Source organism: Coptis chinensis, chromosome 2, assembly GCF_015680905.1.
Source record: "Coptis chinensis isolate HL-2020 chromosome 2, ASM1568090v1, whole genome shotgun sequence".
Lineage (NCBI taxonomy): Eukaryota > Viridiplantae > Streptophyta > Magnoliopsida > Ranunculales > Ranunculaceae > Coptis > Coptis chinensis.
In genome coordinates, this window is record NC_141457.1 from 104149562 (window position 1) to 104221650 (window position 72089).

At 36.4% G+C, this 72089-nt stretch overlaps 2 protein-coding genes, 2 long non-coding RNA genes and 1 pseudogene across 6 annotated transcripts; 4 read left to right on the plus strand and 1 right to left on the minus strand.

The window, feature by feature from the left end:
* Nucleotides 1-8137: 8137 nt before the first annotated feature.
* Nucleotides 8138-10317, plus strand: LOC147519963 (uncharacterized; annotated as a pseudogene). The gene is made up of 5 exons (XR_015212386.1): nt 8138-8839; nt 9407-9586; nt 9703-9798; nt 9884-9959; nt 10066-10317. The product of XR_015212386.1 is annotated as an uncharacterized LOC147519963 (transcript).
* Nucleotides 10318-22107: 11790 nt separating this feature from the next.
* Nucleotides 22108-24553, plus strand: LOC147519964 (uncharacterized). Its single transcript, XR_015212387.1, has 3 exons — nt 22108-22341; nt 22448-22604; nt 23766-24553. It is a non-coding gene; the product is annotated as an uncharacterized LOC147519964 (long non-coding RNA).
* Nucleotides 24554-25283: 730 nt separating this feature from the next.
* On the minus strand, nt 25284-29125 carry LOC147519965 (large ribosomal subunit protein uL2my, C-terminal part-like). 2 transcript variants are annotated; one of them, XM_086591484.1, is made up of 2 exons: nt 28460-29125; nt 25284-25599 (listed from the first exon to the last, which is right to left on the minus strand). In XM_086591484.1, the coding sequence occupies exon 1, from the start codon at nt 29090-29092 to the stop codon at nt 28484-28486; it is 609 nt and encodes a 202-aa protein (XP_086447610.1). In that variant the 5' UTR covers nt 29093-29125; the 3' UTR covers nt 25284-25599; nt 28460-28483. The 2 variants fall into 2 exon arrangements, with proteins under 2 accessions (XP_086447610.1, XP_086447609.1); XM_086591483.1 differs by lacking the exon at nt 25284-25599 and adding an exon at nt 26825-27709.
* A 10300-nt stretch (nt 29126-39425) lies between these two features.
* On the plus strand, nt 39426-45780 carry LOC147519966 (Transcription elongation factor (TFIIS) family protein). The gene is made up of 3 exons (XM_086591486.1): nt 39426-39615; nt 40004-40093; nt 42094-45780. The coding sequence occupies exon 3, from the start codon at nt 42234-42236 to the stop codon at nt 45396-45398; it is 3165 nt and encodes a 1054-aa protein (XP_086447612.1). The 5' UTR covers nt 39426-39615; nt 40004-40093; nt 42094-42233; the 3' UTR covers nt 45399-45780.
* Nucleotides 45781-58387: 12607 nt separating this feature from the next.
* LOC147519967 (uncharacterized) lies at nt 58388-59412 on the plus strand. The gene is made up of 3 exons (XR_015214338.1): nt 58388-58530; nt 58673-58724; nt 59321-59412. It is a non-coding gene; the product is annotated as an uncharacterized LOC147519967 (long non-coding RNA).
* Nucleotides 59413-72089: the final 12677 nt, after the last annotated feature.

A 72089-nucleotide genomic window follows, 5' to 3' on the forward strand; every position in this document is an offset into this window, starting at 1 on the left:
ACTAGGAGACACTATGGAGGTCTACATAGACGACATGGTGGTCAAAAGCGAAAAGGCAGGTGATCACATCTCCCACCTACAAGAGGCTTTTGAACGACTTCGCCAAAATAAGATGAAGCTCAACCTAGCCAAATGCGTATTTGGAGTAGCCTCAGGGAAATTCTTAGGTTACATCGTCTCACAAAGACGCATTAAAGCAAACCCAAAATAGATACGAGCTCTCCTTAAAATGCCAGAACCAACCACAAAGCAACAAATCCACAAGTTATCTGGCATGGTTTTAGCCTTCAACAGGTTCATCTCAAGAGCATCTGACAAATGCAGACCATTCCTACAAATACTCAAAAAGGGAGCAACATTCACTTGGACAGACGAGTGCCATAAAGCCTTCATCGACCTGAAAGCCTATTTATCAACTCCACCCGTCCTACCCAAACCAGAAGAAGGAGAAACACTAGGGATATACCTTGCAACTACCGACTTCACAATCAGCTCAGTTCTCTTTTGCGAGCATGATGGAGTCGAAAAGCCGGTCTACTTCACCAGCAAGATGTTGGCAGATGCAGAAAAGCACTACTCTTCGATGGAGAAAGCAATGCTTTCTTTACTCTACTCAGCTCGGAAGTTCCTACCTTACTTCCAATCTTACAACATCAAGGTCATCACTGACGTACCCATTAAACAGGTATTGAGTTCTAACAACAAAACAACCCGCATGGCCAAATAGGCTGAAAAACTCGGAGAATATCATATCGCGTTCGTTCCCAGAACGTCTCACAAAGGCCAGGTCGATGTTGATTTCTTGGCAGATTTCCCTGTCGAAGACATCAACTGGGAACCCGAGCCAATCACTTCACTCCATCACCAAGCCACCTCAGACATATGGCACCTCCACGTAGATGGCGCATGCAATAACAGTGGTAGTGGACTAGGGGTTGTATTAACTTCACCAGAGGGAGCCCAACTACAGAAATCAATCAAAATCGATTTCGCAACGTCCAACAACGAAGCAGAATATGAAGTATTGATCACAGGCCTCTGAATGGCACAACAACTACAAGTCTCAAAGCTTAAAGTTTACAGCGATTCCCAGCTAATCGTCAAGCAGATCACCAAAGAATATGTCATGAACGGAGCAAACTTGGCAAAGTATGCTCAAGTCGTTTATGACATAATCAGCTCGTTCAAAACATTCTCTTTAGACCATATTCCTCGAGAGGACAACAGACATGCAGACAACTTGGCTTTCCTAGCCTCCAAAACATAAGAGGCATGTCCGACCACAGTCTATATTGACATTCTGGAATGACCTGCTTACCAGAAAGAAAATATCAACAACCTCACAGATTTTGAGCCCTTATCCGAAGAAGAGATCAATCAATCTTGGATGGGCCCATTCCTCAAGTTCATCTTACATGGTGAGATCCCATCAGAAACAAAGCATGCTCGTGCAATACAATTCCGATCCCCAAGATACATAGTGATCAAAGGAAGACTGTTCCGCAAATCAACAGAAGGACCCATCCTAAGGTGCATAACTCCAAAGGAGGGACAACTCATTTTCGACGAAATCCACAAAGGTGAATGTGGCAACCACGCAGGAGCAAGATCACTGGCATACAAAGCAATCACCCAAGGGTATTATTGGCCAGGCATGCATATCGAGGCAAAAAGGTACGTTCTTAAATGCCTCTAATGTCAAACTTTTGGCAACAATCACCTAAGTCCAGCAAGGGAATTGATTAACATAGCTAGCCCATGGCCGTTCCACATGTGGGGGCTAGACATTATGAGACCGTTCATCCCACAAAAGAAATCAGGGCTCAAATACGTCATAGTAGCCACAGATTACTTCACCAAGTGGGTTGAAGCAATACCACTAGTCCAAGTTAAGGAAGTCAACGTAATTAACTTCATTTGGACTAATATCATCACTAGATTTGGTCTACCCCACACCCTAGTCATGAACAACGGAACACAATTTGCTAGCACACAAGTTAAGGATTTTCTACAAAAATGGCGCATCACTTAAGCATTTTCTTCACCTAGATATGCACAAAACAATGACCAAGCAGAGGCCACCAACAAGGCCATCAAAGAAAACCTCCAAAAGAAGCTGGAGAGCAAGAAAAACCAATGGCCAGAGCAACTCAAAAACATTCTATGGGCATACAGAACAACAACTAGATCCAGTACAAATGAGTTTCCTTTCACACTTTGCTTCGGAACAACATCTTTATGACATTGTTGAATCAGGAGTCAATGACAATATCTTGGCAAAAGAAGTTGATCTCCTAGAAGAACGTAGAGAAACTGCCGCAATATCCTTAGCTCGGTACCACAAAACAATCCAGCATTCTTACAACAAGAAGGTCGTCCCAAGATATTTCCAAGCTGGCGACCTAGTCCTCAAAAAGACTTTAGCACCAGCCAAGCTTAACCCAACATGGGAGGGCCCTTACATTGTTGACAAAGTCGTTGGAAATGGCGCATATTGGATCAAAACCTTGCTCGGTGATAGGCTTCCCCGACCTTGGAATACAGCTCTCCTCAAGTGCTTTTATCAATAAGTTTTTCTTCAAGTACATAAGTCAATATGAATGAAATCTCATCAATATTTTGAGTGCAGCTATCATTTTTGCATTACATGAGCACCTTGCATTTCACACTACGTAGCCCGACCTAAAACATCACAATGTCAGGTCGGATATCAAAGACGGAGTTCAGAATGACTCAACAACAACAGCCACGTAGTGGTTAATTTTCAATCAATTCAAATCAAGGTCCCCCAAAAGGACCCTAAACCAACTTAACACCAACGCTAGGGTTAGGTATGGTTCAACTGTAATTGCCACTCAAATGCCAATTATCAGACAAATTCAATCTAGGGGACCCCCAAAAGGACCCCAAGTCAACTTATGACCTCACAAAGGGTTTAAGATAGACTCAAATATAATGGCCACTCAAAGGCTAATTATATCAATCAGAAGTTCTCCCAAAAGGAACGAATCAAGGCTTACACCTAGGGACAAGACGAAGCTTAGGTGCCAACTACGCAAATGCATCAGGTCGTACTCAAATGATCTACGACCTGTGACAAAAGACGACCTAACAAAGTCAAGTAGTCCATCAGGACTAGTACTACACAGCACAGGTCGTCAAACAACAAATCAGTAAAAACAAAAGCAATCACATGCATACTTCAAGCCGACTTCAACAAATAAGTAATTTAAATTTTCCTAATTACAAAATCGGTTAGATATCGAGGCCCCCAGGTTATCCCGGGAAAACGACCTCAATATCCCCATCAAAAATAATATTGTATCAATATCAAGAACAAAGAGCTGTTTAAATATTGTTCAAAGACCTCCCAACCCAAGAACAAACACAAGACGTTCATAATCAATTCACACAAGAAATATTATCCACATTCAAAGGGTCCAGATCACCACCCTCTATAACACCAAGACCGGTAACTTGATCAACAACAACTTCATAAACATCCAAACCAGAAACAACAGAAGGAACAGCTGGAGCAACCGGTGGCACAACGACTTGGTCAGATGGCAGATCAGATGGTCTACTAGCATCTACACTCAAAGATCCGCAGCGGAACATTTATTCCCCCCACTTTCAATAGACATTTTAAAGGCGATCATACTTATCCAATGCCTCAATATAATCATCCATCAAGACGTAAACGCCGCCACTTCCACCGCGGTCCACCAAGTCGTTATATCACGCCTCACAAATTCGTTCAACAATGGAGCTGCCTCTTTGCACTCATCGACCCATTCTTTGAACCTCCAAATTTTGCGAGAATCCAGAGCGGGTTGCAACAGAGCCACTTTACCACCCAATTGTTGCACTTGATGCATCAGCCCTGCAACTTCCGTTCTCTCCACTTGTTGTTCACCACCGCCTACAAGTTTTGCTTGTCGACATCCAAATTCTTTCTTGTAACGGTTGGAGATAGACGCCATATCCTTCAGCTTCCTATACATTGCCAGAACCTAGCAAACAAGATAACAAATATAGACATTAGAGTGGATCAAAATCAACAAGAACCAAAAGGAGCAAGCTCAGAATGGAAGAATACTCACATAGCACAACGACCGTTCTATCTTCACCAAGTTCACTTCCAGGCCCTTATTATCCAAATTTTGCGCTATATCCCTCGGCAAGCACAATACTCCAATAACGCCCCCACCAACCAAAGGGGACTTGAAGCTACAGTCACCATTCATAACAAACTTCGGCAACAAACTATAAGGGTCCTCATACGTAACCATTCTATCAAGGACAACACTGTCACTCTTCTTACTTGGGTCCATACTTCCTGACCCCTTGCCCTGCTCAGCAACAAGCTCAGCCTTACCAACTTTCTTCTTTCCACGGGCCTTAGCCACCCCAGCATCAATAGCCGAATCAATTAGGTTCATCCTCTTCAGATGAACCCGACCAAGATCGAACGACGCCCAACAACCATCGGTCTTCGGTTTCGGATTTGGGCCTTCTTAGCCCCATCCGACTCAACCACTTCAGAACGCCTTTTTATATTAGGCTTCCGGAACGAAGTGGGAGCATCACCCTCCCCACCAAAGATCGCCACCGCAGCACCACCAAGATTTCCAAAGACCCGCGATCTCCGTGAGGAGAAACAGTTGGATACATAACGATCTGCATCACCAGAGGAGAAGCGGTTGGACGCAGAGCACCCTCCATCCCCTAGCTCGGAACGCTGGGGTGCCAAACTATTTGCATCACCCAACTCAAAACGTTGGGATAACAAATAATTTGTGTCACCCAACTCAGGACGTCTGGAAGGCGTCACCCTTCCAGCCACCCTCACCACGCCAGAACGGTGTTCAGCGACCCCACCAGACGTCCTAGCTCTACCAGAACGGCTGTCACCAGCACCTCCACTCCTTTTCATTCCAGAAACAGGTGCTTTCTTTTGACTCTCCCTCTCCATGGCAGATTCTGAGCTAGAATCAGAAAATTCAACCACTACCTTGCGAGCCCTAGCCTTTTGCTCCGTACCTCTTCTTACTTGATTTTTTTCTTCTCCCACTTTAAAAGTAATGCACAACCTCCCCCAACAAAGCCTGCTTATCCTCCAAAATCAAACAAGCAAACCTTTCAATAACACCGTTCTTCGTACGAAAATGGATTGTAATCTCTACAAAAACAACCCAAATAAATTAGAACGTCCAAATTATAATTTAAAACACACACATTACGACCTACAACTAACAACCTACCACGAGATAACACGTTTATCAATCTCCAAACAAGGCGAGCAATATCTACCTACAGCCAATAACGGCTTACGCCCACATTCCTCCTTACTCACCCCCATAATAACAAGAGACTTCCCCTTATAAACATGAAAACTAAAGTTCACAGTTTCCGACCTCCTCACAACAAAGTGCTCCGTCACATCGCTTAAACAGATGTTGTAGCCCCTGTCATTCAACAAATCTAACACATGGAGAATTCTCTAATTGTTCCCCACGAGTTGACAGGGGGATTTCTCCAAAAAGTTCAAAACCTCCACAGTAAGACGGGAAAAAGGCAGTCTCATCCCAGCCTTCAACTGCCCATAACAAACAACTACTTTCTTCTCCCTAACCAGATCGTACACAGACAGATCGGATTTCACCCAACCAAACTCCTTCCTCAAAGTGGCATAACAATCCACCGACTTAGGCTTCCTCTCATCCACCATCTCCAACAAAGAAGACAACAAAGCCTCATCACCACTACAAACCCTATCCTCAACTTCTTCGTCACTTACCGTTCTCTCTCTCTATTTACCAACTTCAACCTCACCACTAAAACTATCACTAGTCATAGACATTACACAATCAAAGAAAGAAGGAAAACTCAAATTTCTAAAGTTAAAAACACGAACCTGATGGCTAGGGATGAGAAGTTTTTTTTTTTTTGCTTTCTTTTCTTTTCTTTCGCTCTGGATTTTTTTTTTTTTTTTTTTCCTTTGGTTGAAAAGTAAACAAACAAAAAGCTTTTACAAGTAAAAAAAACCCTCAACTGGCCAAACACCTCGAGACAATCAAAGCGTTTCGTGTTCCCAAAACCTAAATCATTACTCTCCCACAAATCGCCGTAACTCCGGGCCCACGAATCTAGCCCAACAGTTCTCGCACATTTTTCGAAACCTAAATTCAAAACAAAACAGCTGTTAGGACGTCTTACTTTACTTTTTAACCATTCTCCTTCCACGCAACAGCTGTCCAATTAACGAATAAAAAATAAAGGGGGCTGTCACTACAACAAACTGGTTTTTTAGCGACAAAAGTTTTAGCGACGCTGGAAAAACGTAGGTAATGATTTCCTTTGGCGACGTTTAGAAGCGTCACAAGTAAACTTTTGTCACAGTGTTTAAAACCAATGTCTGGCAACGTTTTTAATGTCGTCAAAAGTCATAATCCAAATTTTGTAAAATAATAAAATTGAGAGTTAGTTTTCAGCGACGTAATGAGCGCCGGCAAAAAATCTTTTGACATAAGGCTTACATTTAAAAACGTAGTCATTGGTGTGGTTTTTACACATCATGGCGAATCTTATGGTTTTGGGACCAAAATTTCGTTCGTTAAAACTTTCGCACCCATTCATAAAAATCATTTAGATCGCTGGGATTTTGTATTCGCCTTTCTTCGCTTTTTTGGTAGTATAACGAAATAATTTGAATCAAAAAGAAAATGTAAAAATAGTATACCCCGCCACATAAAAAACAAGAAAAATAAAATAAAGAAAAAGACCTAAAATCTAAGGAAACAAACCACCACCATCTCTCCTCTCTCACCGCCGCCTCTCTCAAGAAAGAAAACAACACCGCCGCTCCAACGGTTCTCTCAAAGCAACCGGAAAGCACGCCTCTTTCTCTCCTCTCTCACCTCGTTATTCAGAAATGGTTCTCGCTTTTTATGGAGTTTTACTTTTTCATGAACCCATACTTTTGGTTCACAAATTCAGATGTGGATTCTGCAAAGAGTTTCAGAAGTCTCCAGAAGTTTTCATTTTTATTTTAATCTCTTCATTTGTTTGTCAACTCAATTCTAATTTCGAAATTAATTAGACTTCGTAGTTAATGTATTCTGTCACTTTTCGATATATTAGTTATTAGACTGAGCTTGAAGTAGAGAGATTGAATGTCATCGACATCAAGATAAAGGAATTGGTCTTGAAGAAGCAAAATGTTTATTATTACCGATTTTTTGGAAATTTAGGGCACAATTGCAAAACATGAAAATGTTGTAATTGGTTTATACTATGTTGTTTCTGTTGTGAGGTTACTTGTGGTCAGTTAACTGTATTGTCCCAACCTGATTACATCTTAATAGGAGATTTTTTTTTTCAATTGTGATACGTTTTCAACGAGTTCTTAGAAGTATAGCTGAATAGCATCAAGTCAATTTAAAATGTACTCTAAGTGCTGCATCTACTCCTAGTATACGATGAAATAAGATTACTCTATTTACATGCATGAATTGCATATGACTTGGCTACAATGCGAAGTAGTTTATAATACAGCTCGCAAACTTGGAAGTAGGTTTCATATGAAAACTATGTGTTTTGCCTTATTCCAGACGACGCTGAAGTTACTTTACCTACTGATTCTTATTGTTGGGGATGTGGCTTATTTATCTCTGGCATAGTGTTAGTGAAGGACAGTTTAGCCAGGTCCTACTCTATGAGTTGGACTCTATTTAGAAGGTCTATGAGTAATATGAATCATTGTTTCTTATCTAGGCTTGTGCTTCAATTCTCTGGAAGAGGGCTACTTTCCTCCTGTAACATTTGTGATTGAGCATAAAAGACACCACGCACGTCTTTTTCCTGTTAGGCAGCCAACATCATTTTGTGGTGTTGTGGGGAATAAAACCAACCTATGGACGTGTCTCAAGGTTTGGACTCATGGCATATGCGTCATCATTAGATGTAATTGGATGCTTTAGTTCTGTTGCTGACACTGCAATTCTTCTTGAAGCAATTTCTGGTCACGACATATTTGATGCTACTAGCAGTAAGCGTGTAAGTTTTCTCATTTTTTCTTGAGGTCTTTGCCTGAGAATCTTGTTGACTTTATGTGTGTGTAACAATCCTTCTCTTATTTCTCTCCACCTAGCTGCAAAAACTTACTTTCCACTCTTTCTTTCCCCTAGTTTCTGGTAGCAAAAAACCACTCAATATCTTCTCTCTTTTCTCCTAATCTTGTTCCAAGCTTCCAACTAACCATGGCTGTTTTAGTTCTTGTTGTGCTTATCTTGGCCATGTCTAGCTATTCAGGTAACTTTTCTTGACATATGCAAATTATTGTGTGTGTAGAAGTGATGCAAGTGATTCAGCTTGTCAAAAGGCTTTGGATTATGCTTGTGGAGCTGGAGCTGACTGCAATCCAGTCCTTCAAAGTGGAAGTTGTTTCCAACCAAACACTGTTAGAGCTCACTGCAGTTATGCTGTTAACAGCTATTTCCAAAGGAAGGGTCAAGGTCCTGGAACTTGTGATTTTAGTGGAGCTGCCACTGTTACTGCTACTGATCCAAGTAGTGGTACTTGTACTTTTCCATCTTCTGCCGGTTCTGCAGGAACTACTCCAAGTACTGGAACCGCCCCAGGAACAGGAACAGGAACTGGAACAACTCCTCCGGGAACTGGGACTGGTACAGAACTGGGACTGGGGGGATTGGAACAGGAACTGGAACTGGGACAGGAGGAACATGTTTTCCTTCACCAACTGGAATTATTGGAGGAGGGATGGGTGGATCTGGTCTAGGTCCTTCAGGAACTGGAATTAACACAGACACAAGTGATGGTGGGTTCATAATCCAAAAGAGTACGAAGCTGTTCTTTCTTCTAACCCTTTGGTTTTCAGGCCTTGTTTTCTGGTTGGGTTGAAAAATCATAAAAAGTTGTAATGGGTGGTGGTGTGGAGTTAAGTGGTCAGAGGTTGGGTTGGTAGTGGTGTCTGATATGTGGTCTAGATCTTGCCACAGGTGGGTGCACATGTTATTCTATAGCAGGTTAATAGAGAATCATCTATAGAAACATTCCCCACTTGGTTTTGTTTTTTTCCTCCAATGAGGAAAAAAGTAGGGTTTGATTCCTTTTGGGGTGGGGTGGGGTACTGGGGTGATGTAAGATGGGTGGAGGTGGATCCTAATTTCTCATCTTTTTGTATATCTAGAGGCAGTAATTTATTTATTTAATGAGAATTTGGCACCTTAACATTCTAAAAAAAAAAAAAAATCCTTCTACAGCCTAACTTGTTTATTGAAATTTTGAGCCTGTTTTGTTAAGTCTCTGAGTATGTACAATAGATTAGATTTTAATATATGGGTGAATGACATTCTTCTTTGTGACAGATTGTTTCATTTTTCAGGAGGTACTGAATCTTGCATCTCAGTTAGTACCAACAGAATCTTTGGAATCTAAACCTCTAAAGGGGCTAAGGGTTGGGGTGATCCGTGAAACCCTTGTAGATGGTGTTGATGTTGGAGTAGCATCCACAATTTAAGCAGCTGCTGCACATTTGGAAGAGCTAGGTTGCACAGTGACTGAGGTAGGTTTTCTTCTAACAGATACCCGTCTTCTATTTAGCTACGTAAGTGCAAGAGATTGCACATTTATATTCCAATAATCTGATTTATACTGCATGGCTTTCTTTGATGAAGATAGGTGTCATTACCCTCCTTTTTCTCTCGGGTTACCAGCCTACTACATTTTAGCTTCATCTGAATCATCTTCGAATTTATCTCTTTGTGACGCTGTAAGGTGAGAATATATTTTACTTTCCATTCATCTTGCTCGTTTGCTATCTAGTTAATAATGTCGGTTAATTCTTAAACTTTGTCTCCAGGTATGGAAACCAAGTTTCTGCTGAAGAGCTTAGTTCACTTTATGGAGCTTCTCGAGCTAATGGGGTTGGTCCTGAGGTATAGACATGTTCACTGGATTTTCATTTTGACGTGACGAAACTATTATATTTTTGGTTTCACATTTTTTTTTGGGTGATCTAATGGTTAACATCTTAATGTGCAGATAATCTTACGTCAAAAGAGAAGTGGTATTATTTTTTGTGAAGAAATGGTGATAAAGAATTGCAAGAGGCTTCCGATGAATCTAAATGCTATTGGTCAATTTTTAATTTTTTTGTGAAGACGGTTTCATTCAAGAACTTACTTGAGGGATGTTTAGAATTGTGTTTGTTTAAGTTAATACTTTTATTAAGATGACTTTAGGAAAAAAAAAAATTATAAAAGGGGATGATGCAACTCTCTTTAATTTCTAATTGAGTGGATTGACTCATTTTTATTTATTGAAATTTTGTTGTGTATTACATATTATTAAATAATTGATGTTCTAGTCTTTTTATTTTAGGTTTATTTGTTGAATGGTAATTGGATGGGAGGGGGGACAGGTGAAAATTGTACAAATGGTGCAAAATTAACAACAATATTAGTAATGAAAATAGTCTCATATCTCTAGCGACGATTAGAACGTTGTTTAAAACACTAAAAATTCAAATATTTTAGAGCTTTGACGATGATAAAAACGTCGCTCAAACACTCAAAATTTAAATATTTTAGACTTTTGACGACGATAACAATGTCGCTAAAAACACTAAAAATTCAAATATTTTAGACCTTTGATGACGATAAAAACGTTGTTAATAACACCAATTTTTCAAATTTTTTGGACTTGTAACGATGATCAAAACGTCGCCAATTATACTAAATTTTTCAAATTTTTTGGGCATTTACCGACGATAGAAACGTTGCTAAGTAAGGCCTCATTATCGACAATTTGGAAAACGTCGCAAAACATTCACCTTTTGCGACGTTATTGTATTGAGAACGCAAAAATAAATTAGCGACGAAATTCGGACAATGGCGACAGTTACCATCATCGCTGAAGGTGCCACATTTAGCGACGTTAAAAAAGCGCAGCTCTATATAATTGCCGACTATATCATTGGCTACGATGTGGAAACACTCTAAAAATCGTCACTAAATATCATGGGCGACGTTTTATCAATATTTAGCGACGTTTATTTTTGTCGCTAAAGACCCTGTTTCTTGTAGTGTGTGTAAGTACCCTCCGTTCTACACTACAGAGCACGTGTCAACATGGTAGGACGTCTTACTTTAGCTCGTCCCACAACATCAGATCGTACCAACGACCCAGCATCCAAGTCGTCACTAGCAGCAGTTACAACCATTCATGGAAAGATATCAACTAACACAATCTTGGAGCTCAATCAACACCACAATCAAGGAAACGTTAACTTTGTAATATCACATTAATGACGAATCACCAAGATAGCACACAAGGTGGATATGCAATCCATAACGGTTCAATCACACATCTATAAATAGAGAGAGATGAACTACGTAAGGCTTGATTCAAGTTTACCCCGAGAAACTTGATACGTAGTCAACTCTTATCCCAAGAAGAGTGCAGTCATTTCCTATCCAACAATATTTTTGGCTATTATCAATAAGGGCAATATTATATTTTTTCTAAAAAACGATTGAATTACTAACAAAGAACCCCTTATTGCTTGAGCAAATAGAACAATATCCCAAGTTTCTGCTATTGTTATACGTTCATTCTCTTTTTTTTTCTCCTCATTTTTATTATTCTTTGCTTTCGCCTCTTCTGAATTCAAAATTTTGAATTCCACCCCTTTCCCCACCCAATTCCTAAAAATAAACATTATGGAAATATAAAAATAAAAAGAAAAAGAAAAAGTTTCGTATATTCTGTCCAAAAAAAGTGGAGAATGCACAGTTGTTTGAAACAGGTCCCAAATAACTGTTTTATGTCTTTGAGCACGCATCGATCCCTTGATTAGATCTCGACGAAAATCCGATTGTTGTGAATAGCGTATCAAAGCCACCTCGTCTACTGGATCATGATTAATAGTAGAATCCACATTTGTATTTTTATTTATATTGTTATCATTAAAAATGATTAAAAGTTTGGTTTTTCGTGAACGAATACCACAATCCTTGGTTGACTCTTCTTCAGTTTTTTTTAGAATAAAATCTTCCTTGTTCTGAAAATAAAAAAAAGTCCTTTTAAATTAGAATTAGGAGTTGATTCCTCATCAAATTCACTTATTGAGTTCAATAAATGTTCAATGCTTGGTAATAATGACTCTACATCAAATGTATCAATTTTTTTTTCAAATTCTCGATAATCAGTAGAGGGAAGGATATCATAAAATTTATTTATACAAAGAGTTTTTATGGAATCTTTTATTGAGCTTATTAAAGAATCATTTATGCTTGGGTGTGAATCCAATTTTTTTATTGTTCCACGAAGGGTCCGTTCAAAAGGGGATCATACATTTTAGGTAAGCATTCTTGTTCAGTCTCATCATTGCACAATCTAGTTCTGTTTTCTAGTACATTCATAGGAAGAGTTTCAATTCGGTTGATAAGTTCGTTGCTCAGGTTTTTTTGTTTTTGTTCATTAGTATAAACCCAATGATTATACAAATTTTTCCGAGGATAGTTTTTGTGCACTGCAGAAAAACATCTTCTGTTATATCATTTCAAAAAACGTTGACAAACTAGGTGGGTATGTAAAAGATATTCTTTGTTTTCCATCACTTCGGCATGTATAAAAAAAATATTGTGACATTTCATTTCTTAGCGTTCGTAGTCCCAAAATAACCAACATCTACAATGAGAATCTCTTTTCTGTGTAATTTAAATTTACATCTTCTTATCAACTTTGAAATTGTTCGTAAATCAACTCTTAGTGTTAGTCTTCCTTATCTAACTGTTGGTAAATGAACTCTGAAATTGTTGTCCTCAATGAGTTATATGTTGTAGATTTTCTTAACTTTCAGAAATCATCACAAGCCCTTTATACTGGCATTTCCCTCCTTTAGTCACACAGATCACCTATAGCCATATAGGGGTTACCACTCCCACTCTAAAGACCCAAACCATCATCAGAATTATGAAGCTGTAGGTTCTAAATGCTTTCTCTGGATGGTGGAGGTTCTCATTCTCTCAAGTTTGACCAAGTCCTCCCCAACTAATACTGTATTTGAATGGGATAATATGGACTGTTTGATTGCTTGGGGGAATATTGAATATATATCAATCAATTAAGTTGTGTTTTTTGTGCTATGTTAGTTTCATAACTCATTTTCTTTTAAATTATAAACTTAGTTTCTTTTTGCGAAATGCTGTTTTATATTTATTCACCCTTGTTATTGTGCATGCATAGGTACTTTTATTTACCGCTCTTATTGTGTTACTGTGTTACATTTTGTAATCAGGATTGAAATTTGAGGGAAGAAACCCCTTGTTCTTCACCTACCATAATAAATGTACATATTGTTGTAATATACAAAATTTTTATATTCTAAACATCTATGCTCGTTAAGACATCTTCTACATTAATCTTAATGTTTCGTACCTAATCACTTGTTTGCTCAATTTTACGCTTTAGTTTTCATTCCTTTTAAATATGTTGTGACTCGGGTTGACATGGCATGCCAAAATTCATTATAAGAAGTATCTTACTTGATAACCGACTAAACTGCTACTACATGATTTCCTTTTCCTTTTCACCTCGACACATTCCCTTATTTCCGTTTTTATATATTTTGTCTTATTCAGTGGCGTTGAATGTAAAATGTATCTGTGTGGTGGACTTTAAAACTTACAAAATTTATTTATTTAGCAAGGCTCAGGAAGGAATGTTGAGTCTCACTTACACAGAGAGAGCCTGATCACTAGATCTTCGCATTGCGGGGAGTAGTTTAGAGGTTAACTTAAAGTGAAGGATAGGTACTAAGGCTATGTTTGATAGGAGCTGTGGCAAATGCAAATTTTGTCACCATTTACCACTGGCAAATTTGCTATGTGACAATTGCAAATAACTTGTAACAAATTTAATTTGCCACTGTTTGATGAACTGTAGTAAATATCATTTGTCCTGATTTGCAACCATTTGCTGCTGTTTGATTATCCAAATTTGCCGCGGCAAATATTTCATTTTTTCATTTTTTTGTGCTTTTAAAATATTTAAGATTTAAAAATTATAACTACTCTTATTTGTAAATTTATTTTATTTGTATATAGTTTCACCAACAATAATCCTGCACAACTTTCAGTCCTTAAACATGAGAGCCAAAATGAACTTATATAGATTGACCAAAACAAAATCTTCTTCAAAAGTTTAAAATACATTACGAAGTGTATATTAGAATAAACGTGCATCTCCATTTCGGTAAAAAAAAAGTCTAGTACAATGTACATTGCGTAATAATAGAGGCATTTACATACATAAATATTACTTTACACGGACACACCTTAATTACTTAAAAATTTAAAATACAGTAGTTACAATGTAAACATAAAGCACAAATCACAGACCACGGAATTTGATCCATATTTTCAAGGATTTCTTACTATACAGTTGGGTAGAATGCCATCATCGCAATACAAGAAATACCCTGCGGCAGTAAATATCACGTTGCATTCTTATGTATCCATTCTCACCCCATGTAGTTCTCCAAGAGTTCTTCACCAACCAATATTTAGTACCATCGCTAGTGGTACCATAACCAATCAAGGACTGCACTAGTACCACTCACTCACTACTCAACACCTATCACCACCCACTAGCACCTGCAACATCGTAGCACCACACTCACCAAAAGAATAACAACACAACAAAGAAGAAGAACGCAGCGGAAGATTCTTGCCATCCAAAGAAGAAAAGAAGAAGAACACAAAGAATTTCAGAACACACAGAAAGACATCACACGGCGAAGAACACAAAGACAACACATCACACAAAGACATCACATCACACAAGACATCACCACGATTACAACACAAAGACAAAGATAACACAACATAGCAACAACACAACAGACAACACACAACAAAGACAACACAAAGACAAAGAAGACACCACCGCACCCACCACCGCAACACCCACCCACATCACACAACTCACACACTCACTCACCACACACACACATTCACCCACCCAAATCTAAAGGCGATGGAAATAAACTCATCGTACCCACATCTTTCCTTGGCATTCTATGAAAACATGATTAGCTAATTGAGTGTTGCCACATTTGGTATAGAATGTCACAAGAGAGTTTCCAATGATTGTTGCATCCAACATTCCATCCTTGACAATCCTCCCATGAACAATCTTCCCATACTTATCTATTCTCGCGTTAGAACAAGCACCAACAATACTAGCATAAACACGCTCTCATTATCGCTATCACACTATGGTTCCTAAAGAAATCATGCCACTAAACAAACTCAAGGCTTCAAAATTTCAAATGAAATAAAAAACACAATGGAAAAATGATTTTGATTTCTCAAGGAAATGAATCTGTTACATTCTCTCGTTTATATACTAATCCTAATTCGCCATAAAAAATCCACCCCACCGATGAATCTTAAGTCAAAAATTTGTCTTGTCTTGACTTCATTCTCTTGACTCATCTTGACTTTGCTTCTCTGCAGGATGCCTTAATACCCCCTTCAAGCGAAGGGATTAGAGATCACCGAAAGCTTGGATAACAACAACCTAAATCTCGAGAAGAAAGTCCTTTTAGTAATAGATCCGCCAAATTGATCCTTTGTACATAAATATTGAACATCAACAACTTTATTTACAACTAACTCCCTTATGTAATGGTAATCTATCTCCACATGCTTAGTGCGGGCATGGAAGATAGGATTATTGGCCAATGCAATAGCACTTATATTATCACAATGAATAAGAGGAGGCTTTAATAAAGGAATATGTAAATCTTGCAACAGAAGGCATATCCAATAAATCTCTGCAGCTGTATGTGCTAGAGACCTATATTCAGTTTCAGTGCTAGATCTAGCTACTGTATGTTGCTTCTTTGCAGACCAAGAAAGGAGATTATTCCCTAGAAAAACACAAAACCCTGTAATTGACCTTCTATCCATAGGACAACCAGCCCAGTCAGCATCAGTGTATGCTTGAATACCAACAGAACTTCTTGTAAACCATACTCCATAGTCAATGGTGCCTTTAAGATATCTGATAATTCTTTTAACTACTGCCAAATGATGAGATCTAGGACAATGCATGAATTGACAAACTTGATTAACAGCAAAGGAGATGTCAGGTCTGGTCCATGTCAAATATTGAAGTGCACCTACTAAGGACCTGTAGACTGTAGGTTCTGCAAGAATATCACCTGAATGAGAATCCAACTTGCAGCTAGAGGAGAAAGGAGTTAGTGCAGGTTTGGAATCTATCATATTAGCTTTCCTGAGCAAATCATAGGTGTATTTGGTCTGACATAAGAAAATCCTCCGAATCCCCTCGACCGCTTCCAATCCCAAGAAGTAATGAAGTAATCCTAAATCTTTCATGGCAAATGAAGAGCTCAATTGACTTATGACTTGTAGATAAGCAGCTTTGGAACTCCCAGTAATTAGTATATCATCTACATATACTAAGATATAAGTGACTGACTTCATATCTTGCTTGATAAACAAAGAATGATCTGCACGCAGATGTAGTAAAAACCAATAGCTAGCAATGCTTGAAAGAGTTCTTCATACCGTGCTCTAGGTGCCTCGTTTGAGGCCATAAATGGATTTTAGCAAATGACACGCATAATGTGGTTTCATAGGATCAACAAACCCTTGTGGCTGCTTCATGTATACTTGCTCCTTTAAATGTCCATGAAGAAAGGCATTGGAAACATCCAACTCACTCGATTTCCCAATTAAAATTGACCGCAAGAGATAAAATAAGTCCGATAGTGGTAGGTTTCACCACGGAATCGAAAGTCTCTAGATAATCAAAGCCATATTGTTGATTGAAGCCTTTGGCAACCAGCCTTGCCTTGTGTTTATCAATTGTGCCATCACCCCTTTGCTTCCAATCTAAACACCCACTTATTGTCAACTATATTCGAAATGCTGAAGGGGGTACTAGGATCCAAGTTCCATTTTTCATAAGTGCATTAAATTCAATCGACCATAGCATCTTTCCAATCGAAATGTTTGATGGCTTGAGAAAACAAGTTGGAGTAGGAGGAATTTCAGAAAAAGAGTAACATGTAAAGCATGAGGTAAAGGATGTTTTGGTGTGTGAAAAGCTTTTAGGTTTGAATATACCTTGTTTAGCTCTTGTTTGCATCCTGATGAGTGTTAGACACATTGCAAGGAGTTTGAGAGGGAACAATAGAAGATGAAGTTACTTTGACAGTGAAGATTGAAATCGAGGGGGAAATCGTAGGAATAGGGGATGGCTTCAATTCGTATGCGAAGATACGTAAATGGTAGGAAAAGAGATACGTGTTTTGAGAACAAATTGAGACAAGTCAATAGCATGAGATGATGTGGAAGTTGTTGATTTAAAAGGAAATTCTTGTTCATTAAAAACAACATGTCTTGAAATATAAACCCTACCAGAATCAATATGTAGACATTTGTAACCTTTATGGTTTAAAGAATATCCAATGAAGACACAAGGTTTAGATCTTAGTTCTAATTTGTTGTGAGTGTAGGTTTCAACCATGGATAACAAGTACAACCAAAGGTTTTAAGTATTGAATAGTTTGGTTTTCTGTGAAAAATCTTTTCCCAAGGTGAGACAAAAGACAAAGAAAGAGAAGGAAGTCCGTTGATAAGGTAGTAGGATCATAGAGAAAAAGATCTACCCAAGATTTTGAATGAATACCGATCACGACATTAAAGTTCTAGACATATCCAAAATATGCTCAGAGTTTTCTTTCCACAACTCCATTTTGCTCGAGTATGTGGACAAGTGAATTGATGAGCAATGCCTCGAGGTATATAGAAAATTTTCAAGTTGGTCACTCACAAATTCTCCCTCCATTATCGATCGACAATTTTGACTTTATGAGAAAGAAAGTTCTCTATAAAGGATTTAAAAGATTCAAACACGTAATGTAACCGAGATTTATATTGTAAAGGAAAAATCCAACAATACTTGGAATAATCATCAACAATAGTGGCAAAAATCTATTACCATTGACCGAAATTATCGAGATGGACCCCAAAGATCCATATGTAACAATTGCAAGGGAATAGTAGATTTACAAACTGAAGATACAAAAGGTTGTTTTGTAATCTTTCCTACAACACAATCATTACAAAAAGAAAATTTACTAGACTGACTTTGAACATCTATGCACTTTGTTTGAGCAAGCTTGTGAAGAATAGGAGATGCAGGATGTCCAAGTCTACTATGCCAAGTTGAACTTGATGCTTTATTTGAAAAGAAAGCAGTTGGAGACTGAATGAACTGATGAGATGCATGACAAATTGCAAAGGATAAAGACCATTCTTAGTTTGTCCTTGAAAAGAATCCTCCCGATGCCATGTCCTTGACAAAAATGCATTGGGAGTAAAATAAGCATACAATGATTGTCGTGACAAATTTATGTACACTAAGGAGATTGTGTTTTATAGTAGGAACATGCAAAATATTTTTAAGATGAAAGACATGTTTAGAACTCGAAGTATGAAAAGAAGTAGAACCAAGATGAAGAATTGGCAAACCTTGTCCATTACCAACCAAAGACTTTATCTTTGCCTTGATAATCTGAATGAGAAGCCGATTGTTAAGATCCGCGATAAGGGTGATTAGATGCTCCGTGACGGCATACCGTAATGAATCATTTTTCTCGTGAAGTGGAAGCTTGATGTGAAGGTATGAAGTCATCTTTGGGATGAATCATTATCTTGATAAGAACCAACTTGATTAGTATTGTAAAACGAGAATCTTGATGAGCACCGTGATAATCGAGAATCATTAAACCGAGGTTCAATATCATTGAAACTTGCAAGCATGGCAAGTTTGGCGGTGTGGTATTCTACCAATGAAGCCGTGATTCATTCGATTGGATGTACCCAAAGCTATATGACCAAATTTATTACAGATCCGACATTGTGGTCTTGAGGACCCGTTGGTCTGGTGAACCTTTGTTATAGCCTCCTCCACTTCCATTATTATATCCATTATATCCATTAGTATATCCTCCTCCATTTTGATAACTTGAATTGTTTCCAATATTATTGGAATAACCTCTTTTATATTGACCATTGCCATAACCTCTACCATTTCCATAACCTCTCATTTCCAGTTCTACCAATTCCTCTATTTGAATTATAAGCTCCTCCTCGCTTTGACACATTGAAAGCTGCAAAGGCTTGATGTATCCGGCAAAGATTGATAAATCCTCTAGTTCTTTGTAGAATTGTAATTTCCTCATTTAGAAGTAACCCATGTAACTCCTCAGGCTGAATTGGATCATTGTTTGATCTAGTTCTAATAGATGTGGTAAATGAATTGTATTCATCAGGTAATCCTCTCAAAGTATGATATATCAAGTCAGAATCTACCACAGGTGATCCCGATCTTTGCTAAACTATCGCTGATAATCTTTTATCTTTTGAAGATACTCACCATGGATGATTCTCCTTTCTTCAAATCTTGTAACTGATTCTTTAATTGCATAACATGTGCTACAGAAATTGTACTGAGTCGTTTTTCTAATGTAATCCATAAATCTCTAGCAGTTGGTAACCCCACAACATAAGGCAAAATTTCCTCCGACAATGTAGTATTGATCCAAATTAACAGCATTTGATCTCTTTTAATCCAAGCAACATAATTGGAATTAACAATATTCATAATATTTCCATTATTATTTGTAAGAAATTTGGGTGGACCGAGATCAGTACCATCAATGAGACCCATAAGATCATAAGTGTTCAATACTGGTAAGAATAACTGCTTCCACATCAAATAATTCTCACGTTTGAGCTTGAGAGGAACCATGTTTGCGATGTTTTGAAATGAATAAGAGCTCGTTGACGGTGGAACAGCAATTGGAGCATTGAATCCTGTGAAATTAGAGCTTTGATTTGAAATTATTGAACCATAATAACCATGATGTTGATTGAATTGTGAAGAATCTTGATGTTGTTGATGATGAAACCCTTGATTCATATTGAAATTCAAGTGAGAATTATGTTCTTGATGATGATTTTGAAGAAATGGTGCAGTAACATTGAAATTATTCATAGAATCTTGATTTCGATTAGAAGAAGCCGGATTGAGAGCATCGGCATTGATTTGAGGATTGACTTCATTAACTTGATCATTGATTTGAGGAATTGGTTGATTTTCAACTCCATTGATTGCTAAATTGGGATTTGATGAAGGTAAATTGGTTTGATTTGTTCTTGTCATCTTGATTGATTGAAATTGAAAAATGAGAATTGAGTTTACGCGTGGAGGCTTATTTTTAGTCTCGATACCAAAATGAAATAAAAAAACACAATGGAAAAATGATTTTGATTTCTCAAGGAAATGAATCTGTTACATTCTCTGTTTATATACTAATCCTAATTCAGTTACAAAATCAGTTCGCGAGATCTGGCCGAAATTGCCTAATCATACTTGTCTTGACTTCATTCTCTTGACTCATCTTGACTTTGCTTCTCTTGACTTCATTCTCTTGACTCATCTTGACTTTGCTTATCTGCAGATGCCTTAATAAGCCCAACACTCATGAAAGACATATACATTTATAATTGTATTCCATAATAAAGCATCATCCTAAAACAAACCGAATCTCATCAAAAACTTGCCGAAAGCATCATCCAAGAATCCACATTTTGAATACATTATCATAAGTGAAACTCTAATACTTACCTTTAATCCAATTCCACTTTGCATCAACAACCCATGGAGTCACCTACCAATACGACATCCCCAAGTTCAACTTGCCTTAAGGAGACACTCCAAGACAAATTCATTTGGCCTCACTCTTTCCCACACCATCTTTTCAAGTAAATCCAATGCTTCAATGAAATTTCCAAATGGGTATAACTCGAATCATAATCGACCAAGATCCCTCATCTCTTTCTAGCAAGAAATCAAACAAACTCGTTCTAATTTATCTTGTGTTATGTAAGATTTCATAAGCTTGTTGTTATTTAAAGTGTTGAGTGAGAGAGGAAGAGAGATTATTGAGAGAGAGAAGAGACTGCGAACCAAAAAGGGGGAGAGAGTGAAATGTTATCGGTTTTTTTTTTTTTTTTTTTTTTGGTGGCAAATCACGGCAAATTTGTGTACAAAATTGTCGTGGCAAAATTTACTCACCTCCCCCACAGTAAATTTTGGCACCAAAATCATAGCAAATAACAATTTGTGGCAAATCCAAAAAAAATTTGCCATAACTCAAAAAACACATCAAACAGTGGCAAACAAGTGAATAGTGCCATTTATTTGCATTTGCCATGGCAAATGGAGCTATCAAACACAGCCTAAAAGTTCACATATATGATGCTGTTGGCGGCATTTCTTCTCAAGTTTGTTCTCTGGTATTGTTTAGCTCTTATTATTCTGGTGGATTTGGGATGTTTCTCTTATTTTTTAAAATAAAACTTCACATTTCCTTACTGGGTGTCTTGGGCTGTAAGGAGGATACTCGCACGTTCGTTTTACTTGGCAGTAGAAAATTTTCATTGTTTACGAAGGTATTTTGAAAATGGTTTTCGTAAGCCAAAAGTGATTTCAAAATAATGATTAGTAAAACCGTTACTTGTATGGTAAATAAATTACTCTTTTGTATTGTTAATTTTCCTTCTCTCTTTTTTATTAAATGATTTTACGCTTCTTCTTAGGGAGACATTTACTTGTATGGTAATGTTATACTAATGGTTTTGAAACGACAATTCAGTGAAATTCACCACTTCTAGAAAAGTATTCCTCAAATATGCATACTTGTGTTTTTAAACAGGATAGCTATATACAATTATACATTTAGTTTTTGCTCAGTTGAGGCATTCAGTTATTTGTGTAGTTATAGATATATATCAAGAGTGGATTTGTTTAATCCTATTATTGTGAAGTTGTAGTTAGTCTCCGAGTCTTTTATTATTTTCCATGGGTGTTCAATGTTCATTCTAGATTTTTTTTTTATTGAATCTGAAGGTTTTGAAGTCTGTAAGTTCATCCTAAAACTACAAAAGCAAAAAACACACCCGTGAGCATAAAAGAAGACAAACAGGGTTATGATAACTTCTTCAATCTTCAAACCAACACTTTGATTTGAAAAAAAAAAAATGTTTTCTTTTATTAAAAGTTAAGACTGTCCCTAATCATGTGATTCGTTGAACCTAACTTAAGGTAGAAAATCTCGAACTGGTTTTGTGTGAAATCTCGAAGCTAAGACGGTCTTTTGTAAATTAGCAACGCAATATTGGATAAGAAGAAGTGAAGAACCATTCAATGGTGATGCAACTTTTCATATTTTCTTATTTCAGAATTTTTTAGGTCATATGATCATATCATTTAATAATTACATTATTTGATTTTGACCTTTTATATCCGTCATCAGCAATTTTTTCAGGTTTAATAACATTGAGGGTCTTCAGAAAAGTATTATTTTGCACCCTCAGACTTTGATCGTGGCTGTAGAAATGGCTAGCGCGGAAGTTGTTAATGCTCGGTTTTTTGAAAATATTACATGGATCGGAGGTATTTAAAAAGCAAAGGTAATTCTGTTATCCGTACTTATTGGCCTCTTTGATATATGGTCATATGTAAACTTTCTCTATGCCTAATTTTGAAGTGTTTCATTCTTTGAGACCATTGGAATATTGTGATATTTACCTAGCAGTGATTGGGATAAAGTTTTATACATGCATAGAACAGAAATGCTTCTCATCTCAGCCTTTAATGATAGGTTAAGTGTGTAGTTTGATCCAGTGGCAATGTGCATGGTTGGGTTTTTTTTAAAATTTTAGTCCATGTGGGGTTGCCTTGCAATTGGACAGATCTTGCATCACAAATTTTGTGTCTTTGCATCACAAATAATTCTCGAAGCGTTTTGTAATCCATGTCGGGTGCAAATTTGATGGCAATGCCTTGCTTCACAAGTTTTTGGCATTCTTCTCAAAGTATTTTGCCATAATCACAATCTCTATGGATAATTTTATCTTTGTTGTTTGAGGTTTAGTGGGATTCTCTACTATGGGGCATTGGGAGCTCTGCCCAAGTTCAAGTGGAAAAGATATCTTTCTTCTTTGGGTGTTTGTTAACAAGGCCTTACATGTTCAGGGTCATTGCATACTTCAACTTGCGAGAGGAATAAATTTAATATGTGACACTTCTGTGCCAAGAATACAATTCACATAATTTTTTTGGACTTCCGATTTCCACAATTAAGCAAATATAATTCTGTGCATATTGCTTTATCAGGTCATTCATATGATCTTTCTGACTCAGCTTTCAATATGAGCTCACCTTCGAAAATAATTTGTTCACTCGTTTACAACTCTTTTGACTTTTCTGTGTCATTTTCTATTTGTTGTTCCTCTGTTCTAATTAGATCCTATTTTCACCTTTTCTTTTTCTTAATCCAAGTTTTCCTATCACTATTGGATCTGATGCACATGTGATTGATTCAAATTAAAAACTTCACCGGTTCGGAACTGTCCTTTTAGGTTTTGTACAATGATGCATAATTAATATTGTCTGTTAATGGTACTTAAAATATGGCTTTCTAGCTATTTTCAGGTTGGGGGTGGGGATTTGGGGAATTGACAAGAAGCCTGTAGAACTGGACTTATGGATCTTTGCTTTTGTATATGGTAAGAAAAATGGAAAATGTTTATTGCATAGTTTATGATTCTTTGTTTCTTGTTAAATATTAGGTCTTCTTTGTTTTCCCGCATACACAATTGTGATGACCTGTTGTTGTGACTTGTGAGCACACGCCCACATCTCTCCATTTCTTCTAGGGCCCCCATAGCTTTGTGGAATCTACATTGAACTTGCGAGGGAGTTTTTTTTTGGTAACTAACTTGCGAGGGAGTTGAAACTGAGAAATCAGCATTACAGTGAATTCCAATGCTGTGATGTGTGGGCTTTGTTGTGGATGGAAGGTAAACGAGGCTATGGCAACTGAAATAAATTAAGAGTTTCGGAGTCCATGCATATGAGATTGACTGTTTCAGCTAGATGGGAAATGTCTTGAAAGATCCTGATGTACTATGAAAATGAAGAAACAATGGCCTAAACATTTCTTTGCTTTACTGTAGCTCGTTTTGAATGATCCATGTATGAGTGGACTAATGGAATTTCTGGTAAGATGTTCAAAGGAATTGGTGCCTTTGGATGACTAAATCTTTTGGATGTGCCCATGTAGCCTGTAAAGTAGTGCGGATGGTGACTGGAACTGGAAAACGTACTTATTCATTCTCCTGTTGTTTTGAAGTCTCTGGTTTTCATCAAGTCGGTCAAAATGTGGTGATTTGTGCCCAGTACTCTTGTTGCATCATTCAGTACTAACTAGGCCTAAATTCCTGTTATGTGCTTGTACCATCATCATTGCCATCATGGCATCATCATTATAAGGGTTTAGTTCTCCATACGATTATTTAAATGGAAGTGAAGACGCTACAAAGTACAATAAAATCAAAAGTCGTTCTTTGAATTCAAACTGGATGCAAGATTTTTTTTTACTTCAAAGTTATTGAATGTTCATAGAATATTAAACTTTGAAGTGCAATGGTGCCATACAAGCAAGAAAATTTAAAGAAGTCAATAACATTGTTTTCGATAATCTTGTGAATTGTGATACCTAGGCTGCTGTTGTTTTAGTGGAATTTGATAGAAAGGAAATGAAAAGTATGGGATGGTCCACCTTTTCCATTAGTTTAGTACGTCTGTTTGGAAAGAACATGTAAAAGTGTTACCTGTTATGGAGACACGAGCAAGAAAGAATATGAAGCAACGTAAGCAATTTAAAAGAAACCAGCAGTAAATTTGAACCAAGGTTCAAAATATCGATATCGATGAATATATCGGTGTATCCAAAAACCGATATATATCAGATATATCGGATATATTCATTTTTTTGGTGATCAGTCCAAACTATTTAAAATATCAGAAATATCAGATATATCAGAAATATAATATCAGAAATATCGGAAATATATCGGAAATATATTGGAAATATCGGATTTATATTAAAAAAATAGTCAAAAAGTCAAACGATATATATCGTAAATATCGGATATATCAATTATATCGGCGATATAAACTTTTATATCGGAAATTCCGATATATATCGCCGGAAATATATATGTCGGAAATATCGATATCAGTGTACCAAAATACCAATATATATCAGCAATATATCGGATATATCGTCGATATTTTGAACCTTGATTTGAACTACTCCTCAGTATAGGTGATAGCTTATCGACGAGAATGCATTCTCCAAACCAGGCTATAAAAACATCAAATTTAAAGCAACCTAGCACCCATTTTATACCAAATAAAATGAGTATCAAACAACCCCAAATAACGACCAAGAAAGCAGCCCATATGTCAACACAGGTTCTGACCTTGCAGAAAGTAAAGAATTGGGCAACTGCTGAAACAAATGAAAAACAGACTACACACTTCCAATACCAAGCTTTCCAATCAATGACCATGGAGACTGAGCTATGTGCAAACAGAGACTAAACCTGGCTAAAGGATCTGTAACATAAGGACGTGTCAGCTGCTGAAACAAACTTTCCAAGCTAGATATGTAAGCACCTGAAACTTACAAGGCAGATTCACCTATTGAACAGCCAACACAATAACACAAACACTAAAGCGCCAAAGTTGTCCAGATGTGAAGATAAAACAGACCACAAAGAAATATGACACAGCGAAGGCTAAACATGTGGTAATATGGTCTATATGGTGAAATAATGTCGCAGTACAAAACCACACAATCAGTACCCAAATACATACTCACAGAACCAATATAAACAACCTTGTCAAGAAGGAAACATCCTCAACTCACAACTGTGTCTGTGTGTGAACAACAATGAAAAAGAATTAAGTTCACACTAAACAGGTATAAAGTATAAACTATGCTGAAATTTCACTAAAAAAAATCCTGAAAACAGTATAAATGTCTAATCAATATTCTCATTGATCCACAACCAAACCAATACTCCTCGACAAGCATTAACGTACTGAAAAGAAAGCAAGATGATCACAACCAGTCTCCCCTTCAATGATGATGATATGTGATGAATTGCGACATGCATCATGAAATAAGAAGCTCCCCCTAAACAGGTGCATAATGCAAATATATATATACAACTTTAAAAAAAAAAAAAATTGATTACCTTCTTATTTTTAAATTTCACAAGCACATAATGTTGATATGGAAGATAACTTGAGATATTCAGCCAAAAGAAGACTGTCCAAAATATTGATTTAACTAAACAGAGAACACTAAACCAAGATTCTAGGATCATCTCAACACAATCAAACCCATTAAACACCTAAATTCAACACAAGCTCCCTTCGTGTTAGTGTAAATACTAAATACTGAACTAGGCACATTGAGGATTTTGTCCTTGACTATAGAATGTAGACTTTCATGAACAGAAGGAACACCTAGTTGTCACCATAAAAATGTACTAAACATAGTCCAGTGTTTAGAAAACCGGACCGGACCGGTGGTTGAACCGGGGTCCGACTGGAACCGGTACATTTTCGGTTCGGGTTAGGTATAATTTGAGTTTTTGGTTGGACCATCGGTTTAAGTTTAAACCGTAACTGAACCGGCGTAGGGAGTTGAACCTAACACCTAAACCAAATAGTCCAAATTCCAAACCAACATGCTACTATGTGTTTCTTGTATAAGAAATTCGTTTTGATATATAATACCAATTATTATTGAATTAAAATATGTATTTATTCATTTTATTATTGTAATTATTAAAAAGTTTACTAAAATAAACATCAATCGGTCCGACCGAGTCGAACTATGGTTGAACCTGGTTGAACCATTTTAACAAAAAATCGGTTCAATCACCGGTTCAATTTTCAAAACATTGACATAGTCTATGTCAAGAGCTTATTGGGTGGTAGGATTTTCCTACTTCTTTAACCACTTTCTGTAGTAGAACAACCATGATGAATCTGTAGTAGAACACAATATATGGGATTTTCAAAAAACAAGCATATATTTTCGCTCATTGATTGTATTACCAAATGAATAAGATATTTTTTATAGTTCCTTTTGCTGGGGTGGCCGTGGATCTATAGGAAGGACCAAAGCCATTCCTGATGGGGAAGGCCGCATAGGTCTCTCTCTCTCTGGTTCTAACTCTCTCTCTGGAAATGATAAATGATGGTTTCCCAAGACGGAATGTCCTAAAAGCCTATAAATATCAATAGCGAGGATACTACAAGACAATAAACGCACAGTAAAAGTATGCATTCACAATGGCGTGTGAGAAATCCAACCGTTGGACTTTCAAACAGTACCCATCATACGCATCCACTGTTGTAAAACTACCTGAGTTTGCTGTTCATTGGACTAAGTCTTAAGGAGTCGGCATCATTATAACCCCATTCAAATTCCATTCCACATGGGGTGAAAACCGCACTTGCCTCACTACCGGAAATGAAAGAGATTAGGGAGATAAAGAAGCTCTTTTATCTGCAACAGATGTACAAATCACAAAGGCAAAGAACGAAGCTGTAGAAGCTGATCACAAAATTAAGAGACAACCTAAACTTGATGCCTTATTTATCTTCTCTTTCTTCTAACCATCCATCAAAAGAATAAGCAACAACCTTCCTACAGAAAGAAAGGGCATCCACCAGTCTAATTACTTCCAGATAAGACTAAAAGAGCTTGCAGCATAATTGCACTAAAAAATGATGGTTTCTTGCAATTGTGGATAATCTAATTCTCTACGATATACATGTACGCATAAGTAATTCATTTCCCACTTTTTTAGGTGTTGATGTTGGGCGTGTGTGTGCACACTGACCTTCTAAATCTCTAACTGAGATGACAGATTTTTCTTCATAAACTAAACTTTGGTGATCCTCCCATAACCTAAGACGACCCGATCCCAAGCGGAAACTTCACATGTAAGATTATTCCAGGTCCGTCACAAGGGAAGTGAAAAACAAGATTTGGTAAGTATAAGGTTATCTGGCATGGTTTGCATTTAGATAGCATCAATAAACAAAAGTAATGTCTAATATTAAAGAGCAACAATGATATCAATTCTAGTAATGCCTAATATCTAATGTTTACTTTACTATAAACGAAAGTAAAGCGATTGGATAATTCAGTTCAGATAGCCAATCTTCCACAAAACATAATTCCTAACACAGACATCCAAGTACATCGAAACTTGGTTCCTAAGAAAAAACAAGAAGCACAATACTAACTCTAACATTGTCCAACCATGACACTAACTATCAACTATTCCGACATCAAACATCATTTAAAACAAATTCACCATTAAAAGTGTTAGTAGTCTCGACATTATAAAGCTCGAAAACAAAAACATAAATTCAAATCACCAAAAATTACCCTTAACCGAATTCCATCACTGCACTAAGCAGCAGCTTTCCGTTTCTTGACCTTGGCACTCCGATATCCACATTTAGTAGGCTTCCCCCAAGGTGAACACGAAGACCTACCACCCGACGTACGCCCCTCACCTCCTCCATGTGGATGATCAACTGGATTCATAGCAACACCGCGAACATGTGGCCTTATCCCTAACCACCTATTCTGCCCAGCTTTATAAAGCTTAAGTGAACGATAATTAGGATTCGAACCTACACCAATAATAGCTCGACATCTGGAATCAACAAGCTTCTCAACACCCGAAGGTAACCTCAGTAAACATTTCTTTGCTCCCGGCTCTTTTATTATTTTTGCAAATGCACCGGGTGATCGAGCTATCTTTGGACCTTGACCTGGTACTGATTCAATAGTGTGTACCCATGTTGCTATACGTATTTCAGATAGTGGCATTGCATTTCCTATTTGTGAATTTGGATCCTCACTATATGCAGCTAGCTGCTGACTGTTTTCTTCCGCCCGTGCTTTACTTGCGTTTTGGATTTTTTTCCATTTTTTGTGTGCTCCGTGTACTGAACATTTTTGTGTGAATTGGGAGTTGAGGGTTTTTAGTGTTGAGGAAAATGTTCGAATCATTTTCTTTTTGGGTCAATAGTATGAGGCGTACTCTTTTTTATTTATGTTTTTCGTCCAAGGCCTTAAAAGCTAACTGGGCTTGTTCAGGGACTATATACCCATGGGCTACATGCCTACATACGACAAAATTAGGAAGGTGAGGTGGGACGCCAACTAAAAATATCATGAATGATGAACCAAATTATCTATCAAACGAAAATGAATGGGATATAAGTCACTTCATCCCTGTAGTAATCAGGTTGTTAAGTAATGATGATGACATTCATTGTGAAAACTATGTATTGTATATTTACAAATATGATGTAGTTGGTTTGATAGGTCATTTAGAGATATTAATAAGTACTAACAACACAATTCTTTTTGGGTCTATATTAATATTTATAGAGTTTCTGGTTTTAATTTAATTTCAAAAGCAAATTAAATTATTCCAAGTGCTGAAGTTCGTTGAAAAATGAAGAATGACAATATAGAGAGTGATGGATAAGAGCATTCCCAATGCAAGTCGCTATGAGGGGAAATAGGGATTTGTCATCTATATGGAGCCAAAAACCCTTGCCCAATGCAAGAGTGACAAATCCGCCAGTTTGTAACTCAGTGACAATAAGGGTAACACTTGTTACGGAGATAGCTGTTGAGTTATGAACTTCGGATGAGACCTTTTATTTTGTCTTACGTTTATTTTCAAGTTTTTTTAATTTTTTTTTCCAGACGAAATGTGTTTAATGATAAGCACCCAAAAGTGTAGTTTAAACCCCTTAATAGTATTATATTTAGACCAATTATGTTTATAATAAATAGGATTTAGTAATGTTTACATGTTTTTGTGTATTTCAGGTCTTGAAGCTGTTTATGTGTTTAAATATATTATTTTGTATGGAAAACGAGTCAAGATGATTGTTATAAGAGTTCTATGTTTAAAGCCCAATAATCAAGAAGAAAAAGCATTTTCAAACCCAGTCAAAGCTATAAAGTCAAAGTCAATTCGAGTAGAAAAAGAGTAGAAAAGTCAAAAAATTTCAAATAGGGGTATATTTGGACTCAGGCCTCGGAATTGAGCCTACTTTATGTCAAAACGACCGGCTTGGAATAAGCTTTCCAATGGATTCAACTTTACCCCAATTAGAGCTGTAAACGACAAAAAAGGCACTAAAATAATTTACAACAGCTGTGGCCTCTTTATACTTAACCTAATGGACTTTGGGCTCATATTAGAGGCCCAAAGTCCCCCTTTTTGGCCCATTTATGAAGATGTAACCCTAACCCTCTCATATATACAGAGGGTTAAGGCTAAACTTATTTTCTCCTTCCTCCCTTTAATCTATAATTAGTTTAGTTTATGATTAGAATTAGTTTAGTTTTAGTTTAGTTTAGGATTAGAATTAGTTTAATTTGTAGCCACCATTAAAACCTTTCAATAAAAGTCTTTAGTTTTTCAATTCAATTATTCTATTTACTTTAATATCATTATTTTACTGTTTTAATATAGATAATCCGATGAAACAATGCTAAACCTCTATTAGGGGGTTTATAAAGTCATGTGAGGATGATTAGTTATTAGTTGTTATTGTTTTTGCATTAGAGTTCCAAACATTTCTTATCAAATGGCGCCGCTTGCCATTTTGTTTGCTTTAATATTGCGTGTTTAGATTATAAAAACTGTTTTCACTATTCACAAACCAAAACATTGTTTTTATTTTTCACATTTTTTGAAAATTTTATGCTACTACCTTAGTGCATATGAGTTGTGATTCCAACTCCTTGCATTCTTGTGGCCTGACCCTAAAAGTTTCAATCATAGTTAATTACTTGTGAGCGTGCACGCGCCTCAATTTTGCCTTCACTAAGTGTGACCCACACTTTACTTTGACTCGTGCACCGCACCCAATTTACCCTATTTCTAAGAGTGTGCACGCCCTAGGTTAATTATAGTAAATAAATTTTTTAATATTGTTTACAATATTATCTCACGAGTACAGTACAATACAGTGTTCGTATGCTATCAACTCCAAATAAAAATAAATAAAAAATAAAAAAATAAAAAATCATTCTAAACGGTGACTAGAAAATTGAAAGAATTGTGGTTCTCTAATTAAAGAACGTGCACACACGAACAACCTCCCTCAATTCTTAAGTGGCTTGGGCGTTGGTTTGATACAAAAATACCAAAAAATTTAATTAATATTAGTTAGTAAGCCCACCAACTACCAAAGCCCATTTCATAGGCCTAACATCAAGGCCCAAACACGAAGCCCATAGTAAAAAGCTTTAACCTAATTCTTAAAACACTTGGACTAATAAGGTTAATCTTTTTACAGGACTTCACAATCCATACCGTGTACCCGAACTAGTACTCGTATAATTGTTCAAGTAATATAGACGTGTTTCAAAGCTGTTGAAGGCGCTATTTATATGCGTAGCAAGGACACTCAAGGTAACACCTATTTACATCTTCAAATTTACTGTCAAAGGATTCTATTTCTAGTAATAATCAAGCTAATTTTTGCATGCTCGTTGGGAATTGCATATTAGACTTAAAACTTACATGAGATTAAGATCTGGTACGCATAAACCTGCCTTATTAGTTTATCATCGACGTAAAAATAATTGTCTATCTAGAAATTCACACATCACCACACACATGCCATCTACACCCACCCCAACTACATTTGTAGCAATGGGTGAAGAAATAGCAGAGAGACCCCTATTTGATTTTTATAAAGCTTTAAATGATGGACCTAAGTCCTGCATAATTCTTGTAGATACTACGGGAGTTTTAGAATCCCTCCCCCCCCCCCCCCCCAATATATTTAATCTGCTACCTGTTTTCCATGGATTAGACTATAAGAAGCCTTATCAACACTTACGTAGAATACAACAAATTATAACATAACACCTGAACAAATAAAGCGAAGGGTGTTTCCTTTCACCCTAGTGACAAAAGCAAAGAAAATTAACAACACAAAAAGCCAAACTCTATCAACGCATGGGAAAAACTAGTTAAATTATTTATGTAACAATTTTACCCACCACAAAAAACTGATGAGATGCTATCACATATTCATTTCTTTCGCCAAAAGCCTCAAAAATTTTTTTTTGAGGTTTGGAATCGTTTCACTGATCTTCTAGTAGAATGTCCCCATCATAATTTTGGTAAAGACACACTAGTTTGTGCCTTCTTCAAAGGCCTATCCCAACACTATAAGGAGATTTTAGATATAATGAACGGAGATACTTTCTTAAGTAAAGGAGCCATAGATGCGTATAACTTCTTAGATAATCAATCCAATAAAAGTAACAACTGGAGAGGTAACAATTACCCCGCTCCATTTCGTCTTATTCAACAGTTAAGACAACCAGTATGTTTGAGGTAAAACAAGATCCTGAACTTAGAACTTTAATTAAATCCCTCACTCGTAAGGTCGATGCCCTCTCTATTAATAAACAATAAGCGAACCTACTCCTGTTATGAACATAAACTCTCCTCGTTGTAATTTTGTTTTAGTTTTGAGCATTCCAACTTCTATTGTCCTCTTGTCTATGAACAACCACCACCACAGCCAGACAAAGTCTGAAACTCTAATGCAAAAACAATTAGGTTTTAATAATCAAAATGTTAGGCCCACTACAAACTTCCATCAATTTAACCAACATCTAGGACAAGGACAATTAGGTTACCATAATAGAAGTTTAGTGCCCATGACCCAGAACTATCAACATCCGATCGACATTAACACTCAACAAGCCTTAGTTCCAATCACTCCTCCTATGACCACTCCATTAGTTAAACCATCTACAGAGGATGTAGTAGTAACTTTATTGCAACATCAAAATCAAATTATGCAGCAAAACTCCAACTCGATGAAGGAACAAAATGAACAAAACTCTAGATTTATGAAAGATAAGCATGATCAAATGGTGCAGTATTTGTGCCAAAAGGTTATTGATCTGTCTCCTAACCACAATAATAACCAACAAGGCGTGTTTCTAGATCAAACAATGCCTAATCCTAAATATACAAACACCGCCTTTGAAGTAAACAATATTTAGTGTAATGGTAATATAAACCAAGGGGACTTGCAGGTAGTCACTATCCTTCGTTCGGGTAAGGTAGCTGATAACCAAGTGACTATGCCTAAAGATCTCCCACAAACTAAGATTAAAACCATACCAAATACTGTCATAGAAACTGAATACCCTATAACTGTAGAAGTTCCCGTCCAACCACAACCAAAAGGAAAAACCTTACAAGATCCAATAATAGAAATTTATGATCCTACACCTGTAGAGGTTCCAATATGGAAACCTAGTTGGAAAACGGCAAAAGATAAAAACAAGGTTAATACTTATGTTGACCCATATGCTAAGTATAGAGAAAAATCACCGTTTCCCTAGAGACTATTTGTGTCTAAAAAAGACGATAATTTTGATGAGATTAGGGAAGTGTTTAAAAATCTGACTATAAACCTACATTTTCTAGATGTTATAAAAAGTATATCTGGACACACTAAGTTTCTAAAAGAGTTGTGTACCACGAAGAGGAAAACCAACATATCCCAAGAAGCTTTCTTAACTGAACAATATTCCTCTTTATTTGAACATAACGGAATTGTTAAGTATAAAGATGGTAGTCGTCATACTGTACAATGCACCTTAGGCGATAACTTTATAACAACTACACTATTAGACCTGGGGTGAGTGTTAACTTACTCCATTTTTATTTATATAAACAATTAGGTCTCCATGAACTTAAACCAACCAAAATGACTTTGTAGTTAGCCGATCGTTCTATTAAGTATCCTAAGGGTGTAGTTAAAAATTTTCTCATTAAAGTTCATGATTTTTACTATCCAGCCGACTTCGTTATTCTTGACACAAAAATTGCTCATGATTATACTCCCATCATCTTAAGGTATCCTTTCTTAGCAACCGCCAATGCCCAAATCAATTGTCGAGATGAATCAATGACTCTTTCTTTTGGAAATCTTTCTATGGAGGTTAACATGTTTAGACTCAAGCATGGACAACTAGGTTTGTCTGTAGAAGAAGAAGTAAAGTTTATTGAAAGTTTTGTATATCACATTAGTGCTTCCGAAGACCTCATCCCCACTTTAGTAGATGCACCTCTTATGGAAAAAGACAAATATCACAATTTTGACTCCCTGAACATAATTGAAATAGAAGAAGAATTTTCCACCCTGCCTTCCAACCCTATGGGAGATAGAGAGTCAATCTCACAATGGACGAGATAGATGAATTTCTCAAAGATGCAGATGAATACCACAATTATATGGATGCAAACAACCTAGATGAGGAATTCAACGAGTTTCTAAGAGCATGTGATGATTCACCCTCTCAAGAACTACCTAAAACACCACCTGACCATCATCCACCTGAGCTAATCCCTCATAAATGCCAATCATTTACCACCACCAATATTCTCCGCCTTCCACCTTTTCAAAGGAACCTTGAATTTGTACTAAATCTTTTTGTTTCCCCTGTGCTTCATGACTTTCTAAACCCATCTAGTGAAGAAGTAATACCTAAGGACAAGCCGCCTGACACTTTCTCATTTTTTCCATCTCTTCCTTCTAAAATGTATCCATATCCTAAGTATTTTTCCACAACCATTCTTTTCCTCACAATCATTTACTTGGAGACATTTTCATTGGAGAAAAAGAATAAATTGCATGCTAGATTAGGTTCTAGGTCTATTAGACTTCACTCTCATTCCACTAAGCCACGTCGTAGGAAGTCTTGGTGCCTAATTTTGTTTGGGGGTGCATTCCATGTTAATTATTTATGGAAATATCCATAACTCTTTCGATTGTTGATATATGATAAACTGCATAGTAATATATATTAGATAAAATCTCGAGTATCTGACTATAAAAGACTCATTGTATTATCTGGTGTACTCTATTTCATTTCATTTTTATGGGAATGCACCTTTCATGTAACTCACACATTCATCTCTTGCACTTTTCTCGTTGTTTGAGTAGTGTTTCTTTTTTATTTTTATTTCTTTCTCGTAATTTTGTTTTTTCAAAAATCAAACATATACAAATTAAAAAAATTAAAAACATAAACATATATTAGTGAGTCTAGAGAATTTGACTTTAAAAGACCAAAGTTTTTGTAAAATACCATCTTAATGGAGTATATATAGGCCACAAAAAATTTCAAACTTAAAAGAGTTTTCAAATTTTGTTTGGGGGTACGGTGGCGTATTTTGGTCTTTTATTTCAATACTTTTTGCCACCTTTTTGCCTGTCATATTTACTCCAATAGATTCTAGGTTAGTTAGTTAAGTAATTTAATTGTGTTATTAAATTATTTCATAAACCCCATTCTCCCAAATTGTTTGGGGGTGGTATATTTAATTTTAGTATATTGTATGTTCACGTATTAAAATTTGATGTACAAATATTGAAATTTGATTTAATTGGAATGCATAATGTAATTAGGTACTTTAATTTCGTGAAATTCCACTATTTCATTGAATTTCGGAAGCTAATCATATAGGATCCATGCTTGATTTGTGAACGTGTGGTATTATTTTATTTCTGTTAGAGTTCGCACGCTTATGTCCCAAACGCTATTTATTATTTCTTGTTATCTCCATAACGTGATGAACTTATATAGGAGTTGTTATGTTTTTATTTATTTATATTAGTATATAGATTAACCTTCTTTTTCAGGTGCTCCCATTTACAAACAAGTTTTTATGGTATTCTCTATTATTTATTTTCATTCCATACTTTGGGAACAAATCATGATTCTGTTTGAGGGGTGATATAGAAACACGTTGTAAATTGTTAAACACATATTATAAGGTTGTATATTACGTATTAATTATCGTATAAAAAGTATAAAAGTATAAAAATATAAAAATCATAAAAATAGTTTATATTATGCACTTAGTGATAATTGTATTGTTCCTTTCTCCATAATGATATTAGTCTATAAATCCCACATAGTACTTAAATTAGGATTTAATTTGTAAAACTTATATTAATATGTAGGTAATAGTCATTGCATCTTTTCATGAATAACTTGTATGATCATCTATGATTGTACTTGGCAGTATTTTTTTGAGACCTATGTTAGAGTACTTAATACATATCATATGAGCATCTAGCCTAAAAGCCTCATAAGAGTGGAATATATGAGTGATGACACAAGACATAAGTCAAATCCGAGTAGAGAAATCACACATTCACTTGCTTGATCACCATATCATATCCTAAGCAAGAATTTAGGCCTTATTTGGATCAATATAACTAAAAATTCATACATATAAGTAATTATCCACTAGTCGCCCCATTAAGCCTTTTCATTTAGCCTTTTCACAACCACAAATCCTTTACCCATATTTAAAATCAATAAAAATAAAAATAAATAAGCCTACCCATCTTGAATGAGCATGAGAAATAAGATGGATGAGTAAGGAAAATAAATAGAAATACCTGTGAAAAACCAAAATTAGTTAGTTGCTTCAGAAAAGAAAAAGAAAAAAGATGTTTCCATCCAAAAAAAAGAAAATAAAAATAAAAAAAAACTCCAAAAAAATAGAATAAAATGAGTAAAAAGCCAAAATAAGGGCTAAATATGGAAAAATAAAGTATAGAATCAAAGTAAGAATAAAGTTTTCTCTAGTTACATATATAAGCCTTAACCCTATTATTTCAGACTTGTTTATTTGAATATCCATTCCGTTTCTTCTTAAACCATCACCTCAGCTCCGTATCACTTAATAAAGACCTTTAGCTCAATTAGAAATAGGTTGGTGTGATAGTAAGTGGTAGATGTGTTTGATCGACCTTGGTTTCCTTGGATTGTCATTGAGATTGTGAGGAAAAATCAGAGTGTTATGTTATGTGTCTTGACATATTCCTTGTGAAAACCTACTTAAGGCATGTTACCTAAAAATTTCAGAGACAGATTTGCCATTGCATTTCATAGCATAGTTCATTGTATAGTTGTTTATCTTAAGATGATTTGATTATTATGCATGTATTAATTTAGGAGTTAGATTGATGATCCTTGTTTAACTGCTAGTGAGATGTATATATTATGAGATAAAATTAGGGGACAATTATTTTTATTTTTTAGTCGTTATAATATAAATGAAATTTGTGAGTATCTTTTATGGAAAACTCTCATGAGGCAATAACTCATCCACTAGGGAATTCTTAATGGTTTAAAGACTTATTGCATATGGTCAATACAATCGCACTCTACGAAACAAGATTAGTTAGGACCATATTTTTGGCCACTTGTCTGTTTTTAATTCTCATATTTGCTTGAGGACAAACAAAATGCTGTTTGGGGGTGGTGTGATAAACACCTAAAAGTGTAGTTTAAACCCCTTAATAATATTACATTTAGGCCAATTATGTTTATAATAAATAGGAGTTAGTAATGTTTACATGTTTTTGTGTATTTCAAGTCATGAAGCTATTTATGTGCTTAAATATGTCATTTTGTGTGGAAAATGAGTCAAGATGATTGCTAGAAAAGTTCTATGTTTAAAGCCCAAAAATCAAGAAGAAAAAGTCTTTTCAAGCCCAGTCAAAGTCAATTCGGGTAGAAAAAAAATAGAAAAGTTAATAGAACTTCAAATGGGCGTATCTTTGGACTCGAGCCTCAGAATTGGGCCTACTTTACGACAAAACGATCGGCTAAGAATAAGATTTCCAATGGATCCAACCTTGCCCCAATCAGAGTTGTAAAAGTGGAAAAAAAGGTACTAAAGTAATTTCCAGCAGTTGTGGCCTCTTTACACTTACCTAATGGACTTTGAGCTCACATTAAAAGCCCAAAATCTCCTTTTTGGGCTATGCACAAAAATGTAACCCTAACATTCTCATATATAAAGAGGGTTAAAACTAAACTTATTCTCTCCTTTCACCCTTTAGTCTCTAATTAATTTAGTTTAGTTTTAGTTTAGTTTAGGGTTAGAATTAGTTTAGTTTGTAGCCACCATTAAAATCTTTCAATAAAAGTCTTTAGTTTTTCAATTCAATTATTCTTTTTACTTTAATGTCATTATTTTACTGTTTTAATATAGATAATATAATGAAACAATGCTAAACCTCCATTAGAGGGGGTTTATAAAGCCATGTGAGGATGATCAGTTATTAATTGTTATTGTTTTTGCATTAAAGTTTCAAGTTTTTCGTTGTGAGTATCTAGAGATAGAACTCATAACGGAGGACTAGAGTTTAGAGCTACCATCAAAGATATTTGTGGTGGAGTTAAACTCTCATGCTAGTGGAACTTTGATCCGAGACAATTTGGTGTTCATTAGGGATCAAACAAGCGATTCGATGACTAACTAATAGCCAATCGAATCGTATGATGAATTACCCCTCTCTACATGCTCCTCTCATCATTTAAATCACTGTTTTAATATCTTAAATTTACTGTTTTTATAGCTTGAGAATTACTCTCTCATTAGTGGATTAGTTTAATTAGTCTAAATTTGTTTTAAGTATGTACAAGCAAGAGTGATTCGAACACGACTACTCTCCTCTTCAACACATGTTTTTTAGAGTATTATAGATTGATTAGAATGATTTTAACATGTTAGAATTACTGTTTTCATATCTAATTTAATTATCTTGTCAAGTCGGACGAGTTTTTTTTTTTTTTTGGACGGGTTGTTTCATTTCGTCCGACTTTTTTTTTCCCGATATTTTTTCATTTTTTACATTCAGATGGAATGAAACCGTCCGACGTTTTAAAGTCATCTCTGTATTGGGCAACTCCTCGTAACTTTTCACTAGAAAAGTAATAAAAAAGGGAAATTGTCCTACATGGAAGTGAAAACTTGCTACTTTCATTGCATTGGGAATGCTCTAACAAAAATTTGAATGTTATAGTTTTGTACCATCACCAAAACCCCAATGATGGTACAAACATAGTACACTTCAAGTCAATCACAAAGGAATTCTACTTGCTCGCTTGTGCAACCCAAGATATAGATAAGTTCACAACGGAGTAATATAGATAAGTTGGAAATAGGGAACAGTTTTATGAGAGTTTGCCTAGACTAGGAGTGAGAGTTAAAATCAATTTTTTCCTTATTTGGAACAGAGCTAAAAAAAAGTAAAAGCCAACAAAAATGGCACAGTACAGCAGGACTAGACAAACTCTCTACGGTTCCAAATTCCCATGTTGTTTTTTAACTTTCTCCACCGGCTACACTTCACAGTAACTACCGGACAGCCCGGTCTGTCTTTACCCGACCATTAGACTCATATAAGCACTGAAACTTACGTCATCAAATTCCACACGTGCCTCACACGTGCATACACACACAAAATAACACACACGCCAAAATAAAAGTTAATTAACACAGAAATAAAAAACGGTGCGGGGGAAGAAAACGTTGTTATCGTTGTTGTTTGTTCTTCTGTTTGTACCAACTTCAAACGAGGGTTTTGTGAGGAGAGAGAAATTTATTTGTTCGAAAAAATTTCCCCTCCTCTCTCTCTCCAATTAGGGTTTTGAGAGACAAGGTAAAATTTCTATTGAATTTGTTTTAATGGACCATCTTTTAGATTGAATTATACACGTGTTTATTCTCTTTAGTTCAATTTAACTCAATTCAGTTAATTGGGATTGTAAATTATATATATATTTTTTTGTATAAACACTTTATTAATGAAAACTTGAAATTCTGAGCTAGGGTTTTTCTTCATAAAGTGGTATTTTCATTAAATTGGAGTTTTTGTTTTGAAATTACATTTCTTTGTTTGTTTTTTGAGGTTTTTATGTGAGAAAGAATTGATTTTGATTGATATTATGTGTGCTTAATGTTCAATTATGTTTTCACTTAGGTTTTGATTATTGTTTATTGCAATTTACTTACACTTGTTTTGTGTTGGACTTGTTTTGATGTTTCAGAATTGTATATTTTGCGTTTTGGGTTGACCGATTCGAATCTCTTATAATTTGCTGTTATCTTTGGGAACAAGAGGGCGTTGGAGTTTCCTGGTACGTTAATTGCCGGGAAATAGCTTACTTTGATATTTTATCATTCATGTTCTTTAATTTTGTATTTAGTGTTATACTGTTATGTTTCGTAGTTGAGATCTTGCATGATTTGGGCCCACTATATCATTTCTGAAATCAGTGAAACTGTAAATGGAAATTATTGCAAGCTAATTAGATAAACTTTGATTCGGTTTCTTTTGTAAGTGGAAATTTGAACCATGTAAGACTTTTAATTATTTTCTTGGACTTGCTTGATAGTTATGATACTATATCTTTAGTTATCGAGATAGAACAAAAGTTATAGTTAGCGTTTGGAATATCTGATGGAAAAGAGGAGAGAGAAAATTAGGTACACTTTTGTTCAGCTTGGTCACTCTAGCAAACAAGTTGATAATTAATTGTCATCGCGTGATTGTAATAAATACTGAAAGAAAGAAATAGAACGATCTTAGCAGATTGTGGATCTTTGAATTATATGCTACATAGTTTTCTGATCTGTATGATAAGCTTCCAGGGAGGAACAAGGTCCATGTATGTTGGTTGTGGTTAGCTTGACTATGATTTGCAAAAGGGCACTGTTTATGTTTTTTTTGCCTTAGTTTTTGCATGTAGGAAGGACCAAGGAGCCCTAGAAATGGATAGGTTATCAATATAGTTAGCAGTGAATCTTAGGCATAAAAAATGAAGCCCAATATTAGTTTTTGTCAGGAGCACCTTAGTACCGTTTTTAGGTCATTAAAGTCGAAGTTGGATTCTGAAAAGGGGTCTCTTGAAGTAGTGAGAATATCCTACCTCACCTAGCGTGGTATAAGATACATAATTAAATTTAGAGATGCATTTTCTGAAGTAAGTGTGCAGCTTTTCTTATCAGTCTATCACTCGGCTACTCTAGAATTAAGTAGCGGTGAAAATTTTCAAAAAAAAAAATGGTTCACTGGGTAAACTGTTCTTCTACTCGTTGGCAAGTTGATTTACATAGTAGTTCTGACGTGAATGCAAAGATGAGTGGCTCAGTTTCATACTTATATTTTCACCTAAAGATTCTATTGAAACTGGTTGACCTTTTCTTTCAAGTTTCAATAAAATGATGCAGCTTTGATGATATCTGTACTTTTTTAACTGCTTTGATAGATCACTCCGGAAATACAAACTTTTTCTGTTTAGAATGTATTGCTTTTTAATTTTTCAAAGCTGTTACTTATTTGCCATAAATAAATCTGTTGTGCTCCAGTTTTTAGTCCTGCTTTTGGTGTTTGCAATCAAGAAGTAGCACCTTTTTTCAAAGTTTGCATAAATAAGTTGAACACCAAAAGCATGTGAATATGGCAATGTTTTACTTTCCAATTGATGTTTTATAAGGTGAAAGGACACACACACACACATAAAATTTCATGTTTACTAACAAGCATCTGGTAATGAATGCGCTTGTTTCTACAGCTTTGCATAGAATATACAGTGCATTACATGTATATTTCACAGATTGATAAAAGTATAATAAATGTATACTTTTTCAAGTCCAATTGAGCTTCATATAAATCTCAATTGCTAATAATGGCACGGTAGGCTTGGTTCTGGTGTGTTTCCATAGGAGACTCCATGCACAATCTAGTTATTGGATGCTGGTTATACATCTTAAATTGGTAGGCAGCTTAATATTGTTGTCATCTTCATCATCAGTTTTCATCTTATATACTGGGTTGTCTTTAATGTCAGTCATATTTCTGATTTTTTCTGAGTTGATATATATTATTGAGTAAACGTCTGTTCTCTTACTATTGAGTGATTTCATACATATTAAATCCTTTGGCTCTGTAATGGAGTGAAACAAACTGTGAGGGATGAGATCATGAGATCCAATCTTGTCTAGCTCATTTCTTTTATTCCTTAAAGCTCAGCAACAAATCTATACTTGCTAACTTGTATGTTGGATTCTGCTGCCTAACAGCATACCAAGAAAAATATTATGTTTTATCAGCTAATATGTAATTCTTTTTCTGCAGAGCACCATCTAGGTTTAGTTGTCCATCTCAACAAGAAGTATTTTCCTTTGTTATTACTACAGAAGTAGCGAATGAAGCATTAGCATGTTAGATGGGCTATTTCAGAGACTGGTAGTACCGAAGTGGTGTCTGAATACAGTATGACATTGGAAGACTTTTTTACTCTAACTGAGATGAAGGATGGGATCACGTCCCATACCAGAGTTGAAGAATTGATCTCCGTGATGCAGAAGGAGAAAGACTCTGTTGTGAAAAATGCTGTTGAGGCTGCCAGACAATGGTCTACTGTCGCAAACACTTTAGTGGCAACTGAGAATCGAGAAAGTCTTGATCATTTTGTTCGGTTGGATGGACTCTGCTTCCTTGACCGGTGGCTTCAGGAAGCCCAAAAATTTAATAATGAAACATGTGACGCATCTGTGGAAGAAGAATCCATTACTTTACTCTTAGGAGTGCTTAAAAAGTTGCCGATAGACAGTAAAAATTCTACTTCATCTGGAATTGGAGTAACTGTCGAGAAGCTTTTTGCTCACAAAAGCTCTAAGGTTCAGGAGAAGGCTAGAGCTCTCTTTGACGGTTGGAGCCAGGGAAGGGACGATGATCACGATCAAAAGGGTGTAGAGGAAGTTGTTGGACTTCGTAATGATAGGATAAAGCAGATCGATCAAGCGGTAGCTACAGAGAGTGGGTCTGTGAAAGATTCCTTTCTGGATAATACTCTTAAGCCAAATGCTGGTGAGAGAAATAACCTCGGAGAGCCTATGGAAATTGAGAACAAGCCTCCAAGAAGCTTAGATGATTCTCAGTCAGATAGCTTTAGGTCCCTAAATAATTTTGTTACTAATATTAAGGACGGCAACAATATGACTTTAAACCAGGAAAATAAAGAGGTTGGATTTCGAGAAAATGTTCAGGATTCGTCATCTATGTTAATAACTTGTCAAGGAAAATCTTCTGCTACAGAAGAAAGTTCTACGTGTCCGACAGAGAGGGTGGCCTCCATGGGGATTTGCAGTAGATCAGCTTCAGTGGAATGGAGATCCTCTGACATTCTGAAGTTGAAAGACTTTACTAATGAGACAAAAGAGAAAGATATTAGAAATGGTAGCCCAGATGAAATGGAAAAAAAGCAGACAAATTCTCTCTCTGCCTCCTCTGCGCCTGAACCATTTTCTTCTGCTGATCCTGCTAATATTCAGCACCCTGTGAAGCAACCTGATGTTCTGAGCAACAATGGTGCAAAAGAGACTGGTATATGTATAGAGAAGACTCTACCAGCTGGTGCAGATGATGAGTGTACACTGGCCGCAGAGACAGATCTGAAAATTGTGGCGGTTGAATCTGGAAAGCGAAAGCATTTAAGAACCGCAATGGGACTTGAGGGTACAGATCAAGTTGGTGTATGTAATTCTGATGTTTTCCAGAAATCATCATCCTTTGATGCGTGCACATTAAGAAAATCAGACAGTTCGGGGGCCTCATTTTCAGGGAAGCAGGATATCAAAACAGCTCACAACGTGGAAGAACTTGCCGATGAGTCAACCTTGAAGGCGGGAAAGGGTTATGAAACCAGTTTTGCCATCTCAAAAGCAGTGATGGATGGGAAAGTATCTGAAAATAACAAAAAGTCTGACATGGATTTTGATTATGGAGAGGATGACGCTTTAGAAGTTGCTAGGCAGGTTGCTAAAGCAGTAGAGAGGGAGGTGGTGGACTACCGGGAGCAGTTCGGCAGCTCCGCTTCTGAGAAAAATTCTGAAGGTGGAGTTATGCAGCCTGATAGCCCCGATTCTATAAATGGTGAACGAGACCAATCTATGGTGGGACCAGAAATCGAAAACCCAATTAGTCAGGATCCTATCTGTGGAGCTCTTCCCCGAGATGGAGAGACTCCAATTTGTGGAGCTCTTTCTCCAAGCCGAGCAGACAATTCGATGAATTCAGAGCATGCTGACAAGACTGAGGATTGCACGCACAAAGTTGACTCATCCGAGTCCACTGAAAATTGTCAAGAAACAGTCCAGGAGACCAAGAAGGGGCTGGGTGGTATTGATCTAAACGAGCTCTGCTCAGAGGAAATGGATAACCCTACCATCACCTTTGTCTCTGCTTCAAAGGTGACTCCTGCTGGGATTCCAATGGCTCCATTTCATTTTGAAGGTGAACTAGGGTGGAAGGGATCTGCTGCTACTAGTGCTTTCCGTCCTGCATCTGCTCGTAGAACTCCTGATGGTGAGAAGCCTTTGTCTGTTGAGGGAAGCAGTCAGAGTTCAAAGCAGCGGCAAGGCTTCCTTGATTTTGATTTAAACGTGGCTGAGGGTTATGGTGATGGACTCTCTAATCCAGCGTTAGGGAAACAGATCCCAGTGTCATCTGAACTTCCCTCTGGGGAATCTTCCATTGAAGTGAGCTCAATGAGAGCAAAGAGGCTCAAGTTGGATCTTAACCGTGTTGGTGACAATGAGGACACTCCATCATCGGATTGTAGGATGGAGGAACCATTTAGATACCAGCATCCTAATGGCAGCCCATCTCCAGCGTCCTCATCTTCATCCAGGCAATTTCCTATGAGAAACATAGACTTGAATGGTAATCCATCTTTCTTTGATGATTCGAGTGAGCAACGGACTGGCTTTGGTAAGTATTCTTCTTCAGAAATGAACACTTCCGGGGGTTTTAAGGTGGACGATCCTGTAGTTTCAATTTTAGGTACCAGGGTGGCCATCAATAGAACTGAAGGTATCCCCCAAACTCGGTCCTTTCTCCCAAATGGACATGCAGTTGAATCCCCAGTTGCTACTGGCTTCACAAGATCAGATGGTGGTCTGGGGACTCATCATCAAATGGCTTATACGCCTGCGCAATCTTCAGTGTTTGGATACAATAGCTTCAGTTTGGGATCATCTGTGGCTCTCTCCCCTGCAAGTTATGGACCTGGTTCTGCCCACTGCATGGTAGATTCTAGAGGATTCCCAGTGATACCACAGATGATGCCTTCATCATCAGATGTTCCACCCTCCCAGCAGTCGTTCCTTATGAGCATGAGAAGTCCACTTCTGGGGTTCAATGGGGATTCACGAGCCAGCCTTGATTTGAATTCTGGCATGACCATGGTAGAGGCTGAGAGCAGGGAAACTGAAGGTTTGAGGCCGCTATTTTTTCAAGGGACAGGAGTGTTAATGGAGGAGCAGATGCGGTCTGCTTCGCAATCCATGGGTTCTGGGATTGGAGCTAAACGGAAGGAACCAGATGGTGGGTGGGATCCGTATCCAGTCGGTTACAAGCATCATCATCCATGGCGTTAGGATGTGATTGTCATCCAAGAGGTACCTTTTCCACTTGGCTGGAGTATCTGTAGGTTCTGGAAAGAACAATTAGGGAACTGGCATCTTAGATGCTAAATATGACCTAGAAGAAGATGACGAAGCAATTGGCTTATGTGAGGAGGACTTGTTTGAACTGAATAAGGCTGGAGATGGATATCTAATTCCGTGAGATTGATTGTCAGATAGAAAGAAAGTGTAGGTTTGTTTGTTGTTTTCCCATTTTTTCCCCCGTTTCTATTGTTTTACCTTAGGTGTTTCCATAGAAAAATGCCATTTCAGCCATAGAAGGCTGGGTCCATAAAGCCCATCTCTTTGTATTTTCCTGATAGATATCAATAGAAAATGAAAATTTGGTTCTTTACTTGATTTTGTAATGCTGGTGTAATTATGTAATGAGAAAATAATATGCTCTCTCTCTGTCTGTAAGTTTTATCAAATGATTGGAATTTGGAAAGCCATGTCAGTATTGATAAGACCCAACTAGTTAAGCTGGAGATCCTTCAGTGACATTTGTTCTTGATTACACCATGTCTATTTGAGGCCTAACAAAGTTTCAAGGCCCTCCATTCCCTCCTTCACTTCAGCTTCAGGTCGACAAAGGAGGATTTCATTGCTTGATCATTTAGAATGCCGAATAATTTTATCAATGGAATCTGATCTTCGCACATATTCAGAGGTAATATTGATCAGAATAGAATTAACACCATCCTCCTATTTGAAACGGTATCTAGATGGCCAAAATAAATTTTCCAGCTTGAAGTAGCAAGTATTTAGCCTGTGCACTTCCTGAACGAAATCTCTTGCCACGGTTACTTGGATGATTTCCATAGATTCAAGCAGAACTTCTTAAAACACACAGGAGCCCTAGTTAACTTTGCAATTCAATGGATAACTGGGGCCCTTTGGCGACTTTACATCACGAAGAACAGACCCTTTTAGAATTATAGAGTTGTTGAATCACCCCACGTTTTGAGAATCATAAAATTTTGAGTCAAATAAATCAAGCTAATTTCAAAGTGTTAATTCATCAGTTTAGATATGAAAACCATCTTCCCCCGTAACTGGGCAAGAGTAAATGATATGTTAGTTTTCGCTACCGGATTTGGCTACCAAAGAGAACCAAGAAATTTTTGCCGTGGAAACAAGCAAACATATCATTTCCCCGTGAAAACAGAAAGTTAAATGTCACATTCCAGACCCTATGTAAAAAAAGGAACCGGCTTTAAGAATAACGCAGGCGTAGGGTCTAAGCAACTTTAGCTTAAAAATTAAGCTTACCCGGACAACCACTCTATAAAACCCCCTCGTAGGTTCACTCTATTTTCATCCCAAACTGTTCCCAAACTGTTTCCAAAAGGATAAAATTTAATAGTTGAAATCCGAGAAAGAAAATGTGGCTCTATCTTAAAACTGAGATTTACTCGTGATTGTTTTCCTCTTGGTTAGCATTATTTTATCCTAGACACGGAGCTGGCTTGTGTGGAGACCTGCAAATCAAGTCGCTGTAGAAGTAGCTTGCGAATTGAATGAATCCAAATTAAAGATGCTAATTATAAAGTGGATAAAAATATCGCGATATATCGCGATATATATCGAGTTTTCACCAAAAAACTATCCAGGATATGCTTTGGATAAAACTTGTCATTCTTTTGTAATTATCGGCGATCTATCTTAAAAATATCCCCAGAAACAAGAAATTGGTCGTCTCTTGATTGTTTTGACAAAACCACAACCTTCTACTTCAACTTGATTAGGACTTATTTACCATTTTTCCATATTCAAGTCTCAATCTTAAGGAAAAAAATAGATCTAAAACATCTTCCTCACTTATGAAGTTCCCAACTGATATTGCAAGAAAGTGTGAATGATATGGTAAAGATGAAGGTGAGGACAGAAAATCTTCCAATTTGTTCGAGTTATCTAGTTACATTGGGGAATTTGAATTGTAAAACAAGAGCAAACAAAGAGAATGAAAAGGAAAGCAAAACACAAGGGAAACAAATAAAAATTGAAAGCAAAGGATCATGGTTTGGTTTAAGTTGAATATGTAAGAAGAACAAGTGAAAATGGGTATGAAGAACACACACCAATCTTTTATTCGTCATTGTTCTGAATATCGACGATAAATCATTAAATATCGCCCAAATATGCGACGATTTTTTTTCTATCGATATATCCACGATATCAACAAATGCTCTTATGTAAAATATCCCCACACAAAGGGGCGACTATATCGAGATTTCAAAAGTCGATATATTCCCATATCTTGATATTTGGTACTATGCCTGTAAGGACTTCCATTTTGTGTTCTTTTTTGTTATCATTATGTAAGTCCCGTTTGAAATGTTAATAATCTTCTTCTTGGTTTCAGGTGATACTTATAGTAAGTTGTCACAACAGGGGTTTGGTCCACATGACGGGAATAGTAAGCAGAAACCGTTGAGATGATCTTCTAACTAATGAAGTAACAATGTCCTGGTGGATTACAAGCTATTTTATTCAGTTATGTACTACTGCCAAACTTTTTATGTGGCAAATTTTGTAGAAGTGGATATTGAGTTACTTATAGTGATAAACTAGCTTGTAGGCCTGTTGCACTGGCTCTTTTGAAAACATTTAGATTTTTTTTAGAAAATTGGGACTACCGTTTTAATCTCTAAGTCGTTTTAATTTTCTAATAAATTATTTTAAATGAAGTTTTAATTAAATTTTAAAAACCCGTTTTTTCAATTGGGAGAGAGATTCTGTTTTAATAGGAGAATAATTCCCGTTTTAATTAGATATGTTAGATTTTCTCTTTTCAATAGGGGAGAAATTTCCATTTTAATAGGAGAATGATTTCCGCTTTAATTAGAAGTGTTAGAATTTGTTTTAATAGGAGAGAAATTCCCGTTATAATAGGAGATAAATTTCCGTTGTAAAAAAAAGATTCTCGTTTTTCAAATAGAAAAAAAATTCCCATTTTAATAGGAGATGACGTGGAATTTTAATAGAGTTCGAAAAACACCTTGTGGGAGCTTTAATATTAAGACTAGTTTGTAGGCCTGTGCATACGCACCAGCTCTTTTGAAAATATTTAGATTTTTTTAGAAAATTGGAACTATCGTTTTAGTCGCTAACCCGTTTTAATTTTCCAACAAATTGTTTTAATTAAGTTTTAAAAACCCATTTTTTTTTTAAATTGGGTGAGAGACCATGTTTTAATAGTATAATAATTCCCGTTTTAATTAGATATGCTGTATTTTCCCTTTTCAATAGGGGAGGAATTCCCATTTTAATAGGAGAATGTTTTTCACTTTAATTAGAAGTGCTAGAATTTGTTTTAATAGGAGAGAAATTTCCGTTGTAAAAAAGGATTCTCATTTTTCAAATAGAAGAGATATTCCCGTTTTAATAGGAGAGAAATTTCGGTTTTAATAAGAGATGACATGAAATTTTAATAGAGCTCGAAAAATACCCCTTGCAGGAGCTTTAATATTAAGATATAGAATTGATAGTATTCAGGAATGGAAAAAAGGGATTTGATTATTACTTCTGTGTGTATATTAAATATGTTATGTGATTTGTGGTGTGTATAGGGATATGTACTGATTATCACTAATTAATTCAGAAGTTTGAAAGCGAAATTACCTAATTTATGGTATATGACTATATGTCGTGGGGCTAAGATTCACTCATACAAAGAATACAGTGAGGGTATTTTCTTGAACCTAATTTAGAAGCAGTGAAAGATTTGTCAGGAGAATTTGAAGCTTAGAATTGCGAACAAAGATTTGATGAAACATCAATAGTTCAATACTCTTGACAATAGCCGATATATTGGAAAATTTTGGGAGTTTAGACATGGGTTGTTGTTGTAACTAGCCATTTGGCCCGGCCTATGGCCGGACTTGCTGCATAGATAGCTAATTACTCAAAAACCTAAAGTCCACTTGAATAAATAATATATGTATATTGATAGCTAATGATTCATTGCATATTTTGTTTGAAGGGTTTATGTTTTTCTAATATTTTTTGAAGGGGATTGCAAGCTCTCAAACCTTGATCTAGTAAGTGTAAATCGTACATATATCTTTTCTGGCTGATACATCAGCAGTAGCGAAAGACAAATCGATGTCAATTTCAAATCTAGATGAGAGTCCTACCTTAGCTTTCTCAACTGCTTGACGAAGCATTTGGACAGCTAACTTGGCGATTATATTGTAGCATCAATCCCATGAATGCATTTGATCTCACTCACCAAATACTCCACTATGACATTGTCAAAGTCCTCCCCACCCAAGAAAGGATCGTGTTTTCCTACAATGTTGACCGACCGATCGATAGCCAAAAGAGTCGATTTCTTGAGAGGTCAATCTTCAGGAACACATTTTATAGTCTGTTTGATATGCAAACAAATTGGATTTCCAGTCCCAATTGATGTATGGATGAGTTGTCTGCCAAGTTTTGTGAGTGTAAATCCGGATATCAATCTTAGAACTATATCGAACCACTACTTGTATCTAAAATTGACTTCTTCCAAGGTCCACTCAACAGAAGATCATTTAGAGGATCATTTAGAGGATCAACGGAGTAGGGAATAACACACAAAGAACTATTCAAGGAAATCGAGCAAGTGGGCATATAAGTGATATGCCACAGTTGCTCTTAAAAACAAATGGCTAACGACATTTCAATTATGTAATCGGATAATACTCCTACATACTAATGCATCATAATAGTTATAAATAAGAATCGAGATCCTATTTTAATCATTAAACAAACTAAACAGAAGTTAATACACAATTGTTTGTGTTGTGACGACAATCAATGATTTAATGACATTTATTTACATTTGGAGTTCTATACATAGAAATAATGAAAATTAGTAAACTCATAATGACTCTTTAGTTACCTAGATGTATATACAATTTTACAATTTATAAAGATATATTTGAGAGCAGAATCCCAAGTCTCAACACACATTTTACAATGAAACATTCAATACAAAAGCAGTGTAATCTCCTATATTGTGACTATGTCTTTGTAACTGTCCCATACCTGTAGCACAATTACTATGAATTAGTTGGATTACAAAGTAAGGTAACCATGATTATTTACTGACACATCTACAAAAGTGTGCATGTTAGTGTGATTATCAACTCTATATCCAATCACAACATTACAAATCAAGTCACAGTAATTCCTATTCCATTCCATAGCTCAATGTATTAGAAAACCTTAATCTTTGTTTCATCACAGATGTGGACGTTAGTTCAATATCTAAATTTCTCTACAAAGTTACTGACGGATCAAGTCCATAAAGAGTTAATTATTTAATTAGGATTATTTAATTGAATAAAGTCGGAGGTCCTTAATGCCAGAAGTGAATTGTTATTAACACTTCAGCTAAAAATGTTTCATGTACAGGTTTGTGCCTCTATACTATTATTATATTTGGTGATTGTCAATGCACCCTTCGGCAAATAACTATTTGGCACAAACTATACAATCCAATTCCAACATTACCGTTGGCACTACCTTAACTTACCAAATGAATGAAGATGCAATATATTCATCCCCTAGTTTAATGGGTCATATAGAGTATTTTTTATTTTTTATTTTTTTTCAATAAACATTTTTTTTTATGAAGTTGACTTCCTTTCATCAACTCTAGTTTGAAAGGACCTGACTATGTTATTAATTAAATATCCAAATGCAACTCCCTTTGAGAACTCAAACAAATCCAAGTATCTATAATGAAATCAAACAACCTTGAAAATTTAAATACATTGATAGTTGTTGCTATATATGTTAACATATCTGTTCTAGGATATGTTACATTGTGTGATTGTGAATTCGGTTAAAAATGTGCATCATACCCAATCCAACTTGGCAGAGTTGCAGACTCTTTTGGACGAAATCAATCAAAAGTTTCTTTGCCCTTCTGACCTTTTATTTGTCCAAGTCATTCTAGCCTCTAAGCACCTTAAACCCTTCAAGTCTTCAACATTCAAACATTGGCAATGTGCAAGGTGGTTTGAGGACCACGGGTGCAATGTGGTTTCATTTGAGACCATGAGACATACCAAATAAAAGAAAAGAAATTTTTTTTTTTTTTTTCAATTAAATTTTTGTTATTTTAAATTACTCTTTTGACAAAGGAATGCTAACAAAAATTATTATTATATTTGGTGATTGTCAATGCACCCTTCGGCAAATAACTATTTGGCACAAACTATACAATCCAATTCCAACATTACCATTGGCACTACCTTAACTTACCAAATGAATGCAGATACAACATATTCATCCCCTAGTTTAATGGGTCATATAGAGTATTTTTTATTTTTATTTTTTTTTCGATAAACATTTTTTTTTTAAGTTGACTTCCTTTCATCAACTCTAGTTTGAAAGGACCTAACTATGTTATAAATTAAATATCCAAATGCAACTCCTTTGAGAACTCAAACAAATCCAAGTATTTATAATGAAATCAAACACCCTTAACAAACTTGCTATCCTCACCAAACTCATCCACAATTTCACTCTCACCTCCACCACAATATAATGGACTATTCCCAAAACTTGTATGATCAAAATCCCTAACCAGATATTGTTCTCTATAACTCCATGGCAGCTGGTTTTGCAAAAACCAACAGCCCAACACGCGCAACTCTTCATTAGAATTTTCCACTTGGGACTGTATCATTATGACTACTTATTCCCATCTCTTCAAAGTAAGGCATGTTCAACCAAATCAGTTTGTTTTCATATTTAAATTTGCTTGGATTTAAATATGAAAACCAAAACTCCACTACGTTCCACATGCTTTTTCATTATTCTTCCTGTTATTATTATTTTTATTAGTGAAGCCATCTCTTTCACATAATCACATTAATCTTGACAACCAAGAAAACACAATCCGCGATGGCTAATGTTGCTCCCAACTTTAAGGTCAATTAGACCAGATATGACACAATATGATATCCCATTTGGTTATAAATTAAAGTAGATATATGATAACTGCCTTTTCATTAGAATCATTTCGACACTTGCCATTGGGCAACGAAATATTTGACAGGCCAAAATTAGTTCGATCAAAGATAACCACGCGGTTGTTGTTTAGCAGCTGCATGTGCAGTGCTGCTATCCCAATGTTGTTCTGTAAAAGCGTCCATTGGCCCCCTCCGGCTGCATAGGCCAGTTTCTGATGATGCAATGCTGCAATAAAGAAAAGATGCCATAGTAAGCAAGAAAGAATGAGAGTTGTCCTCATTTTTGTTTGTGAGAATATTGAAGAGGCTCTCTATAAGTTGTCTTCTTAAATAGTTATATCCTTCCTCGAGTTGGAACACGTGCATTAAATGTGCTAGAAGGCAAAGTACTTGTTGTAGAATAATTTCTTTTTGGTTTTTTAGTTGATGAAGTTTGAGGTTCCAACCAGTTATAATGAGTTCTTGTCTTCCATGTAATTGAATGTTTTGTTCGTTCTTTTCTCTTATCAACACCCAGACACCGAGAGAGAAAAGGAGAAAAAGATGAGATCCCATAAATCCATAAAGCCTGATTGAGCAGACATGCAATCTATATGGTTGTCAAAGAAGAAAATGAAATATTTTTGTAACTACCATCAAACAGAGGAAGATAGACTGAAACTAACATAATAATATCTCTCTTCATTCTTATCAAAACAATATAGTAATACAATTCTTTTATTGTTTATCACAATGTAGTAAGATTATTCCCTTAATTAAGGTAGTCACAGAGATTAATTGAGAGGAAGAGGAAGTATCACTGATCATTAGTCATGATTTCTCTTGTAGAAGAAATCCACAGGAGTCACATATGAGGAAATAAATATAATTGAATTAAGAAATTGAGGAAAACAAAAGCTAGGGGAATCACTGTCTGGGTCTCTTCAAGAAAAAAAACGATCAATTTGACTTGGAGTAATAGAACGTTTAGGCGTATAGAGTTGGAGCGAGCAGTTCAATTCGAACTTTGAAGGCACGGGAATCATTGCAACCGTTCAGAAGGCTAGATGATTTTTTTGCTTTTTCTTTTAGAGAGTTTGGGGTTTTCGGGGTGGATGGTGAACAATTGAAAAACCAAAGAAAAACAATTAAAACACCGTGGATCAACATTAAGATTAAGTATATTTTCAACATGCTACAACACATCCACATTTTACTTCAGGGCTCAATAACAAACAGAGGCTGCAAAGAAAAGAAAAAGAGAACTTCCAAGTTCAGGCAATGGGTGAAGCAAAATGAGCATAAAATTATTTGTACACCGAAATTGTTCAATGACCAATTTAAATTCAAACAATATTGTAATGGTTGTTTAACTCCACACACACACACACACACGCAGAGAGAGAGAGAGAGAGAGTACTGTGTCAACGCTAACTGGCTTTCCATCCTTCAGGAGTACCTCAACTACAGTTCCTGACTGATCAACCTGAAGTAAAAAAAGAAACAAAAGGTAGAGTTACACAACAAAGCCTGTGCATGACATGATTTACAAATTTTCGGTAGAACCACGACTTGTTAAGCAGGAATTTGAAGAAAATACAATCATTGCCTAAAGGAACTCTCTTCCCTTGCCGGTCACTAAAGTCACAATCAGAATGGTTTCAAAGGCAAAAAAATGGGAAGAGGAAAAGAAGAATAAGCGGTCTTTGGTCTTCAGTGAAATGACATGGATCCCTTTAATTAATAAGAAGTAAGCTAGAATCACTCTACCTTGACCCCTGAGGGGTGAGAACTCAACTCGAGGCCCGAAAGCGAGGAGTCTCCTCACCAATCAACACCACCACTCAACCCCGTATTTCCATGCCCATCAAAACTGTTGGTGACACCTCAAAAATCTCATATAAAGCATAAACCGAGTACCTTCCCAATGTGACTTTGAATTGAAGAGAAAATCGACAAACAGTAAATTTGACACTATTATCTTAGAACGCGTTCTAATTTAATAGTTGGAATAATCTTCATGTCTGAAATTCAAAAAAAAAAAAAGAATATTTAAACCTAACACAGACACTAAAGATAATTGCACTTACTTTGATTGCCAAATACTCATAAGTTGTGAATTCGACATATAAACCCTCTTTGTCTCGCAGTGATGCTCTGATAAAAAGTATGTCTCGCACAACACAATGAACGTAAAATGGAAGCCCAGGGATTGAGCAATATTCTCCAATAGTAAAACTTGCACTCATTGACCTTATCCTATCTTTACTTGGGAATCTCACCCATCCAGGTATCTAGTACAGTTGGAAATATTGTGTTCCAACCGTCTAGAGGCCATTCACTGGCCATGGCCTCACTAACTTAAATTTCCACAACTACACATAGCCACATCATGCAATATAAACTTGTAAATGACATTAAAAGTAAGAAGAAGAACCAAAAGTACCTTCAGTGTCAGACTCAACAATCCCTTGCTCTTGCACATTGGACACACCAGCCCCATCGTCCATTATCTTCTCGTTCACAGTACTACTAATATCTTCATTCATTTGTGGGGTCATGCAGTTTCTACCATATCTTTTTAGATGAATTGGTGCCTAAGAAGATGAATAGAGTAGATTCTATCAAAATAAGTATTGCCTTTCAGAGATTATTTACAGTAAACAAAGATAAGTAATGAAAGATTTTCACCAAGACGACTATTTTTCTCAATCTGAAATTTGTTTTTCAGTAAATGTTGTTTATTGCTTCCAAAATTTTCTATCTTGCCAGAGATATAGTGTTGGATTTCACCGTTTACTTCAATAGTTTGGAGCTTCTAATAAGTAGAAAAATGAACGGTTCTTGGGAAGTTGCCTTGTTCTAAATTACTATTATTATTTTTCTATTTTGTTTGGTAAACTTTATTTCATCAGGATCACCTTCCTTTCCTGGTTATTGTTATTGCTACTCCTGGTAACTTGATATTATCATGCATGTTTCATGACCCTTGTAGTATCTTCTTCTTCTATTCATCTTCCAGCAAATGATGAAATTATTAGTCATATAGTGGGGATACGGCCTTGGGTCATGGGTCACACCTCCCCCACCCAAAAAAAAAAAATGGACTCAACTACTCAAGTAAAATTTGTGAAACACTGAGATATAGATTTTACTACTCTTCTCGCACCAATCCTTTCTATTTGGTGTATCATTTTCCGAATCAGTGTAAACTTATTATTGTAAATTACTTCAGCACTTCTACTAAATGTTGCTTCTAATACCACCTTAGTAAAGGTGAGTAGTTAGTAAATCCCTGATTAGGCAAGATGAGTTCAAGTGCATAATCGTTTTTTTTTCTTGCCTTCCATCAAGCTATTTCTTTCGTTACATTGCTAGATAACTTGTTTGATGATGCTGATGCTGTAAGGCATTGAATCCAGGCATGTGGTACTCGTACTTCACCAACTGGGCAAAAGTCATTTTTAGTAGTATACTGTACATAAATCCCTTGGGGAACATACAAACCAAATTACAACATTGGGAAATTTATAGCCATCTGATGACTTTTTTTTTTGGTACCTACATCAAGCCTATCTCAATTGATTGCTAAAAAACAGTAGGGCATTAGAATGGTGTTGCTCAACGTGGGGGGCACAAACATGCAATTGGGATGGTCCATGTGATTCTGGGTTTCGAGTCCTAGCATGTGGTACTCATACTTCACCAAAGCTGGGCAAAAGTCAATTTTTAGTAATATCTTGTACATATATCTCTTCTTTGGACATAGAAAATACTATATTTGGAAAATTAAGGCGTCGATGAGTTGATCCATGTGGCTACCTTAAACTCATCTCAGTTGATTATTAAAAATATCTTGAAACAAGAGGGCAAGAGAGTGGTATAGCTCGATGTGGAGGGTCACAAACCTGAAATTGGGCTGAAAAATCACGAAAAATTCTGCTTGTAATGAATTTTCTAACCGAAAAAGCTCAAAGCCATTTTGTTTTTGATGTCTTATCGAAATGGGGTTTGGCCTGCATATGATGATCTATAATCTTCAAAAATCTTTGTTTAGTCTGGGTATAGTTCCAACCCTTCATAGGTGTTTTTAGTATGTTCTATGTCCTACGAAAAGTTATGAGTGTGTTTGTAACTTTTTTACAATTGCGTGAAAGCACATTTTAGTTTTTTTGGAACCGAAAAAGGAAGATGTGAGTATGTAACATAATGGTTCATGCTGAGCATCTATATTATACTTGAATATTTTTATTGTTGTAGTATGCATTTTCTCAATACCTCTATTTGATGACAATCAAATCTACATTTATGTTTTATGATGCATGCACATATTGCAACTTGTGCATTGTACCCTGCTGGATAATATTATACATAGGCTTCCTTATTTACCAAGGTTGTCAGCCCAAAAAAAGAAAAAAGGTTTACTCTGCTTCACTGATGAAGTTTGTTCCATATCTAAGAATGAAGACAGTCAACATTTCTACTTTTAAGTAGTTCAGTATGGACTTTCTTGATTCATGGTATCCGTATGAAAACCAGGACTCTCAAACCGCTATTGCAATTGGATCAAAGTCGCATAACACTCTTATGGGCGCAGCTTGTTGCGCTCGAAACAACTTGGTTATCTGGATCTTTACTTCTTGGAATGGGGAAATCTCTAAGAAAATGGATCAAAACTGTGTTTTTTGGCAAGAAAGCATCAAGATCGAATTCATGGTCAAAGCGTAAAATCAAAAGTGAAGTAGATTAATTCAATTGTTGTTTGTTGGTTTCTCCACTTGTGGCTACTAAAACAGTAGGTCCGTGTCTCTGGTTTTGAGTAGTCCGTGGGAAGTGGAAACCGGTCCAAAACTCAATGATAGCCTGAAGCACTAAAAGGTCTTACCGGTGGTGGACCCTTGGTTGCAATTGTACTACTACTTTCGAAAAAACAGTTTGGCCCTCAAAAGGAGATGGAGCTATTCCAAAAGAATAAACATTCAGTAGGTAAAAGAATTAAATGCAAGAGAAGCAAGGGTATATCATGCCATCATGGGTTTAAAAAATATATATATATAGAATTGAAAGAAAAGGGGAAAGACATATACTTAAAAATAATTATACACATCTACCAAGAAAGAGAAGGGAAAGAACTTAAAGGAAATATCCGGTCAATCTACGAAAGAGAGAAAGATAGGGGCCAAGCCGCCAAGGGCATCGGAGCAGGTGGAAAAGCCTGCCAAAAATACATCTTTAAACAGCTAGGATTTAGTTACCTTGATTATGATATATATATATATATATATATATATATATATATATATATATATATATATATATATATATATATATGATTGGTTAAGATATTAAACAGAGCTTCTTTATAGCTTACACTACTTACTTTTGCGGTATTAAAGACTACATTCTCACCATCAGGAAGGATGCTGATTGACCAAGGAAGCAAGTTATAGTGCTTGTTACTGAACACAACTTTGGCAGCAGACTTGGAATTGTAGTTCGCGAGAAAGGCTGCACAACCTCCGGAGTTGGAAGAGAATACACTTTCCTGAAATATATATATGATTGATTAAGGCAACTGAGTTACCAAGATAGAACAGGTGGAAAACTTCGTGATATTAGAAAAATTGTTACCTGTTGGAAGCTTCCTAAAGAAGTAGTAACGGGGTCGACAAAAATTAAAGCACCCTCACGAGCTTAATAGCCCATATGAAGATTTTTCAGATGCCCAAATTTAGGTTGCCTTACCAAACCTGCAAGTCGTGAAGTTTAAAGCAATCAAAACCAAAAAAATTCATGAGCAACCAATGCATGCAGACTTCTCGGAAGAATCTTATCTCACCATATTCATCTATGGGAGCATCATAATCATAACGGTGGTAACAAAAGGACCTCCGGAAGTTCATCCGAACACTCCAATATCCTGCTTCCGCTTCCCAAATCCCAAATCAAACCCAAAGCTCGGATGACAAGTTCATTATCGTTGGTGGTTCCAAGCTATCCGGTCACGAAACCTCAATACCAACTCTGTAATTCTCTTCTCTTCATTTTCTTCAAAGAATACAATGTTACCTGTTTCTTCTTCAACTTTCCAAATGACATTTTCTTTCCCCCATCTTAAAAGGAAAGGATTGTTTAATAAGAGTTTCACTTCTCATGTAAGTCTTCATGCATAATTTTCTTCTGTTATATATATCTTGTTGTAGTTGTTAGTAAAACTGAAAATGTTGAGTCTCCATTGTTTTATTGGCAAAGATAGTCACTAATTTACTTTTTTTGTTTTCATTTGGAGGAAGGCAGATATTCAGAAAGGAAATTAAGATGAAAGGCTTGATATCAAGACACCATGAAGGTAATAATAATTCATGGTTTTTCTTTCATTTTGGTTTAACATGGTGTTAATGCCTATATAAGCCATCTTGTACTCTTTTATCTTTTTAGCTACTTGGAGGATCTCAATTACATTAGTTTATATAATACATAATGCATAACACACATGATCTACATATTATTAATCTTAATAGTTTGAATCTTCAGTTGGATGAGGAGCATATATTAGTAATTTCTTATAGAGTACATAATGTAACGTTGATGGTCCGGAATATCAATGACGGAGAATGAATAAGAATATTTTAGATGTAAGATGCTAACGAATCCTTGTATTATGAGTTTGGTCATTCTAAGTTTGGTTCTCGATCAAAAATTATGGTTCGATTGGCTACTTGTGCTGTTTGTAGCTATGCACTCGATTAAAAAAAACATGCCTTTACTCGAGATTCCATAGCGTTTACATCATCATAGACACATTAGTTTGTAATTTTAATGCCATAGTCTCATAGCTTGGTTCTCAAAGCAATGCTTTATACTTTAGTATTCGAAAGTGCGAATTTTCTCGAATGCTTAAAGGGACGGACAATGATACTAATGATTATTGTCATCTTATTGCAGAATTTTCTTTGAATATGTTGACTATTGAGGATAGTATTAAAGTCAATGAGCCATTACCTTGGGTATCTGCACTCTCTTGGGGAGCAATGTCGGTTGGGTTCTCGCACAAACCGCATACCAAGTGAAAAGATCGATTCGACCGGTTTTGAGATTGGTGAATTATTTGAATTGGGTATTCAGCTATCTTACCTTCTCTTGCTGTTAGGCTTGCTTGGGGCTGGTAGTTTCTTTGTGATGAACTCGGCATTGGCAGTTCTTGCCGGAACTCTTTGTTGTTCTGGAAATTCAAAACTTCATAACATTCCTAATGTTTCTGACATTAGAACTATGATATTAGTTCTCGAATCATTAGGGGTTGAAGTCGATGTATATAATGGAGAGGTAACGGTTGATACCCATGGGATTCGCTCGCTTGAGCCATGTGCGGACGCTGTTGGGAACCATCTGCTCATTCTCGATGATCGCCTGGAGATTTTCTTTCGTCCAATTCGATGATATAAAAATTACAGGTTTTAAGAATGGAGATAAGATATAAGAAGAATGGAGATAAGATTTAAGAATGAGGTTTTTATCTACTTATCTATTTTGGGTTTTTATGTATTTTGGACTACGAACAATTGAAATCGCCAAAAAAGGGCGTAAAGGTGGGAGCATTCTCAACTACTCAGTATTAATGGTCTTTGATGATTTTGGCCACTGGACACCTTGACCAGTAGGCTTGACTGGTTTGCTGTTGTAATGGTTTTGTCATGATGTTGATATTTTGTGGTAAAGGTCCTGTTTTTTGCATGGAAAGATGATAGAATGACTGTTTGCTGGAGGGTGCACTGAACAGGTCAAAATGTGGCCATTGATGTTATGCTGACAATCTTGGACGGTTTCCACCTATAAAAAAGTAAAAAACCAACAAAAACCAATTCGAAGCTTCATTTCTACTTTTTTCAAATCCTGAGGATTCCAGCCTTTGTTTCCTTCAATTCTTCACTGGTTGAAAAAACATACAAGAAGTCAAGAACGCTTCTGCAAAAGAGAATCACCTTTACCTTGCGCTACTGGCATTAGAATGTCAATCACTTGTTTGTCGTGATGGTCTCTGGCTCTCTGCCTTGAGCATCTTTATGTAGTAGTGATAGCAGCAGTAAACCATTTATCAAGGGAACTCAGAGCACAGAATTGCGAACAAAGATCTGATCAATAGAACTTTTAAAACTTTTGATACAAGTTTCGTTTGGAACCAATATTTCTCATCTGGTGGTGGTTTATTGCAGCTTCAATCGTGAAAGAATTTCGTAACCTTTCCCTAATTTAGCTGACTCAAGTAAGTGCATATTATGTGTTTTTAGAGTCAGATTTCTCAGGAACACACACCACACCATGACATGTGTGATGTGTCCATGAGACTTAACGAGAATTAACAAAAGTCTCCTAAGTCCTTTACCGAGGTCCCCATTAGCAGCAGTGTCAATCAACTCGTTATGTTTTCTTTGTGACCAAGTTGTATGCCCAGAGAATGGGAAAGAATCGACAAGGAATCCTGGAAATAAGTTGCAAAAGAGAAGTAGTGAACATTTTGGATGGCCTGGTGGATGAAAGGAAGGGCAATCGTGGGTATGCCAGGTGAATATTGTTGAGATTTATATCAATACCAATCGATTCTCCCACTACACAAATAATTTGTATTTGAACACACTTCAACTCCAGACAAATTTTAAATATCAACTACAATCTATACTAATATGCCCAACTCGCTAAACAACTATTAACAACAAATAATAATATAAAACAGAATTAAAACAAACCACAACACAAAGATATATCGTGGTTCGGTCAATGATGCCTACTTCCATAAGAGCTAGTTCTTTATAAAGTGGGAAGAAAGATTATAATCTCTATTTTCAGTCTCTCATCTCATAAAAAAATATCCCGATATATCGCGATATTTGGGGATATCTATCCAGATTTCAGAGAAAGATATATAAATATCACGATATGTTTAGAGATATATACGACTATAAATATCAGTGATATTTTGACGATATTTACGATATTTGTGATATTTGAGGATATTTGGCGATATTTTATGTATATAACAATTTTATTTAATATTTACCATTATATTTTAAATAAATATAAATAATGTATCATGATATATCAATAAATATCCACAATATCCACGATATTTGTCGATATTTTGGATATATCCACGATATTTACATGTGAAACAATGTCAAATATCCCTAAAGAGGAGGATATATCCACGATACATATCCAGAAATTGAATATCGATAAATATCTATATCTTGATATTTTGTACTATGGTAGTGTAAAATATGCGTACCTTTAGAGCATTTGCAATGCAGGGGGTTTCAAGAGGTTTGTGACTATAGTCACCAGTTTTGGGGAAAAACTGTTCTGCAATGCAGAGGTGAATACCTAGTGACTATTTTGTCCAGTTGATTTCAAGGTGAAACTCATCACCGAGATAGTGGCTGACTTGTTAACTTCGGATGGGATGTTGGATTCCGTCTCGTGTGTTTTTTTAAAAAAAAATGGGTTTTTTTTCCGAACGGGATATTGGATTCTGTCTCGCATGATTTTTCAACTTTTTTTGGTTTTTTTTAAAATTTCAGATGGGATGTTTCATTCCGTTCGAAGCGTTTTTTCGATTTTTATGTCCAGACAGAATCCAACATCACGTCCGAGATATTTTATTCACCTTTGCATTGCACAGCTTCACCTTGTTTTTCACCGTTTGGTGAAAAGAAGGTGAATAAGTGTTGAGGTGGTGGTGATAAGGGGGGATTATATTCACTTGCATTGCAAATGCTCTTAATAGGTGTAGATGACACGTGACGTTGAGTATGAATGTGCACCTTAGTTTTGTTGATTGCAGCGAAAATAGGAGAAAACCTAACAATGGACTAAAACCTAACCGCGTGTCGTAAGCCTTACTTTTTAACTAGTATGCGAACCGTGATTCGCACCGGTTTATCGAAAGTAACCGGTGCACACTTGGTATTTTAAGAAAATTCTGCTCACGGATCATTCTAAGTTGATGCTTAATAGCTTCATGTATATATATGATATATGTATATGCTCTGTAAGACCGGCCAGGTCACCTATATTCAAGTGAGCAATTATTATATACGCTATCCTGTCCCATGGTATATGTTTGGGCTGGAGGATTGAGATTTGATTAGGACTAAAGCTTCTTTTCCGTGGGACTATTGACCTGAAGTGTCACTACAGAAAATAACAACACACCTGAATGTTTTTTCATGCAGAAAAGTTGGAACCACTTACAACACTTTTCTCCAAACTGTATGCCTTCATGAACGCCATGTTAGAAAAGTATATCCATGATGCTTTAGAGGCTTTTTACAATCTCTCTTCTCTATCAAAATTTAAACTGGATTAATTAATAAAAAGAAGCCACTAATTTCAAGTAAGATCTTTTGTAACTTTGGTATGTACATGACTTCTAAGCCTTTAAGACGCTTAGAAATCAATGATAGGTTTTCCAATCGTCAAATTTCGTTCTACAGTCCATGGCAAGTTAAAGAGCTTTGTTGTGATGAACTTGAAAATCTTATTGACGTTTATATTGTGGGTTGCACTCGAAAAGAAGAGTGTTGCTTTCATGGCCTTTGCGTACATTCTTGCCTGTTCAATTCAGATAAATTTATATTAGTGTTTTAGTGTTTCCGCATGTTAATGTTAACATATGTTGATCAGAAAAATAAATAAAAGACACATTTTCGAGTCAACAGATGCATCATAATTCATACATACTCTGTTTGGTCTAAACTTCATGACATATAGGCAGATGGCTTCAAATAATTGTTCAAAATCCTTTAGTAGCATACTTGATCAGCTTCAAGGGCTGCCCTGTAGGCAGTGTCTTGTTCCTCCCTCAATCTTGAGTTGTTCATCCTTTCTTCTGCATCAAGCCTAGCTGTGACCTGAACTGGAGCGCTCTCTTCTACTACCTTCTGAAGGATTGCAAGCATTTGTTCAGGAGACTTTGGTCTTTCAATCTGCAAGATACAACAATATATAAAAATTTAATAATAACAATAATAATAAACAAAGAAATAAATAAATATTGAATGGTTGACATCTTTATCCTCTACCTAGCAGCCTAATACATCAAACAATGGTTAATGACAAAACACTTTCTTAATAACTTGTCAAATTTAATGTTTTATGCACTGAAGCTGCCCGCTAGAATTCTACAAACAACAGAAGCAGTGCGATGTGATACCACCTACTTGAATAATGTGTTCGGAGAAGTGTGTTTCTTCTCTGTTGCAATTGATGGCAGGGAAGGGAGATTACCAACCCAGCCACTAAAGTAAAGTGACACAGCATAAGAGCAGTAGCATGTAGGCCCTGCAAGGTGATGCGTTCAATTCTCCAGACCAGTAATGCCGCTAAGATAGGCAGTCGTCAATGCATGCCCACCCCTAGAGGTGTTGTAAGTATGAAATTACAACTTCTAGACTAAGCTGAAGAAGAACTCCTCAGGACTTGGCTTTTGGTGTTTGTCAAAATCTAGCAAAATATAGACGTCAAGCATATTTGTATGAACATTTATAAATTTTGTAAGATGTTTAAATAAGCAAACATGTAGCACTACCACTGGACCAACCCACGAATTTTCCCTATGATTATTTTGGCCATCCTTTAGAATAGTCGATACTTGCAATCCGCCAACAGCTTCCCTATTGTGCGATGCACTTCAACAGGAACCAGCTTACACTTTTGAGCACGATAAAAAACAAAGGTGTTCATTTCACTGAATTGAATCATCTGAGAAGCATACCACTAAGTATTGTAGTTTCGTCCTAGATGCAAGGTTTAGGTCTACCATATTTCCACTGCCAACATAGATTGTTCTGCTATTACATGAACCCAATAAAAGAAGAAACATGACTGTTTTTTCAACTACTAACAATGCCCTGTTATGATCCTTTTAAAATACATGCATCCCATAAATAATAAAAAAAAAAAATGGTGCTAATCTTGCTTAGTCTATGGCCAGCACCATGCCCATCACTCTATGACCACAAAACGATTTCTTAAAATAGTCTATGGAATAGTTCTAACCCCATAAAATGTTGGTTAAAGACACTATACGTACTTTCAGCTTTGAGCGTGAGCCCCTTCCTGCAAAGGGAGCCAGTGACACTGCTTGCAGGAGTAATGCTATTATCTCCATTTCTTTCAGCTCCATAAGGCAATGGTGTTGCATACATTTTCAGAGGTGGTTGGGCCTGCATATAAGGATGAGTCATACAATAGGCAGTTGCACCCAAATCAACAAATTGCCTTATGAAGAGTATAGTTCATTCAACCAATTGCGGGTCCGACTCAGTAAAGAATGTGTTTACTTTTAAAGCATAATGTAATGCAAAAGCTTAGTTCATTGCAAACTAAGCCTTGGCATTACGACTGTGACATTTGATACCTAGGAAAATAAGTCAATATTTTACTGGTTTGACTCAGGGCTACCAATAGTTCATCACTTCACTGCCAACCTTTCATTCCTTGGGTGTAATCTTAATTTACTTTAACCTTCTGGCTTCTAAGCTATCTGAATCAATCTTTTAAATTGCATGACCAGGGGGATATACAGTATTTGTTTTATGAAACCAATAACTCAATCACTTTGTGTAGAATTTAACAACCAATCAAAGAGACAAAACACAAGATTTATAGTGGTTCGGTGCCATTGCGGCAACCTACGTCCACTAGAGAAGAAAGAGATGTTATTGTTTGGTTAATGTTTAGGGTTCTATTACAGAGATATATATATGCACAACACAAGTGCATAAAATCGTCTCTAGTTTCTAAGAATGGAGTATTCCCTTTTATAGAAACACCAATATCGGTCGAACTTATCATGAACCGACCGAAGCGCAAGACGCTTCTTCATCATCGTGGTGCAATCAAGGCCAAGACACACTGCTCTTCTTCTCCCACATTCCCTCTCAAGTTGGTGCGAAGATATCCAGCGAGCCCAACTTGGAGAGTATATCATGAAACTTGGAAGCTGGAAGTCCCTTGGTAAAAATGTCTGCAAGCTGTTGGTCACTTTGAACAAAGGAGGTAGTGACAATGTTAGACTACACTTTTTCACGCACAAAATGACAGTCAACTTCAATATGCTTAGTTCTTTCATGGAACACCGGATTTGCAGCAATGTGCATAGAAGCTTGATTATCACAGTAAAGTATAGTTGGCAGATGCAAACCAAAATACAAATCCTTCAGAATAGCGCGAAGCCATATGATTTAACTGGTGGTAGAAGCCATAGCCTTGTATTCAACTTCAGCACTAGAACGAGCCACTACATTCTATTTTTTGCTCTTCCAAGTAACCAAATTAGCTCCCACAAAGGTACAATAACCTGAAGTAAACCGCCGATCAACTGGACATCCTGCCCAATCAGCATTTGTATAGGCAATAATAGATATATGCCCATTTTTCTGCATCCAAATACCTCTTCTTGGCGACCCTTTCAGATACTACAGTATTCTGGAAACTGCATTCATATGTGGAGTCCTTGGAGCATGCATAAAATGACTAACCAAGCTTACTGCATAAGAAATATCTGGTCGGGTAATAGTTAAATATATTAGTTTACTAACTAATCGCTGATACTGACCAATGCCAGTAAATAGATCACCGGTGTTGTCCAACTTGACTCCACTGTCAGTTGGATAATCAGATGGTTTTACCCCCAGCTTTTCTGCTTCACTCAAAAGATCCAACATATACTTTCTTTGATTAAGAAATATACCTCTTTTTGAATAAGCAATTTCGATCCCAAGAAAGTACTTCATAATACCCAGATCCTTGATGGAAAATTTCTTGTGCAGTAGATCCTTGAGCTTAGAGATTTTGATATGGTCATTACCTATGATAACTATGTCATCAACATAAATAAGAACAACAACCAAGCCTGACTTGCTAGACTTAACAAATAAGTAAGGATCAGCATCACTCTGCTTAAGACCGGTCATAGCTAGAACAGAACTGAGCTTGGCATGCCACGCTCGTGGAGATTGTTTAAGTCCATAGATAGACTTTTTTAACTTGCATACTAATCCAACCTTAGTCTCCTTCGGATGTCCAGGTGGGATGCTCATATACACTTCTTCTTTAAGATCGCTGTGTAAAAATGCATTTTTAACATCCATCTGAAACAATTTCTAGTCTTGATTTACAGCTAGAGATACAAGAATTCTAAACGTGTTCATCTTTGCAACTGGTGCAAAAGTCTCTTTGTAGTCCTGACCATATGTTTGGGTGAATCCCCTTACAATGAGTCGAGCTTTAGACCTCTCTAAGGAACCATCACTGTTGAACTTGTTTCTGAACACCCAACGATAATCAACTGTTTTCTTTTCGTAAGGTAGCATAACAATCTCCCAAGTTTTATTCTCGTCTAAAGCACAAAGTTCTTCTTGTATCGCCTTTCTCCATACTGGGCTAGAGTTAGTTTCTCTAAAGTTCTTGGATTCTTGCACATCATCGACTGTACTTAAGAAAGCATAATGAGATGAAGTGATATTAGCATACGTTATATACTCCTGTATATTATTGCAGGAGTATATTATTGCACCACTTTCATTCTTTCACGTGCCAATATATTATTGCACTACGCCACACTCCTGTGGGAAATATCCATAAATACTCTACTACCTCCTAGTAGCATCTCACAGATAAAATAATGGAGCGTTTATACATTTATTTCTCCAAAACTGTTGCATTTAATATATATATCCCAACATATTATATAATGTCACAATTGCTTCAAACGTATCGCATACATTTTTATAGTGTTTTAGGAATATTATATATCCTAAAGTTTCTATCTCGTCACGTGTCAAAATATACACAATATCAACGTCAAATCTTTCCTAGATAATGACAATCAAATTTATACAAGCTTCGACAATATTTTATTACTACATTTGTCCATAAAAAATCAAATAGGTGAAAATCTGGAAAAAGTCAACATTCCACAGTCAACGGTCAACAGTCAAAGTCAACACGTCATGGTCCATGTCCAACATGTTCAGGGTCATAGCCATGGTTCATGACTAAGGTCAATGTGCATGGCTCATGGGCTCATGACTAAGGTAATGGTTCGGACCCAACTGGCCAAGCCCAAACCTTAGAACCCGGCCCCAAAAGCCTAAATGTTGAAAGACCCATTTGGATCTCTATTTTAAGTCCTAAGGACTGGCCCCAAACAATCAAGCTAAACTGGCCCAACAACTTAAAACACAACCGGGCCAACCAAAAATAGAAATTTCGGCCCAGCAACTAATCAAGCTTAGGCCCAAGCCTCAAGCCCAACCAAACAGATCTAGTGAACTAGAATACATCCGTGAGCACCGGATCGCACTCACCTTCTTCTTCCTCCAACAGATCCCTCCACCACCAGCCACCAAATCGGGTTCTCCTCCTCCTCCCACTTCATCATATTGGTTTTTACCCTTGGCAAAAACCAAACAACTTTAACAAAACCCCCACTCAATTAAGCCACCAAATCGCGACTCCTCTAAAACGGATCCAGAAATATTCATCCTCCATTAATGGCTTCTACAAGCTCCACTCGACACTACTATCAAGCACCCAATCCTCTCCACTACCACCAAACATAAACTAAACCACAACTACCACATCATAACATTATAAAAATTCAAAATCGTTAACAGTACCGATTTCTATGGGTTGGCGCCTCCATTAACGCCGGTTCAAAGCTTCCACAACACTCAAACAACCAACCCGACATCAAATACTTAATCCCCAACATCAACCAACAAAAATAACACAAACTAACAGTTCAAAATAAAATCATAACGCCCCCACAGTATCACAGTAACGCATACAGAGGAGGATTCATTACTTTGGGGCTTTAGCCGCCATTTACGGGCCCAAACAAGGTGCCAAACAAGGTTCGACCGTTCAAACCTCCATTTTTCCGAATTTCAATGGAGTTTTAACAACACGACAGACACGACACCCAATAAAACAGGATAATGAGCAGTATCAAAAGGCAGAAACCTTAGACAGTATACACCGATACACGAAAAACTATAAATTCGTGAAATAGCAAAAATAGCTACTCACCTTAATTAACCGCCGACGAATTCCTCCTAGTTCAATTGTCGCTACTCCAACACTCTAGCAATCCAAATTCCATTTTTATTATATTTTATTCTCTAAAAACCCTATTATCTAGAACAAGGTGATTATATACTTGGGTTTGAAACCCAAACCCAATACAGACTCGGGCCCAGAAATCAGGCCCACGTATCCCAAATCCAATCCAGCGAATTTTTAAATAAATAAATAAATTAATAAATAAATACGTATTTTAAATACGGGCATTACAATTAACTCAAACAAATTATTAGACATAGTATGCGAGTTGGGAAAAGGTAAACGAGTTTGTTTAGAAAATTGACAAACATCACAAACATCATCAGAGTTTATAGAAACATGCGGAAACAAATTTGACGGGACATGACTAGATGGATGCCCAAGTCTTTTATGCAAAATGCGACTCTCAAGTAAACCACTAGCTTGACACGTCGTCTTATGCAACTTCAACAAATAGAGCCCATTGGAATAAATTCCTTCACCAATCGTCCTCTTCGACTTTCGATCCTGAAAGACGGCAGAGTTAGGAGAAAAAATGACATCACAATTTAAAGAATTTGTAAGTTTGCCAATAGATAGAAGTTGGATAGGGAAGGAAGGAACAACTAGAGTGTCACTCTTAAGACTTTAATTAAAAAAATCCACTTGACCACTACCTAGAATGGGGACGGTGGATCCATTGGCTATGGAAATATTATGTTTTTCGGTTTTGGACACAAAATTATAGACAGAGGCAGGGCAATTAGTCATATGATCAGTAGCCACCGAATCAATTATCCACGAGTTACTATTTTCTGGCATAGTAAAATAGGCATGCAAATTACTAAACACATGAGTTGAGACATACTGACATACTGACCTTTGCTAGATGGCATGGACTTAGTAAGTTGTTGGAGAATTTGACTCAACTGATGACTAATATCTAAGTTGGAAATTGATGTCTTGGCTACTGCGGCATGATCTTTCTTGGACAGTTCCTTTTTAAGATGCGGATGTAATTCACAACAACGGTCCTTGGTGTGCCAATTTTTTCCACAATGATCACAGTGAGATCGACGGTTCCTCTTTTCCCTTACCTTTTTCAAATCCCTGTGACTTCTTTCGAAAATCGTTTTCTGCAAGTAATACAAGAGATTCAGAGATTGAAGACTTCACCTCGGAGTTAATGGTTTTCTTCCTTGTTTCCTCTCTCTTAATAGTTGCACAAACAGTAGCAAGTGATGGAAGAGTGTTTTCCATTAGAATATTATTTTCTAGATTTTCATATTTTGGTTTAAGACTATGAAATACTGTGAAGATTTTATCCTCTTCAGCCCGTTTCAAAAGAGTTTTAGCATCTGTGGTGTGTGGACGATATATGTTTAAATCCCATAATTTTTTAAGATTCCTAAGGTGTTATGTAAAAATCTTCCCACCTTGTTGCATGACACCGATTGCAAGTTGAAGTTCAAAAATACGGGCAGAATTGTTCTGGTTTCCGTATAAATCTTCAATTGAATCCCGCATCTCCTTTGCAGAATCAGAGAAAGTAAAAATTCCAGCAATAGTTGACTCCATCGAATTGAGTAGCTAAGATCAAATAAGCTGATCATTGAAAACCCAATTCTCGTATTCGACATCATCAATGGCAGGACACACCTTTGCACCATTAATGAACCCTAATTTCTTCTTGCCACCCAGAGATAGCGAAACAGCTCTCGACCAAGGTATAGTTTATTCCATTCAAAAGAATTGATGACAGCTTCCAACCGGGATTAGAATTAGTCTCTGTTGTTACAGCAGACTTTGGGTTTGGTTTTGGATATGTCATAGTATTTCGTGTTTATTTATGTTGATTTAGAGAAGAGATTAAGCGCTCCGCTCTGATACTATGTAGAATTTAACAACCAATCAAAGAGACAAAACACAAGATTTATAGTAGTTCGGTGCCATTGCGGCAACCTACGTCCACTGGAGAAGAAAGAGATGTTATTGCTTGGTTAATGTTTAGGCCAGGTTCTATTACAGAGATATATATAGGCACAACACAAGTGCACAAAATCGTCTCTAGTTTCTAAGAATGGAGTCTTCCCTTTTATAAAAACACCAATATCGGTCGAACTTATCATGAACCGACTGAGCGCGCACGCGCCTTCATCATGTGCAACTGAAACGCGCACGTGCTGTCTCTTTCTTCTCCCACACTTTGCAAGGAGACATTCACGTTTCAAAAAGTGTTGATAAAGGTGCGACATGGCAGCAGTTGGGAATTGCTCTAGATGAGGAGTGGCATCTCTCTTATCCATATATTTTTGACAGAATATAAACCCTCCTCTTCCTCTTTTGACGCAAACTGTTGTTAATATGTGGATGACCTAAAAATTCTACAAAGAAGACAGAGTCTTCGAATCAATACCGAAGTGCCCATCGCTAGATTAATTACATAAATAAGATAGCACGACTCTCACGCCAATAATGATAATGATAAGAGACCATGATTGTTGACTCTCAAGTCAATACTACGAACTTAAAGAGCAATTATGCATCACATATTAAATTATTAGCTAGTAATGCCCAAGTACCTTCCATCGAGACTATGATTGTTGACTCTCAAGTCAATACTATGTTGCAACACATATTAAATTATGAGCATGTCTTCAGTGCGCAGGTTGTATGGTGCGTAGGTAATGTGGGCCTTTGGATCAGTACTTTTGCCATGCAATACACACGCACCCCTTGGTATGAGTGGCCCAGATTTGATACGACCTGCGCACCATAGATTTAGCCTTAAATTATTAGGTAGTAATGCCCAACTACCTTCCATCGCTAGATTAATTACATAGACAAGAGAGCACGACTCTCACGTCAATAATAATAAGGGACTATGACTGGTCTCATTCTTCACACCCCCATAACATGTATTTAGACAATTACACCCTACACCTTTGATGTTCCAAGACAATTCTAAGCTACGGGCCTCATTCTTCACACCCCACATAACATGTATTTAGACAATTGCACCCTACACCTTTGATGTTCCAAGACATAATTCTAAGCTACGCGGTTTGAGTTTTCTATATATCTTTCTAGTTGGTTCTAAACGTAGAGTAAGGAACTTTTTATACCTATACTCCAAAAAATCAACTTTCAATCTCAACCGTTAATCTTTCATCATGAACCAAATGCCGTTAGACTTAACTGTTCGTTCAGCTAAAGATCTAGAAAAAGTGGTGCATATTGCCAAGACAAAAGCTTATGTCGTCGTTAAGATCTCTTCTGATCTAAGAACGGAACAGAAAACTACACCTGTTGATCACGATGGTAGGGAAAACCCAACCTGGAATTGCAATATGGAGTTTACCATAGATGAGGGTTCGATTATTGTTTTCCAACTTCGTTGCAAAAGGAGTCTTGGTGATGATCGTGATATTGGGGAAGTTAATGTGCCGATTAAAAACCTTCCTCACAATCTTGGTAATGGGAAACAGGTTGTTAGTTATCCAGTTTTTACTAAGGGAGAATCTAAAGGGGAGCTAAGTTTTTCGTATGAGTTTGGTCAAAAGGTCGTCCAACCGCAAACAGATTACCCGACTGGGAATGTAAAGGAGCC

What these genes read in the sequence shown, in the direction of transcription:
- LOC147519965 (XM_086591484.1), bottom strand. Translation starts at nt 29,092, where the DNA reads ATGATTCGAACATTTTCCTCAACACTAAAAACCCTCAACTCCCAATTC.
- LOC147519966 (XM_086591486.1), top strand. Translation starts at nt 42,234, where the DNA reads ATGACATTGGAAGACTTTTTTACTCTAACTGAGATGAAGGATGGGATC.